Source organism: Accipiter gentilis, chromosome 25 (genome assembly GCF_929443795.1).
Source record: "Accipiter gentilis chromosome 25, bAccGen1.1, whole genome shotgun sequence".
NCBI lineage: Eukaryota > Metazoa > Chordata > Aves > Accipitriformes > Accipitridae > Astur > Astur gentilis.
Window position 1 is genome coordinate 13,208,345 of NC_064904.1, and position 72,089 is coordinate 13,280,433.

General features: G+C 43.8%; 1 protein-coding gene across 1 annotated transcript; it reads right to left on the reverse strand.

The window, feature by feature from the left end:
• Positions 1-38,411: 38,411 nt before the first annotated feature.
• TMEM179 (transmembrane protein 179) lies at positions 38,412-57,479 on the reverse strand. Its single transcript, XM_049828482.1, has 4 exons — positions 57,029-57,479; positions 52,781-52,918; positions 51,163-51,241; positions 38,412-48,342 (listed from the first exon to the last, which is right to left on the reverse strand). Exons 1-4 carry the CDS (start codon positions 57,328-57,330, stop codon positions 48,163-48,165), a joined length of 699 nt encoding a protein of 232 aa, XP_049684439.1. The 5' UTR covers positions 57,331-57,479; the 3' UTR covers positions 38,412-48,162.
• Positions 57,480-72,089: the final 14,610 nt, after the last annotated feature.

The window sequence follows — 72,089 nt, forward strand, 5'->3', positions numbered from 1 at the left end:
AGAGAGGACCCATGCACTGTGCTGAGCATGCCGGCCGTCATTCAGCACGGCATCCAGGCATGGCTCTGACTTCACGCAGCTTCATCATCCTGGGTAGAGATTCCATGGGAAAGAGATTTTTGGAAAGGGTAAATGTCTCCCATTCCCCAAATGACCCTTAGCTGAAGTATGAGGGAGCAAGCAACATGAAGGCTTCTCCCTCTGTCAATAAAACCTGTAAACTGAGTAAAAGAAGAGCACAGGGAAAAGAGGAGTAAAGCAAAATTTAGCCCATCAGAATAGCTGATCCACACATATTCCTGAGAGTGCTGTCCTTTGCTGGAGATAAGGCTTCCAGTTAGCTCTTCGTCTATGTTTTGGGGGGAGAACTTGTACTTTCCTGTCCTAGACAGCACAACGCTGCTGTGTTTTGTTTAAAAAGGAGCGTTAATCCTGGCTGATCTTGAGCTTCAGAACAAAGTCCACCCTTGGCCCTACTCACATCTCGCTCCTGCAAGTTTGAGATGCAGGTGATACATAGCTTGGGGAATAAAAGTGTATTTGCCCATAAAGAGCAAACCTAAAAATAAACACAGAAGAAAAGGACCTGGAGACCTGCTTCGCTGTGGCTGGGTTATGTATTTACCCCACAGAACCACAGAATGGCTCAGGTTGGCAGGCACCTCTGAAGACCATCTTGTCCAACCCCCCTGCTCAAAGCACTGTCAGTGAGAGCAGGTTGCTCAGGGCCATCTACAGCCAGGTTTTTAACATCTCCAAGGATGGAGACTCTGCAACCCCTCTGTTCCAATGTCTGACCACCCTCTTAGGAACACAGGCCTGAAAATTACCTCCTGAATCATCACATCTGGTTCCCACATCATATAAGATCCTTTGTCGACCGGTACAAAGCCAGTTTGGCTTTGTACAGATCTATTACCAAGCTGTTCCACTTCTTCTGATGGCAAGAAATCTTCTTGCTATTTCCAAGTTGAGCGTATTCTTAGCCCTTTTGCTCTTGTGCCAGTACTGTTGCTAGTTTAAGAAGTAGCTCATCCAGCTCTCTGGTGCTTAACTCCATTACGCTACAGACAGCTGCCCTGTCCCTCCTCCCTGTCCTTACTGCTGACATCCCGTACTGCCTCCAGGCCCAGGAAACTGCTGGCCTTACAGCAGTTTAGACTGAGCTCCAGGTTGGCCTATACATCCTGGCACACAGCCTCGTACCTGGGGGCTCTTGACCAGAGCAACACAAAATTGCCTCACCAAGATCAGCGTGTGTGGCTTTAGACTCGACTCTCTACTCACAGCCCTTCCTGCCTCCCAGGTGAGGATCGTAACTCAGGCAATCCTTGACCGCAAAGGCTAAGGCCTTTGTATGTAATTAAATTAACATTTTTGGAAGTCTACTTTGGTTGAAGTGGGTTTTTTTAAATGTTCTTTTTTTTAATGAAATATTTCCCTTTTGCTCCCGGCAACTACAGCTGGGCTGAAACCACTTTGCAGCAAGACTGAGTACTGGTGCTAAGTATGAATGAAGGCCTTTCAAAAAAGAAAAAAATCCATTTATTTAGCTAAACCTCATCAAAAGAAGCAAGCTCAGTTCTAGCTTCATAAGCACACACACAGAAAATGTAATTATTTATCTGGTAATACTTGGAAAATCCTGCAAACCTGCAGCTGGAATGCAGTGCAAAGTCTGACCACTGAAACAAAGACGGGGCTGCAATAACCACCGAACACCAGCAAGGGGAGATGAGGCTACTCCAAAGCACTTTCATACCGCTTTCCAGCCACTGACAAGGTCAGGTTTTGTTTGCTCGCTTTCTTCTACAGAAACAAAACCTATGGTTTGCACAAAGACTCCTTCTTGCACAGGCATTTGGCAGCATTTAACTGTAGTTAATAAGCAATGAGAGTAAGTTTTGTCTCCCATATTTCTGGGATCCTGGTTCTCTCTCTGAGTGAAAGCTTGTCAGGTCTCATGTTTGGAGGGTGGCACTAGGACAATGTCTCCCCGTACATCCCCACCACCCCATGCATCTGCCGAGGAGAGCTGTTGTTCCTCCTGCATGCTGGAAACGCTCCCAGTGCCCACAGCGGGACAGTGGGTGCTGTACCTGCAATTCTCCTCTGCAAATGATTCGGGGTCTTGGAGCATGTGTACCGCCACAAACAACAGTGCAGGGGTGTGCCACCAAGACACTGTTCCTACACCGGGAGCAGCCCCGTTGGACACCCCCAGGGACAGAGCAGACATTGCCCCAGCCGCTGGCCCTGCACCTCTGCAGCCTGGCCAGGAGTGCAGGAGAGGTACGGCAGGTCCTCAATCCCTTCCCTCACCAGTGCAAAGCTCGGTCCCTCATACGCCTGAGCAGGTGCAGGAGGCAAACACAGCAAGGCGAAAAAATACCCAGTGAAACCTTTGTAACGTGTCGTGGGCTTCTCGGGGTCAAGCAACACCAAAGTTGTGACGGGGTTGTGGGTCAGCCTCTGTCCTGTCGCTGCACACCGAGGAGCAAACCAGGTGTAAGAAGACATCACCTGCTAGTGACGCATCTTCTCTCTACCACATAGGCCAAAACCTGTTATGGGTTCAGCCTAGTCAGAATTCACACTGCTCTGTGTCATCCAACTCCAATACCGCAAAACAAGGATTAACAAACCAGCTACAGATAGCATTGTGACCCGCCCGTAGAGTTTATTCTGCAATAGTTGACTAAGGCCTTCAGTATTTTTGCCCTCACTGATCTCTTACAAGATCTTGCAGACACAGAGAGGCCTGAATGACTTGAGGACAGCCACGCAGGAGGCTGGAAGCAGCATAAGGTCTTGAACACAGAGCCTCAACCTTTATGTGCTGATCAAAGGATGCAGCTTTGGGTCAATCCCTCATATCAGAATTGCACCGTAAAAACATCTAGTTCCATGGCATCTTCCACAATCTTTGTTATTTGATCAGCGCTGCTTGTGTACATTATTGCAAGACAAAAAAAGCAATCAGTCAAGGCTATATCTTTGTTCTCTTGCTCACACTGGTATCACTTCATCTGTCTTTCTCAGTGCTTTCATGGCCCTCATAACAATAGCATGTGAGCATCTCATAATGTTTAATGTACATGTCTTACAACAGTCCAGCGAGGTGTGACAATATTATTATTCCCATTAGAAGACTAAGCACCAAGCAACGAAATTTTATATTCACCGAAACTGTTTAAAGCCTTACCCCCGATAGCCGATTCCCAGGGACAACAAATAAAACACCATCAGCAAAGTGACATCAGTGGGACTTACTTTCTCAAGCAGAAGTTACGTGTCTGAATACACTTGTGGTTGTAGGCGGACACGACTTCTCCAGGTTTTGGCACGAGGTCTCTGTGGGAGCCAGCACTGAGCCCAATGCCACGTTCCAGGTCAATGTTTGCCAGCCAAACCATAGCTGGAGATCAGGGTTAGCAAAATGCTCCCGTGTGAAGGGGAGGACGGGGGATGTGGGACTTGCTATGTGTCTGGTGACACTCAGGGCTGGAGTAGCATGAATATTGCCAGTGATTTTAGTTAAAGACTGATGATCTTCTTTTGCCTAGCTAGCATTCCCGCGTGTGTGATATCTCTGGGGAACAGAGGAAATTTCAGTATTATCAGCAATTGCCACCATTATTTTGAAAAGTCTCCTCCTGCTATTCCCAGAGTCACATATTGCCCTGCTGTTCTTGCAATGTTGCCACCTTGCTGCCTCACTCTTCTGAGACCGTTTGGTTTCAGATGTGAAGCAATTATCCAGACTAAGCATCAGGGGAGGGAGGCACAGGGGGCAGGGAGGGGGTTCAGCAAGTCAGACCTGAAACAGGAGTACAGCTCCTCATTCCTATAAATGAAAGGCAGCAGGGTATCCATCTAATGGGACACTAGAGCTACCTTAACCCCCCAGCTCAGCACTGTTGTCATGGTTTGCATAAAGTGGCATGGCAGAGTAGCCTAGCGTCTGTCTCAATTATTTGTATGGCATCCATGGTAATAGTAACTGAGAAGCCTCATGATCTTTCATGTATTTGTCCATATAGCAGCCAAGTAAAGAGGTTTTATTATGCCCCTTTTTATAGGAAGGAGTACTGAGGATAAAGGAGATTGAGAATATGTCCCCAGCAATAGATTCAATACACAGGCAAGTTTGTATTTTCTAAATCAGACACTTATAACTATAATTTCAGGTGTGGGGGTTTTACTTACTGAAAACCTACCCAGTGCTCCAGGTGGAAAACACATTAAGATTTATGCTTGGATGTAACGCCAGTAATGCGAGAAGCATGGAAATACCTTAGTTGGATAGATGTTGGAAGAGTCTCCTTTCCAGCAGGCATGCTATTAGTAGAGCCCGTACTGCTACAGCCACCCAAAACAGATTAAATGTATTTAGACAACCCTAATCCACCTCTGGCTGAATGGAGACAGTAGCTTGCCCAGGACCGAAGTAAAATTTCCAACAAATTGGAGAATTGTTCCCCAAACTTCCAAAATACCTGGATACCTACCGCATCTCATTAGAACCAGACAACCGCCCATCCATTTGCAGTTGGAGATAAAAAGTCCAGAAGTGCTGCATCAGGTGTTCTGAATTCTCCTTGCTGAATGAAGGTAGAGTCTTAGTAAATATTTACTAGATATCTGGTCTGGATCACACATCTGGCCTGAACATTTCCCTTGAAGCTAACCTTGAATATCATAAAAATACTTAGGTCTCCTTGATTGAGCTATATTGTTTAAGGTGATAAAATGTGAGCAAAAGACGTAATTAATGGGCTGCTTGGTTACATGAATATTCCTCCGTGAAGTATTATGGTGACATTTCTTCTCTTAATGCCTGAGTGGTTTTCTTCAAGTAGTTGACTATTGTCTTATGCATTAATTTGAGGCTTGAGGGGGGGAAAGAAATGTTAAAAAATGAAATTGATTTCCCATTCAGGCCCCAAAAGCTTTCTGCAGCAACCTTACCTACTCTCTGAGGACTCTACAATATGCCAAGAAAAAAACATTTTGTGGGAGTCTCTGGTTCAAATCCAGGCAGCATTCCACTGAGTTTTTAAAAGATCTTATGAGGAACAAAACAGATTATAAATAGGGACAGCAAAGTTCTGGATGAATATTCCAGGACTATAGCTAATCAATTCTGCACACATAAGATATAAGCAGCTCACCAAGCTGGTGCATGTATAGAATCCAACCCTAATTAACAGTGTGAATTTTGGATTACTGAAAAAACATGTGTTGTTAATTTAATAAATCTTCATTAATGTTGCAGGTAGCAGCAACCACCACAAGAACCATTACAAATTGACCCCTTTTCAAATCCTCATAATCCTGCACTGGAGAGATATACCTAATTGGGCTCATTAAAAGTAAACATTGATTGACAGGACCACTGGGATCCTTAAAAGGGCTGTGCGGTCAAAAAGAATCACTGTATTCCTGATCTCCGGAGCAGCAGCCGGTTGTTTGTTGCTTCTGCTATGGTCCACAAAACCAGCAGGAGAACTGCTGACAGCAAGTAGTGCATAAGGCAGCAAGGAATGATGTGGGGTTACATTTGCAGGTAAAAGGCCTTAAATATGGAACATTTCCACAGTCAGGTCACATTCACTTCCATGTGGCTGGTAGGGAATGTACACCACAAACAAATATGGAGATATGGGAATTAAGGACCTTTGAACTGTGATTTACTCTAGTTAAGACTTCGCGGCTTTTCACCAGTGTTTCATGTTTTGTAAATCATTAGCACCTGTGCAAAATGAGTGTAGGAAAACACAGGCAAATCAATAGTGTATTACATAGGCATCAGTAATTACATAGCAGTGGGGAATTGGGCCATGGGACTTTTCAATTATTTTCTGTTGCAAATGATGTTCAGACACCATTTGGGAAATCACGTTTCGGTCAAACACTATGTATTTTGCTCAGTGTGGGTCAGTGTTATGGGGGGTAATCAAATAATATGGATCTTTCTGGGCTTAAAAAAAAATCTATCAATCTCTAAATCTCCATTTCTGAGTTCAAGCTGAAAAAAAATTTATTGGCTTATTACATAGCTTGAACGTCATCTGGCTGGAACACCAATCTCATTGTGAATGCTCAAACGTTGCCCTGGACATCTAATTCAATGCACACTCCTCAGTGTGTAGTTCGCCTGCTTTTAAAGTCAGTCTCCAACATTTTCTTCCACAGAACGTGTAACCTTATTTAGTCTTTTTGTATTCCAGAACTACACAGACATATGTGCACTTCAGTGACATCTGAAAACCCTACTGCACATCAGGGGAGTTCTGGTAACAGTCTGCAGAAGTGTTCCTAACGTGCAAAAAATGGACAATAGTGTGACGTAGTGTAGATGTCTCAGAGCAGCATCAGATAAGTTGAATTATCTCCCCATTGCCGTGATCAATGAGAGCACACGTGAGCGGTTACTCTGGACCTGCCAATGTGCAGCCACTTGCTCAACTGCCAGAGTTGCATGGCTTGTCTGAGCCCTTTGCTTCATCTATTGCCTTCAGAACTCCTGCAGCAAAAATCTCTTAGGTGACTAGGAGTCACAGGAGGCTGTCCCAGTTTGTCCCCCCAGTGCTTGCGCTCGTTTCTCAGAGGTGCGTGAAGCCCAGACCCAGAGACGTTCCCACGCAGGGATACGGCAGCTCTGCCTCCTGCAGGACAGAGGGCAAACACTGCTGGACAGGCTGCGGTGGAAGCCTGGGAGGCACTTCATGTTTCATTGCAGCTTGAATGCGGTAAAGAAGTGGAAGTGTCAAAAAGGATTAGTGTGTCAGTGGTTAAAATGATTGTGGCATGAAGGGACTGAGGGCTGCCAAAACCAAAATAACAAGAAAGTGTCTCTGAAGGCACTCCTGATGCATCGTTTTGACAGACGTGCAGCTCCTTGTTAACTGTAAGTAATGGGGGAAAGCAGGCTCCTCTGCAACAGCCTCCCTGGCCTGGGACTGGGAGTAGGTTTGGGATGAACCGAGTAGAAATTTTATTCAAAACCAGCCACCTTGATCGGATCAGAGACATTTCTGGCAGTCTTTTGCTGCACCATTGCAAGCAAAAGGGATGGGCTGAACATGCAAATAACACATATTTTGCAGCATTAGGCCTTAGCAGGGCCGAGGTGGGATGCATAGCAATGATCCTGTGGCCTTCAGCATGAGAATCCAGGCTATCCTACTGTCAGAGGGTCTGCACTGTCACTGGAAAATATCTGGATGCTCAGATTGCAAGTTTGGACACTCTTGCCAGGAGCTCATAGAGACCCACTGCAGGGATCTGCTAGAGGCCAATATTCCTTGTCTTTTTTTGCTGATGATGGACAAGGAGATATTTATCCAGAAGACAGTTCAATACACCCTCCGAATTCAACCCTTTCCTCCCATGCTTGCATGGGGAGCACCAGGAGAAGAAATTTCCACCTTGAGCATGCAGAAACCCTTCTTCATTCCTGCTTTCACCAGTTCGCCGCCCTCCCAAGGATCCCGCTCGGAACCAGCATCCGCTTTGACCCAGACTTACCTCTTTTTACCACTTAGTCTAAGAGCTGTGGGGCTGTGAGCTGTGTTTGGCAGGGGCACCCCTATGTTTCTGCTGCACATCCGATGTGTGCTGTACATCCTTGTCCTGTACCTCCGCCTGCTCGCCGGGTGAGCTCTGGACCATTCACCAAGAATGCAATGGCCTTGAATGCCAGCCGGGATAACTAACACTGCTCAGACAAGCACTTTGTGGGAATCTGAAAAGGAAATAATGCAAAAAAAATTGAACACAAAAAGGTAAATGCAGTTTGTTATTATTGTCATTTGCGTTTCTGCCTGATTCTTTGGAGTTGGTTTCCTGACAAAAATAGAGCGAAACCACTATGTTAGATGTGCAGCATAGCCTGCACAGTGCTCAGACTGCCTGCTGCTTCATATTTATTAATTGAGAAATCCTTGGGCAAATTGCCACTCGAGTCACAACATTGTTGATAAATTCAGCAGTTGCTGGTACTCCAGCAGCATGCAAAGAAGCTGAACGAGACTGATTATGCTGTGCAGTTATATCTGCAGAAGGTTGATTATATGGTTTGCTTCCTAATTAAACTTCTAAACATCCGTTTGCTGAGGAAAGTGAAATTGAGGAATCATCATTTACAGCAGCCTTGTGTGGAATAAGAGCCAATGTGAAAATTCCTGGACCACAAAGACATTGGATTGGTCAAGCCCTCTCCAAAAAGCTGGTTGGAACTCACATGCAGTTTGGCATAATGAACATATCTTAAACCTTGTCACTCTTTCATGAGCAAGGGTGAAATGAAATCAGATGTGGAAGAAGCAGTAAAATCATCTCCTGTCTCAGCTGCTGGTGTGGACTGGAACGGAGCTGTGATCGTGAGCAGGAGATGCCACAGCATCGTGTCTGCTGGCATCATCACAGGGACTGCTCAGAAAGCAGCAGAGGGACTTTCTGAAATGATGCCTCAGTGGAACAAGAATCTTCATTCCAGTAATTACTCCGCTCGCTTCTGAAGGATTGCGTGCAAAAGGCTCACCACTTAGAGGAGGAGAGGCAAAGGGGATGGAGGGAGAATTTATTTTGTGATGTCTTTTTTCTCATTCCCTCACTACTCTGATGCTGAATCAGACATTTACGAGCACACTCAAACATAGAAATTACCATATGGGCCAGCAGGATATGTGGGAATGATTTTCCCCATCATAGCTACACATTAGGTATCATTCTGATCTTTTGCATTTAACAGGATTAATTCTGATGTGAATAATTAAAAATCAAAGTAAAATGGCACTGCAGTTTTTTCTGTGGAGGAGCTGTGGAAGCTAAAGGATGTTGCCATGAGGATAAATGACTATAAACTAGCCATCAATAACTTTAAACATGATGATTAGAAGAAGAGAAAGTCTCGAAAAGATTTCTGATGGATGCTGAGGGCTGAGAGTTGTTTGTGCTGTCATTTGTGTGAAGGCTGCTGCATTTAGAAATGAAATTGTATGATGTGATTGCCTGTAACAGGGGACTGGATTTAATGCCTAGTTCATCCTTTTGCTTCTCGCTCATCATTCAGCAGATCTCCAAATTCATTTCTTCATCATTGACTTTAAGGACTGCCATTTCGAGACAATACAATCTCCACGAATGCTGTTAATATCCTGTCTGGTCAAAAGGTTCTAGGGAAAAAAAGTCACTAAAAAGTTTGAAAACAAGAGCCAAACAACCTTTTATTTCATTTTCATTTCCCTTGGGTGGACCCCTGCATTGTTGTTGTTATTGTTGCTATTATTCAGCTCAGCTAAGTCACTTGCACAAGCATGACACAGTTGATGGAAATGGCGTGAGTGAAGAAGCTAATGGAAAGAAAGGCTGAGTAGAACTAACATCACTGACAGTGATCCAAAGAGTGAGGGCAGACATATTATGGAAGTAGTTTGGGGTTCAAGGGAGGACTGCATGAAGGAGGCAGGTCCTGAAGGTGAAGGTGGCAGATCCAGTTAAGGTGAAAAACTGCTTTCCTGTGCCTTCCATCCCGTTGATCTTCTGCTGAATATATCAGAAAATTCCTGAACCACTTACAAAATATATAAAACTGACCCAAACCACACCCCAGAAAACCTCAAACTGCTTGATAATTTTCTTCTTGCATAACAGCTGGTTTGTTTGTTCCTTATACCTATGCTAAACAGAGAAAGCGTGCCTTAGCTGGCGGCTCCAGCAGACTGTCATCCTCCCCACCGGCCATCAGAGGTCAGCTACTCATGCTATTCAAGTCCACATTTTAGCTATGTATTTAAAAGCCCCCTAGTCTTTCTGAGATCATATTTATTCCAGTCTGGACTAGAAACGGAAACTTTGCATGAACCACTTTAAGAATAGGTTAGTAGTATCCTCTAACAGACAATGCCTTCTTTAACTAAAAAGAAAGAAAACTAGCTTCTCCATTACACTTTTCCCAGTTGTGTGATTATTCTGCTTTATGATCCTGTGCAAGTTCATGTTTGAACAAGTTGGTCTAAAGTAGCACCTTTCATTGCCTTTAACAGAGCTACTTCCATTTGTAGTTGAGGCCAGATGAGGATCTACTGAACTGCTTCTCAAAAGTCCACCTCTTACTGCAAACATACGAACTAACCTCCATTTTCCATATAGCTCTTTGTTAGAAAAAAGGCCACCATATAAACACAGCCCATCATTACAGTGTCTGTGCCGCAACAGATGGTATTTGCAAAATTAAGGGGACAATATAAGCACCAAATGATTAGGATAAGGCACAATTCATACATAGGAAATGCATACAGTTTAGCTCCAAATTTAGTGGTGAGAAGAATCTGTTGCACGTCAGACATGAAAAGAAATGACAAAAATAAGGAAACAAATTGCATAGTACTGGACTGTTAAATATTATTACCCTACCAGGAGCCCAAAGTAAGTAATATTAAGAGTTGACTACATGTGGCTTTCTGTAAATTAAAAGCATATGGTTTAAAGGAGACCATAGTCACTTAAAATTATCAAGTTTATGTAAATAAAGAAAACAGATACATTACAGTCTTAAGAACAAGTTTCTCTGAGAATAAAGCAGGCCACAAATGGTTCAGTAATTCGCAAGGAGCTGGTTGGGGCTGACTGTGCTATTTAAGTGATGTGTCTCGTAGGTTACTAATGTGAGCAACAGTCTGCCTGCTGCATTTTAAATTACCAGCCACTGCCAGCCCATTGTTTTATGAGATTCCCCCTCTGAATAGATATACTTATTCATAAATAGCTGGCTGTTCAGTCTCCCTCTGCCTCGTGGAACTCACTAAACAGTATATTTCTTTGGTCAACTCGCCCCAAATGTGCCCTGTAAGCTTCTGTGAGCTTCATTCAGACGTACCAACAGTGGGTCACTATTGACCTGTGAAGCCTGAGCAGAAGTGCCCCTTGGGATGTTTGACAGGATATAATGTCTGAAGGAGGGTCAAAAATCAGTCGCTAAATGTTGCAGTCAGTCACCAGACCTCTGTCAAGAGCAGAAGGGCTACAGGGGTGTTTGAAGAAGCAGGAGGGATAACACTCCAGCTTGAGACAGGCTCCACTCCAGGTCGAGGGCTCTGGTTAAAAACTGCCCTTGGGGACATGGCTTGGTTTGTCATAGGCTGGTGTCACAGTGATGGCATCAGCACAGTCCAAAACTGACTGCCTGCTGTAAAATCCTGTTATCTGAGGTAATTTCCTGCACTACAGGTCTCACTGACTTCATAAAAAAAGGAGACTTTCAGCAAATTAACCCCCCCCCAGGGAAGGAATGGATGTGCTGCAGAGGTGACCTGGTGGCTCTCCACAAACACCACCAGAGCTGAGGATATTTAAGTCAGCAACAAGGGACCTGCAAGGTGTTAGTGTTGCAGGTAGCAGTGGTGTCAATGAAGCAGAGACACTGGGCAAGGCATCTGACCACGGTCTCCCTCCGTGCAAGGGCAATGGGCAGCATGTTGAGCCCATGGACTAGGAGCAATACCAGGGCACTTGAGAGCAAGAATCCACGTCTCCATCACATAATCCACAGGCAAGGGGATAAAGGCAAGAAGGAGGATCCATGCCTTTTTTAATAACAAGTGTTAAAGTTATTCTGAGGACTGGAAGGTGATGAAGCAATACTAGCAGTGACGGGATGCCGCCAGCTGATGTTTGCAATGCTGTGACCCTACATCCAAATCTGAAAATTTCATCATGCAGCACCACCCTCAGCCATGGGATCGTACCAGGAGAAAAAGTTACATAACGAACTTCACAGTCTGTGCTGAAAAAGCAGGGATATCATAGGGCTGGTATGACTAAGGATTAATTCCTGGTTTTATTCTCTTTCACTTGTGTCCCATGTTTGAAGAAGAGTTGAAGGCTTTGTAAGATGAAGACTTCAGCGTACAGTGAATTTCTGAGCAGAGTTATTACCTCTGGTGCCTGGAGCAAAAGTGCCCCTTGGGATATTTGACAGGATATAATGTCTGACTTGATGATGGAGACAAAAGAAGTCCTCTCGATGGCAGATTTAGTCTCTTGAATTCACTGATAATGCACTCTCTTCCAATAAATCAAAATTCCACTTCACCCACTCAGATGTCTGTTCTGTACACTGCTGACATACATGGAAAGGCAAACCTCCCATAAAAGCAAAAGAAAATGTAAATTATGTTCTGATAAACAAAGAGAGACTTCAGAAGAGGGAAAAAAGCCTGGGTTTACATTTAAAATGAACTCTGAAACACAGTTACAGAGAGAGAGAGAGATGTAAAGAGGTGCTGATGCAGGGTACATGCAGCTCACCCGGGTAGTTCTGCACCGAGACTTTGATACGGGGGTTAGTTTGCACTTTGGTAAATCCTCCTTGCCTTTCCCCTTGCAGCCAAACAAACTCACCATAGAGAACTTGCATTCAGTGCAAGGTCACCCTGAAGAGATCTCCCCCTCCCATGCCTCCCGGCAATACATATTAAAATGTCATCCTGGCCTTCAGGAAAAAAAAATTTCTCTGCCTGAGCATAGGGTAGGTGTGATCCGGCTGGCTGGGTGGAGGCATCCACATCAGAGCAAGTCCATCCTGCTATGGGGAGAGGAACAGGCACCTGCAGGACAGGACTCATCTGCTGCTGATGTAGATGTTTAAATTAGGGTGGATGAATTGCCCCTAAAAACCACTTGTTTGTCTCCCTTGACTGAGTGGGTGCCTGGGGTGATGTACTGAGTTGGGGGTATTTGCAGGGCAGCAAATGTCAGAGCAGCTGCATCCTGACTTTGCAGTTAGCGAGAGAAACTCTTTTCTGGGGCAGGGGAAATCCCCCACAGGGTGAAAGCGCTCATGCTTTTACTCCATCCAGATGAGTGTGAATTTGTTGTTGGCTTTTGCCAGTTGGTTGACACGAAGAGGAGTTGAAATGAAGCTGGACCTTTTGCAGCTTTTCCAGTTTAGGCTGGTGACCATGGGAAGGAGCAGGAGAGGGAGGGAGCGGACGCTGCATTTACAGCACAATAGCCCATGTGTGATGGGACGGCAGGGAATAAAACAGAAGTCCTGGTCCATGCCCAGTTCCCTGTGTGGCAGAGCACTTGAACCCCCGTAGCCTGCAGTTCCCAAGGCAGCCGAATCCGATGTGCACCCAGCAATGAAACCACGGACGCTGGGTCCTGTGTTAACCCGGTCCCACTCAGAGAGGCACCCAGTCCACGTGTCTTCTCAGCCACATAAAACTCAGATATCTGATCTAAGGTAGCCACCGTGGCTCCCTGGAGAAATCCTGCCAGGGGCGGCTATTAGCTCACCTGTTTTAGAGCTGCTAAAGGGATAAGTGCTCTCTGTGACTGCCTACACCTCTCTTGGCTGCTTGTTCACCCCATTTACTAAGGAGGATAAATTCCTCTAAATGAAACTCAGCAAAATACTGAGAGCGCTTTGAATCCACGTGGCTGTTCAAAGCAGATTGAGGGCAAATTTAGCCCATCGACCTGCAACGCAGCAATCCTTGCCTGGCAGGGAAAGCCTCTGTTCCTTCCTCTCATCCCAGCCCTTGCAGGGAATTTGGGAGGTGACAGGGGCTCCCCAGCTCTCAGCGAGGGGTTTCAGGAGCTGGAAGCCCAGACAAACAGCACAGACTGAAGGAAACCAGGCTGTGTTAATTTACCCTGGGGTCTCAGCTCTCCCTAAATCAGCAGTCTGTACAGTTAGCCAGAGCCTGCCTGCACGTTCGTAGATATCAAACACGAATGAAATGTTGACAGAAGAGCCAAGTTTCGTGCACTAATTCAAGAAGCAACCTGGGTGAAAGGATGTCAAATTAAAGTGTCTCCTTCCTCCAGCTCCCCATTTCACCCAGCTCCCCCATTTCAGCAGAAAAGCTGCAGCACAGCCAGCCTCCCATAACACAGGGCAGGGTGTGCAGGAGCCAGGGTGATGTGTGGACCCAGGCTGCAGGCCAGGGACAGCCGAAATGCAAAACCCCCGTCCCCTCCGTGCACTTGCTCTGTGTGGGCGAGGAGCTGTTGTGCGTGACAGATGAAAGCTGCAAAGCAGGCAGGTCAGCACTGTGGCGAGGGTCAGTGCTATTTCGATGGCTGCGAGATGCTCTAATTATAGTATTGGGAAGACTGGAAGCTGCCAGATTCGATACAGGAGTAATGTGGTACAGGAGCTGCAGAGTAAAGGCACTTGTTTTTTTGTTCTTGGTTGCTTAACTCAGGGTCATAGCCTTTGAGGAAGGAAAAGCAACTTTAAGGTTATAATGCCCAGGAATTCTGAACAGATATATAATTAGACACAGAAAAAAATCAAGGCAGCCTTGTGTTTATTGCATTGGCTCCGTCTCCTGTGCTTTTGGCACTGTGGTTTTTCAGCTGAGCTTCAGCCAGTTGACTCGGCTGTTAAATACCCTTCACCAGGATAAACAGCTGAGGAAGCCCTGCGGCTCACTCAAGCACAGTCCCTTTGGTGGGTGTTGCTCTTCGAGAGGGTTCAGGCAAGTATATGCCTTTATATACATTGCGATATTCCTCTCTGCTACCTGCTCCATACTCTGCCTCACTGCAAAACTTTCACAGGGTTGATCTTCGCTGTTACAGGATTTATAGCAACATTTCCCACAGTTTTTATGCTCTGATTATTCTTGATGTACTCTCCCTGGATAGTTGTGAGCTTCACAGCCTGCAGAAGCCTTTGGTTGGAGCATCTCAGAGCAGTCACCCGCCCCTGGTAGCAGGGGATTTTGTAGGAGGTGGGTTGAGCAGTCAGTTGACCCCAGCACTCAGCTCTGCTGCTGGCTTGCTGAGTGGCCTTGGGCGAGTCACTTTGCAACCCGGTACCTCAGTTTCCCCTTCCGATAGATGGGAAAAGCAGCACAGAGCCAGTTGGGTGAAACACCCTCGGAGACTTTGATGAACACAGCAATTAGAAATGGGAAATGGATTCCTCAATATCACTAATGATCCACCTCCTGGGACGGCTGCCTGCTCCTTGCCTGCACCAGCTTTCCCCTTACTGGGGTCTTGGGTCTCCCTTACTGGGGTCTCCCTTACTGCTCTGGGGTCTCCCTTACCGCTTTAGCCATCCCTACGCCTCCATAACACACCTCCACCTCTCCTGTGCTTCAGCAACCTCTCTTCCAACGATCTTTTTCAGGAGCTCAGTGGAGCCTATTACCTTCATTTTCTTTCTTCCCCCGCCCCCAGAGATTCCTCCCCTTAAATACTGGCTGCTGTTTGCAGTTCAGGCAGCCCAGCACGCTTTGTCCTCCCCTCGCCTGTGCCCATCGCAGCAGCATCCTGGGCAGCTGTAAGCCCAGTGGTACCGAAGGGCTGGCTAGACCATCAGCACATCAGGTGTCTGAGCAGCCAGTGATTTTCCCCAGGTATTCTTGCCTAGGAGAGAGGGTGTTTATTCCTCATTTTTTTCCGTAGTTATGCAAACATTTGCACCATGCACTGCAATGCTTTCTTTTCTCAAAAAAAATGAGCAATAGGAAAGATCTGGAAACCAGTATCTGGTGTAATGCCAGAGCACTGGAGAAGCATTAAGGACAAATTTTGATTTATTTACTCTAATACTATTCCTCAAGCAGGGATCAATCACCTAAAATCAGCAACACTGTAAACAATATACTGTAAATACAGCTAAAATCAAATACACTGATACCTTTTAATTTTATCCAAGAATAGATTTAGTCAAATCCTGGCCAAATTTATCCCAGATGTAACTCCAGTAACAGCAGTAAACATTGTACCAGAGAGGAACTTGGTCCATTTTCTCTTCCTTACTGACAAATGATTTATGGAAACTGCAAAACTGCTGATGCAAGCAGAAGTACAAGAGAGGGTGCAAATGCACAGCAATCCCCTCAGTAGTCACCATGGCTATTGTGCTTTGTTCCACTCTATTTACAAATTATTAAACATATTGACCACAGCTTCATGTTTTGAAATCAAGAAGACAAAGAATCCATTTTTATTACTTTATTAACCTTTTTTACTTAACCTGGTAATAAAACTACTCAACTGTGTGGTGAAAACTCGATTAAAATTTGCCTTAGCTCCAGGAGCCACACAGGCAAATGCTCCAGTAGTTATCTAAGTTGGTTTCCCGGTAAAAGCTTTGCTCTGTTATCAGATTCTGTTATGCAGTACATAGATCCCTGCTTTACAGCCAGCATCAATTCAGGAGGTAGTTTGAAAGCTTTCGGGCTCTCCCAGTGATTGCTTAGCTTTTCTTTCACAGCAATTACAGTCCCTTCATTTAATTTCAATGGAAACTTTAGTGTTTTAGACCTTGCCCATGTAGCTGAATGCTCATCTCTGGATCTTATTTCCAGTCCTCAGGAGGACTGGTTTTGATGACCTAGTCTGATTACAGCATCTTTGACAGCTTTAAAGGAATTTGCTCGGGGGAAGGAGACAGCTGCTGCTCTGATGAAGGATTTTTCTGAGCAGGCCTCCCAAGCTAGATATGTCAGTCTGAGATGCTGCCTACGTTTTTCATCGTGACCAACAGGTATGTCTAAAAACATTTTGTGGTTTTGCCTGTATAGGCCAGTGTGGAGAGAGCCTCTATAATAAAACTGTTTAACCTGCTTCTGTCAAAACGCTGCAGCTTCTTGGCTTCTTTTCCCTTATGTTGTATATTCAGCCTTTCTGGAATCTGTGGGCCAAATCTTTATGCTGGTGTAAACTGGCATTGCTCCTTCAGTTTATACAGGCTTCAGGGCAGGAACAGTCTCTTTACCAGTATCTATGGCTCTTATACAGCCCTGGTCTTAAACAAGACTTATGAAAATGAGCATATTAATTATGATCAATAATAACCATTATTAGGAGCTGCAATAAAATCTCTTAGCAGACTTTTTAGAATCGAATCAGTGTAAAAGCAATATGACAATCTCTTCCTCTAGAGCCTGTTTTGCCATTAATGTTGAAAACAAGGTAGGCAACATTTCAGATCCCAAACAACCCAATCTACCTCCAGAAAGGAGGTCTGGCCTGCCTAACATTGTGTGGATCAGGAAAGCTCTATGTTCTCTTCCTAGTGCCATTACCAAACCCGGGAATTAACATCCATTTTGCTCATATAAAGCACCTAGAGTGAATGGGTCATTATTCAGACAGGACTGTTTTGCAATAAAAGGTTTTGGCAAGTATCTGAATTTACAAAGTTCTAGATATGCATCCTGGAGCAGCTACTTTATTTTGGGGGGAGCAAACAAAGCAAAGATTTCAGATAGGAGGGGTGTAGCTGCACATGCCTAGGGCCAGACCTACTATTGCATGGACTGTTGGACAGAGCCAAGGTTTGGAGGAATTCATCCCCAAAATACCTCCAGCCTTGGTTTTGTAAAAGAGATACCTGTGTAAACAGATGGCTTAATGGACTGAGAGCTGCTTGGTACACTGGAGTGCTAGCTTCTCCTGTCCAGGGCCAGCCCATTTCCACCACTACACGCTGCCCCAAAACCCAACTCTGAACCAACAAGTAAATGTGACAACCACCAGTGCCACCTGCTCCAAATTCTCCACATTCCCTTTCTTTTTCCTTCTCTGTACTGTTTATTTATGTTGCACATCCCCGGAAAAAAGGAAGCGGTGCCATTTTGCTGCCTTGTAGGCGTTTGATTTCTATTTGGTAAAGGCAAAGGAGCTGAAGGTGTCCTTTCTGAAACGGCAATGGGGAACACAGAACAGAGAGTGTATCATGGCCACGCAAACCCACGAGCCTTGATTAGCCTGGCACTTGGTCTCCTTCTCCAACACAGGATGCTGGTTCAGACCAGGTCCTCCTGAAAGACATGGCAGTGGTGGCTCCAGTATGCACCTTCCTATGGGTTAGTTTGAGGAAATCCTCTCCTCTTCTAGTCTCAGATATGCTTTTTGTACTTGCTTTAGTGGAGGGACATATTTTGCATCCAAGGAAAAATTGCAGGCTTCAGGAAAGCGTGTGTTTCTCAATACGCCCACCTATCTGAAACAGAAGAGGCACCCCACACCTGGATCACCCGTCAGTCTCTGGCAGCAGGCTGCAGCGCTTGCTGCCACCATGACAAATGCCAGGTAAAGTCACCCAGCACAGCCCGGACGAACCCAGGCTGGAGGAGCAGGTGAGGAGCAGGCTGGCTACCAGTCTTAGAAATGGGAAGCAGGTGTCGTTGTGCAGAGATGAATGCTTGTGAGAAAAAGTCATTTAAAGAGAAGGAAGTGTGAAGCAGACAGATACTTTCTTCACTCATATACTGCAAGCAGAGTATATTATTCAGAAGTTTACGTTGTGTGCCAGTGCATTGGAAGTGCCAAAATGTTGGAAATTCACCAGTTATAATAAGCTAGTGATAGCAGACCAGGCAGTTGGAATGTGACAGATGAAATTACTTGGCCTTTTGGCAGAAGCCAGCAGAGCCATAGCTCAAGAGAGCAGAGTGCCAACCTCAGAGTCAGACTGTGCCCCTCATAGTAACATTACTTTAACTAGAGAAAAATAGACATTATTGCTCTGGTCAGAAAAGAAACTTGATATTTGTGTTTTGGGATCAACAGCACTTTGCCCCAGTCTTTGTATTTCATATTACTTCACTTAACCAAAGAGCAAATGCCATTACACATGCCGTAACAAATTTCCATTCACTGCAATATTCTTTCAGGGTTGTAAGTAGAAAGGCAGCTTGACCCAAAGTGCCCTAACAGAGATAAGTTTTGCTCTTTTAATGGAGATCTATCAGTTCTATAGACGTGAGTAACAGAGGTGAAATCCTGCTGGGGTTCCACATGTGGAACTCTTCATTGCAGTCAGCGGCATCCCTGATTGTGGAGTGGGGAAAAACCAGGTGTCCTTTTACTTTCTTTTAGAAATGTTGCACAAAAAAAAGAATTGTAAAGAAAATGTCAGTCAAACAGAAGGCAACTTTTCTGTAAAGAAGTCTTACAGTATCCTTTGCTAATAACTTTTTGATTTGGACCATCAAATATGTCCATCAAAGAAGTTGACGCTATTTCCCAGCTCTGGCACTATCCATGCAGCAAGTGACAAAGCTTGCCAAAACCAGGAGTGTCAGGAATTGGTGTTTCAGTTCTACAGCCTCAAGGGAGTCACAGAAGCAGGAGAGGTCTTCTTGTCTGAAGGGCAAGTGGTGGCCTTGCTTTTCCATCACCTTCACTGTAGAGTTGGAAAGAGCCTTTTGGCCCAGGATGCTCCAAAAGGGATCTAATTTTTTCCAGCTCTCCAATCCACAGGGAGAAATGCTAACACTAGGTAGAGAGCATAAAAGCACTCCAGTCTTGATTCTTCTCCCAGAAATGCTTGCTAGAGCAGATATAATGCATGAAAGAGAGAATGCAAGACACTGAACCAGCTCTCTGCATGGAGAAGTTTTGCCTCTGTCAGGGAACAGCCACATAACCAGAATCGTAGGATAGACCAAAAGCTCAGTTTCAGTTTTCCTCCCATCGGACACTATTAATTCAACATCTCCACAGCTGTCCTGTGAAACTTATTTCTTGCCTTTGCATTTGTCTAGCTTTAAAAGAAAAGGCAAAGTAATTTCCGTTGTTTCATTGAGGAAACTGATTGAAAGGCTCATACATTTGAGGTGATGAAAAATATGCTGATGAAAATGCTCCACATCAGAAAAAGTGCATTTGTTTAAGCAGAGATGATTCTGACCAACATATTAATTTAAGCTGAGAGGTTTCCTGGTCCGGGACCAAATTTCTGATAAGAATGAAGGAGAGAGAAGGGCGAAAAAAGAAAGACGTCTGTAACTTAGTAACAAGCTGCCTCCTAGGCAGCGTTTTAAGGATCTGATCCAAACCTGCCAGGGATCAGAGTTGGACCCCGGTTCCACACTCTCCAGTAAAAGTCCATCCTGCTCTCAGCTACCCCATTGCAAGACACAAATTGTCTTGGCATGAGCAGGACCTTCCAACACTCCTGCAGGCGTGCCAAAGGATGCTGTGCTTTGGAACAAAACCACAACTTAAATCTTTAGCTTGCCTTTGCAAAACATAACTGGCTTTCAACCTGACTTATCTGTATGCCCTGACGTCCACAAGCATTCTTTGATGTGCTGCCTGAATTTTCCCTTGCTTAGCTTCCTTGCCTCAGCTTAAATAGAGATGCAATTGAATATAGGCTCCAGAAACACTTGGCCAGTTTTGGAAATTGTACCAATTACTCTTTGTTAAACCTACTTGTTTTACTCTGAAAACACCAGCCTCCAGGGCTTGGAGAGGTGGAAGAGAAAGACTTACATATTAATTACAAGAATTTAAATCCAGAACAAATATCGGCATTAATAGACTTATCATTAATGTAAAATGACTGCCAATGACAGAGGGATTTGCCACTTGCTTTTTATATTCTTCATCATCCAATATCACCATCCAAACTCTTTCCAATTCATGCATATTTTACTCATTTGGGCTTTTCTTATGCTTCGATCTGCTCTTTTCTCCATTTTTCTGTTCTTTCATGTCACTAATCTAATCTAATCCCCTTCCAAGGTGACACTGTAAATGGAGCTCAAGAGCATTTACATCAGTACCTTCAAAGCATCGTATGTAGCGATGCCTGCACCTAGGTGCTTTACAATTCCCTTGGCCTCTTCCCTTCCCATTGCTGTCAGTCCCACTTGACGCCCTTCTCAGCACCAGCTTGGCATTAATGGCTACCAGGTTTCTAAAATCCATTAAGGACAGAGAGTGGCTTGCAGAAGTCAACAGAAGCCTTTTGATATCTGGGATTTAGACAAGACCACTAATCCCCTTTTTAGGCTATACCCTGCAGTCATCCTAGCCTGAATTCTCCTCAGGCCAAAACTCCCCTGGGAAAATGGGGAATTGTTACATAAAGCCCCAATCAGCACAACAGAGAGCACAAAATGATTACTGCTAAAACGGAACTCCTAAAGATAATTCTGCTTTTGCTGTTGCTAAGGGGTTTTCTTTTCATGTCTTTTTTTGCCTCCCTTTGTGTTTTATGCCAGCTCAGCCATCGTCCTGCTGCAGTGGGTTCATCTTTCTCATTCATCTCATGGCTAATGGCAGCCCTGCCATCAGCAGCAGCCCAGGTGCTTTAAGCAGAGGTTCCAGCTCTCCTTTTTGTTCCTAAAATGCAATAAACATGTGACAAAAGCTGACTCAGAATGACCTTACTCACTCCAGCCCTGTCCATCTTCTACATCCCACGTCAACAGGACTGGCTGATGTTGAATCAGTGAGCCAACAACAGTTATTAGCATATGGTTACTTGGTAACTCTTATTCAATCAATACAGGCTTTACATTTAAGATCCCAGTGGCAGGATGAACAGAACGAATTGGAAAACCTCAGGTGGAATAAACCTAATGGCTTATGGGACATTTCCAAAATAAAAATGCATGTTGAATCACAAATAATATCTTGGCTGTAATCTCAGGAGTCTGATTATGAAAAGGATGTGGAATCATTCTGTAATTATATAGAAAGTTCATTTCAGTAGCCAAAAATTCTCTCTATGTTTACTATATTTCATCACAAGTACTCTGGGGTTATTTGTAACATCTACCCGGAAAGACACATGACTAAGAGAGGCAATTTTAAGAAATGGAGACAGATCCACGCCTTTTATATGTCAATGGATTCATGCCAGAGATGAATTGAGACCAGGTTCCTCAACAGAGTTAAATCATTTCTGGCCAGTCCTAGTAGAGCACAAATCACTGTGCCCTGCAGCGGGGACATTCTCACCATAATGCAAAACCCTACTACACATTCTGCTCAATGCTTGTGTCTTTCCCTTAGGAAAGATCTCACTTCAAAACCAGCACAAACTCCTTTATGCTGTGGATTTGAAACTGGTGCCACAGCTCCAGGAAGGCAATCATCACTCAGAAGGACCTGCTAAATCCACAAAGGAAGCCAGGGCTCTGCCTTCAGAAATGAATTCTGTTGTGCTGGATCAGATGGCTGCATGTGGTATTACCATGCCTAATCTAATTTTTGCAAAAAGTAACAATCCAGGCCTGCAGTTCCTGGATGAATGGCCTCAGGTCTGCCTACCTGCATCGAAAGGGAGCTTGTGGATCTGTGTGATCATGAAAATTTCCAGCACAGGGTAGTAATACCTAAAGGGCGAAGAGAAGTCTCACTGGGAGGACAGGACCCTTGTGGGTCCTTCATGGAGCACCATAGGGACTGTCAGTGTTGTGCTTTCTACTGACCACGCTGCCCTTCCTTAGGGACAAATGCACCTGGGTACACAGGTCTCTGGGCATCATAGGAATCAATGAATACACGGAAAGGCAAGTTGATTGCTTTCAGCCTAGCTGGCTGCGCACACCAAGTGTTATCAGGCCATCTTCCCCTTCATTGCTCTGTCTCCATCATGCTTTGTTGTTGATCTTTTTTTCCCCAACTCCACAAAAACACCCCATTTTGGAGTGACCATCAGACAAGACATTAACCATGACTCTTCTGGTTGTGGAATACACATGGAAACGCACAGTCCAAAGGGATGATTTTTGTCTTGAGGTTGGGATTTATACAGTGCTTTCCTCCCTGGGGGGTCTGAGGAGCAGAAATGGTGCCGTGTGACACCTCATGGGTGTCCCACACCTTTCAGCAGTAAATCTGTTTCTCCAGAGGCAGAAAAAGGAAGAAGGGACACAGCTAATTATACTCTGTGGGGCAATTTGCCTTTTTATTTCCTGATGTATTCCTTGACTGGTGGAAAATCACTCTTGGCAAACACAAAACTTACCTTACTGCCAAAAGGTGCATCTGTAAATTATTAATCAAGAGCACACAGAACCACAAAAGGTGGAATATTGAACAAAGGCTCAACTGACACTCTGGAAGTTGAAGAAGATATGGAAGACTCCCTTCTAATTTATTTATTCCTTTTCTGTTCTGTTATCCTGATATGCTGCTTCCAGTTACCACTGCACCCTGCACTGTATGGTATTACGTGATTTTGTTTTCAGATTGTTGGAGATAAAGTTGCTTCATTATTAATATATATGCACTGTGCAAATCCATAAATATTGAATATATACGTGTGTGTAAACCTACTGGAAGTGTTAATAGTTAAGATAAACTAAGTCCATTATTGCAATGAGTGACTATTTCTATGACCCTATTTGCAATAAAACCAGATTCAATGATATGAGAAAATTGCTAGGTTTCAAAATAATTGAACCAGGCCAGACGAATCCCCACAAAGGCATCATTTACAAAGTACTTTGCTTGTCTAGAATATTTATTCCCGCAGAAGGAAATGGAAAAAGAGTTCATATGGTTACACAGCTATCCTCTGAGTGTAAAATTGTTTTATCATGTTATGTTTATTTCCTAGACATCTTCCATTGGGGTATTGCAGGGAAATACTGGCTGTGCAGTTAGTTTCTTTGTGTGGACTGTTCATATTTATTCACTGGGAAGTCAATCATGTTCTGTTCAGGCTTGTTTTGTTTTTCTGCTGAGCAAACACTTAAGCAGGCCTCTTCTTGTAAAAACTTATTTGCATAGACAATGTGCACCATTCAAAGTCGGCACTACACAGAGAGTTGAGATGTCTTTGCTTTCCCTCCTATGTACCATAGGAAGTAGTGGAGTTCTTCCTGAAAACACTGGCGTTGCTCATTAAGACTGCAGTATATTGTTCGTGTTTAAGGACTCCATCAGCAGTTACAGATAATTTTAGTTTGTCTTGTATTGAAAGCCTGGATAGATTTTTACTATTAAATGTTCACAGCAAAATGCTTCCAAGCAATCTACAGACAAAGAATTACTCCCAGCAATTATCCACTGAATAAATCTGAATAATGAATACATTCACAAAAGTCACTATCTATTTGTGAACAATTAGCTGAAAGAAATAGAGGTGACGCTCATCAGCTAAATAATTAATTTACTAATTCTTTGTCCAGCTTTGCTTCTGACATATGTTGCATGAAATGAGATCAAAGCTTAGAAGACAAATTACTTTAAAAGAAGGGCAATGTTAAAGGAAATTCTTCCATCTTCCAGAGCAGAAATTATCCCACTATTTTAACTATTATTTATTACCAGTGTTTTCAGAGGCTAGTGAAATTATTTTCCTGGAATCTTTCACTTCATACATTAAACTGTGTTTTATTCCTCATGTATATCCAATATTAGGTTGTTAAACTGCAATCAAAAGCACTTAGTAGGAATGGATCTGTCCCTGCTATGAGATTTGGACTCCTGACATTTTTATCCACTGGAACTGGAGTGCCCAGGTAACTACTAACTATTTAAGCATTTACAACATTTCTATCAATATAATTAACCCACTGTGGGATAAAAGTGAGAATGACACTATGAAATTATCATTCCTAACCTTTGGATAGCAATCTTTCATGAAAACATGTCTAAGCTGCCCAATTATTTTTCAATAAAATTAACATCTAAGGGGAATCTACACCTGAAAAGAAGTGGTTTCTGGCATTGAAAATGATAAATGTTGTCTCCATATGTCCATTTCTTGAAAACAACAACCCCCCTGACTTTTCTGCAGGGTTTTTATAAAGAAAATACCAAAAAGTTTCCAGCCAAGTGTTAGAAAAATGTGAGACCTTTCCTTCAACAAAACCAGATTCAGTGAAAAAGACAGGAATGAGGTTTTTCATTCAGGTCTAAAAGCTCACGAGCCCACTGCCACTCTCTGCAGGAGTAAGAGGCTGCACAAGCCCTCTTACATGCCTTGCTGGATGACACTAGCAAAAATAAATGAGAAAATTCACATGGAGAAAGTCAAAGCTGGATGATGACTTCCCTCTTCCCACCTCCATCAGTTTTGCTCGTCGAAGTAGGCAGGTGAACCCCTTCTTATATTAATTAATAGCAAGTGATTATCACAGTAGGAGGAAGGAGGAACCAGAGGAGAAGCTAAGGACCACGGTTTGGAAGGCTTTGTCACCTTTCTGTCTAGGATCTACTATGAACAAAATTTTGAAGAATGACTTTTCCCAACCAAAAGCTCAGCTTAGGTATCCCAAAATAACTGCTGTGAAACACTTGCAGGATACACCAGAGAGGGGATTTTGAGAGCGTTTCCCAAGTCCTGCGGCTGTGAGCCGGTTGCAGCATGAGGAAAAGCCCTCCATCACCCCAATGTACAGGAAAGAGAAGGTAAGGTAACTCTTTCCAGGTGGCTTTTAGATACGGTGCGTTCAGTAAAGAGCCCCAGGCCAGCAAAATCAGTTCTTCTCTATGTTGACGCTGCTTTCACCACTGGAAAGGGAAGGGCTTGAGGACAGCAGCCCCTGCAAGCACTGCAGACCCGTGCAGGGGCTGAGCTGCGGGAGGGCAGCAAGGCTCCAGGGGGCTGCTGACCCCCCATCAGCCACAGGTGCCTCCCCTGCTGTGCTGGCCCACTTTTCTCTGGGGGAGGATCCCAATCCTTCCCATCTACTCACCCACTCCCCAGATCCCTGAAAGGACGATTAAGACCGTGAAGCCCACATTGCTGCCGTGCCCTCTGGTTCCTAGTGCCAAGGCAAGCATCTTGCAACCCTCGCTCCACCGGGTAGGTGCAAAACGAGGGCCAGCCTGAGCATGCCACGGAAGAATCCATCCAACCACCTGGAAAATAACACAAAACTGGAGTACTTTAGCCACGTCACAGCAAATAAATAGCTCTAGGAAAAGAGCAGCAAAAAAAGCTCAAGCTTGTGCCTGTAGAGACAGTAAACCACCATATTTCAGCAGTCACGGCAGGTATTTCTGACCGGAAATTGTATATTTGATGTTGACCAGCCTTCAGCATTTGACAAGGGGCTGTTAAAGCCTCTTGAACAGTAAATCACCTCTCTTCCTATCAATAATCTTATTATAATATCTGTAGAAATGTCTAATATTAAAATCCCACTTTATTACTATAATAATGGATCTAATTTGTAAAACATATAAAGTGAGGCCATAACTGTACTGGAGGGAGATATATGTGATCCCACTACATCTATATCATTTCCATGATGGCCTTACCCATATATTTTGAATGGGAGAAGGATTAAAAGCAATCCCACTTGCAAGATTTTTGAGATTGGGAATGGCTTCTGGAAAGGAGATCGACACGGTCATGGAAATGCAGCAATCATTATAAAAAGAACAGCCTCTACTTCATGTTTACGCACATAAATACGTAGGTGTTTATTTGTGATTTGCTCCATTCAGGCCCTTTCCAGTTGCCAGGAAAGCCCTGCTTTCCAGCTGCACAATCAGTATTATCACTATGTGCTATTTTTGGTGACTGAGTACATTTCAAGCAACGTCATCCTTCCCAAGCCAACACTGGTATGAAGGGCGGAAACTCTTCTTTCCACTCCTCTGTCATTTGCTGCTGCTCCCATCTGCTCGGTGTCACTGTCTGCGCAGTCCTCGCTGCAGAGCGATCTCCAGACGCTTTCCCTGCTCCTTCTCATTTTCTTGGGCAAGTGGCTTTCCAACCGAAGCTTCGTGTGGAGGCTTCATGTTGACATCCAGAGTACATGTCCCAGATATGTCCAGCCCCACCTTCTAGTGCAGAGGAGCTGCCGGTAAGTAACCTCTCGATGGGCGATAGAGTCCTTGTGTCCAACACCTGGAGCTTTTCACAAATGGGTTGTTTTTAAGGGCAAATAATTTCCCAGCTAGCACTTTGGTAGGTTTCCAGCTCTTGTCACAGTATGGTAACACTAAGTTTCTGTCTGAGGGGAGAATGCATCATTTCTTCTTACACTGTGCAGCTTTGATTTCCATAAGTTATTAAAGTCTAGTAAATATTGTAAATACCACTTCCTTTTTAAGTTCTTCCTTGGCTAGGTGCTGCCCAACCAGCTAGTTGTTTAATGTTTTTCTCTTCTGGTGTGATGTTGCTATTGTGTTTGGAAAAGCTCCTATGGACAAAAGCCACGCTTGGAGTTATAAATCTCTTCAAATATAAGGTTCAGTTTCGTTGGCTGTGCCACGGGAGGAGCCCTCCTGGCTAAAGCTACAACCACTGCTACTCTGAGCTGGGCTGTGTCTCCCTGAACCTGTTTCAGTTTACACAGACTAATTAAATATTCATTATGCCAGAAAGTGTGTGTATATGTGGCTATAGCAGAGTGACTAGGGTACTCACCTGGTAGATGAGAGACCCTGTTCCCAGTGACTGCTCCAATGAATATTTAAGTATTTCATATTAAGTGTACATTGGAGCAAGGATAGAAGCAGGCTTCTCCCACCCCCAAGGGAGCACCCAAACATCAGGCTGTAAAGTCATTCTTTCATTCTTTCTTTCTTTAGCTCAATGAATATTTAATTATTTGAGGCCAAATGAGACAGCTTCAGTGACAGAGACTGAGATTCCCTGCTCCCATGTGTGCACCATAGCTCTGATGATGAGGGCGTGCATATAAGAGATGTGGGTTCCTATTCCTTTGGACTTAGAAAGAAGTTGAATCCAGGTTTCCCATACCCTGAATGGGTCTTCCAGCTTCTGAGCTGCTGAATAAAAACCACAGAGCTCCAACACACAATGTCCCCGGTCATGAGACAGAGGTGGTATGGATGCTTGTATGAACCAAGGTCAGAGAAAGCATCCTTATGAGTGATAAATTAAGCTGAAATCTGGTTTATAAATCCCTCAGGAGAAGGTATCAAAGCTGAAGATGTTCATGGCAGTTCCTGCTGGCTATGTTATGTGCCTTTCTGAGATTATCCAGAGTGTGATGCGTAAGGAAACCTACTTCTCCTATGTAGTCTGGGGTCTGACACCCCAGACTAATGTTAATTAGTTAATGGCACTTAATCCTGCTTCTGCAGCCCAAGGAGTGGATGTGTGAAATGGTGAATGTGGGGAAAGCATCCAAAGATAAAAGGTGTATGGCAAGGGTATATGAGTCTAAAAATGGGCAAAAGTAGCAGAGATTAAGGAGTAGAAAGATTAAAGCACAAAGAAAAACATAGAGGAAGGAGCGTGCAATCACTGAGTGGGGAAATGACACACAAGGGAAAAATAAGGAGCAGGGACAGTGACCAGAAGGAGCAAACAAACCATCTAAGAAATAATACTCTTTACCTAGCAGAGGAATAAAAGGAAGGAGAAGAAAGGGGTAGGGAAGATGACTTTGATTTTAAAGTAAAAATAAAATGTCTGAATCTCTGTCACCCGCTTAAGTCTTTGAAAAGTAGAAAAATTGGCATCTGCTCTCCACTTTCAGAGGACATTGGGTGTCTCTGAAATGAGATGCTTGGGATTCACTTTGGGGAATTGACTGTGGGAACATTCCTAGGCAGAAAAGGGACTTACTACTATTATTGCAGCTCTGTTTCTTGTCATTTGGCAGAATCCACAGCAATCTGATTCTGTTATCAAAGACTGAGTGTGGCTTCCAAGCAAAAACCAGAGCAACAACGTAATTGTGATATCGAAGTGCAAACAAATTACCTTCTCATACCCATCAGGATAGTGTCCAAACCCAAAACTGCTGCATAGTCTCAGTTGTTGAAATAGCAACACTACATTCAGAATGGAGCTGCTTAGCTCAGAAGAACATTTCAAAGGTGCTCCCAATGATATGGTTCATATATTTCATATCACATTTATGTCCATCTACCCTAGGGCTGTTGAGCACCGACCTTCAGTAATTGTTCACTCCAATTCAGAGAAATCCTTTCTGAACACTTTACTGCCTGTTACTTTAACCAACCTTTTTCCTGAGAAAACAGTTGTGGAGTACTGAAGACCTATAACAATGAAGGAATATCCCTATTGTCTTGTTATAAATATTACAGTGGTCTGACTATGAATGTCAAAACAGATGTGTTTCATATCATGTCCTTCGAGGGACATGGTAACATAGCCACAAAAGCTGAAAGCTTCACCCAGATGCATTACTCCGGTTTGAATGGTGACGTGTTTTGTGTTTCGATCAACTCTTTAGACAGATGACAGTAGCTATCCTCCTTCAATATTGAGGAAAAGGCCACCTGTGGACCAGGCTGTGGGGGAAAAGCGGAAAGCAGAGAGAAAGGTTCGATTCCGTGAGCCAGAAGTCATTGAATATGGTATGCTCAAGCTATTAAGCCTTTTGGCACGAACTTTCTAGCTTCTAACATCCACCCTGTCTGTCCACATCAGCTTCTCCCTCTGATAACGTTATTCGTGATTTTGAGCTCAGCATGGAACAGACGACAGACAATTTTTGCTCTGTGCTCTGCAGAATTGCATCTGGTCCATTTGCCTGCCTGCCCTGGGAGAAGACAGGCTCCTGCATCGCGTTGGAGCAGCCTCAGGGCTGTTCTCTCGGCGAACTCCTGAGTCAGCCCCCACGGGGATCAGTGTGGACCATGGCTTTGGCTGAGCCTCAGGTCTACCCCAGAACAATGCTTCCACTCACAGCAAAGGATCTCAGACCAAATTTAAACATGCTTATGTCATTCTAGGTAACCAGAATGTAATGGCGGGGAAGGAGCCAGCCCTTTCATGTTTCTGAGTAGCAGGCATGCCATGGGATACAATAGCAAAGGCTCTGAGCCTAGCTGACCCACTGGGATTAAAAGTAGCCAGGATGTACCCATTTTTGCCAAGGAGGGCATCCAAGCAATGATACAGCTAGCATAACCTCTGGTCTTTCATTCATGAGCCAAAGTTACAGTTTGCTCAGTGTAGTGAACTGGCAGTGGCCTGAAGCAGAGGGCTAGCACAAGGATCCAGTTTGCACTTCTGCAGGTGCTATATACAATTTATAACCAAATAAGAACTGTTGTTTCATTCTGAGTTCCACAAATGGACCCAACTAAGAAAAATTGTATTTATTGTTAGGGAACTAAAATTGTGTGGGTTTGATACGTCCGTCAGTAAAAACACAGGTGACAGAATGGTAAAATTTCTGTGTCAGCCACCTGTTCGGACTGCTACTCAGCTTCTGAAAACAAGACTTGGCATCTGCTGATGTGTCTAAACAGACTTCTCATCGGTTGTGCAATACGTTGTTTGTGGTGCCTCCTGATGCAGGAGGGAAAAGCTGTTTCTTGATAAGGTTGTTGACATGGCCTGGGCTTTCCCATCAAAACTGAGCTCCTGGGAAGACTCAGTGAGTCAGCGCTAAATTATTTAAAGCTCATCTGACTGCTCAAGAGCAGGATTTTGATGAGAGCTAATACCTCCTTCGGCTCCCTCCAGAGTCCATGCCCTCACATCAGCACTGGTGATCCTGCAGCCAAATCCAGCCTGAGGGGACCAGGTTCATCTCCCACTGGCTCTGAATTCAGCACAGCCATGCTCGAGTTCCAGGGAGCTGCAAGGATGGAGAAGACTGACTCTTTTACGTGAAGGCATGAGAAATGTCACAACCCATAGTTAGTACTCTGTCTTGTAAACAGCCTGTGATTTAGATGATTTGGTGTTTGTCCACACAATGTTATTAACATAGAGGCTGGTAAGATGAAGGTTGCTGGCACCACTGAAATTTTTCCATTCTCTGGACTTTTCATGAGGATTGTGTCTGGGCCCCGGCTGCCAAACAGAGGCAGTTCCAGGATATTGTTGGATGAAAATTGTATGTGACAGTGGGCTTTGTTTTTTTAACTTTCATTCTTCTCTCAGCCTGCTGGTCGATCTCCTTTCCTTTCTAGAAATGATGTGGAATAGGGAGGCCTTTTCTGCAAGAGCTGACTCCTGACCTCCCTGCAACAGCAGCAATCTCTGTCTCTGAACCCCCTGTCCTTGTTTCGGCTGGGATAGAATTAATTTCCCCATACAATAATTTTTTCTCACTTTCCTGAAGTGCACCTACATCTGCATGTTTGCATGGAGTGGGTAGATCCTCATCTGACATAACTCTGTGCAGCCAAAAGTGGTGTAAGAGGTGGCCCAGCATCTATAAGGCAAGAGGCAATTTCAGAGACACTGCTTGGTGCTTGCTTTTTTATTCATCTGCTGCAAAGAGGCCTTTCCAGGCATGTAAGAACATTTTCATTCTGTTTTCTAGCCATTTCCTGCTATGACTACGTAGTGGGTAAGTTGAAGTTTCACATTATAACTGTGAGCCATCCATGGCACTAACCTGAGTTTGCTCTGTGGCTGCTGGGATGCACTGTGCAAATATGTCCTCCGTATACAAAGCATTCGGTACTGTCAGTGGTTGTTGCTTTTTCTTCTCAGCATATGAAGCATAAGGTGTTGATAAGGTCTGGTGCAGTATTTTAAACAAGACATCTAGTAAGACAAATAGTGGAAACAAAAATTAAATCCCTGAAGCTATTTTTAATTTAAATATAATTAATATATTTTATGGCAATAGAATAGGTACAGGTTTTTCACTAAGATATGCAGGGAAAGCACCCCAAGCAAAACAGTAGTTCTCCCTGCTGACTTTCATATGTGGGGAAGAGACAATTCATTTATACGCTGGCAGCAGGGTAGAAATAATAAAAATAATCTGTTCTTTTCTCTTTTGTTTGCAAGGATGTTTGAGGCCAGCCAGCCTCACAGACGCTCAAGCAAATGTGTGTATCTGGATGTTCTTAGGATGGTGATCATTTCTAGAGGCTCTGGCCAACATCCAGCCCCTGCTGTATGCAATGCAGTAAAGGGAGAGGGGTACTCATATATATGCATTTATACACACTCACACAGAGCCATAGTGTTGGGATGCCAAAAGGCTTCCCAAGCAAATGTCCCCATATCCCCTAGCTGTCGCTATTGCCCAGGAAAGAGGGGTTGTATGCTCATGCCAATGGCAGCACCAGCTAAAGCAGTTATAGGGCTAGGAACAAGGTACTATAGGCAGGAAAGATCCAGGTGAAAAAGAAAAGACCAAATATCCCTCAGGTGACAGTGGAAATGTATGTCCAAGGCAGGAACTGAACCAAAATCTCCTGTATCCCAGGCCAGTGCTTTTCTCAGACGAGTTGCCTTTTTCTTAGACTGGGCACATGTCTAGGGCTGAGTGTATTGTTCCAACAAGCAATTTAACTAACAAATTTAAGCATTAATTTTCTATTTGTAATCTAGAAAAAAAGCAAGCTTGCATTTAAGCGCATAATTGTACTGATGTGCTGAAGCTGTTGTGAGCACAGCTCATGACTATTTTGTGGGTGGGATTATTCTTCCACATTATTTTTTTTCTGTTCCTGCACTGAACATGCTCCCTAATTGAGAGGATGTAAGGAAAAGCCAAGTTTGCATTTGAGATCACCCAGAAATTTCACATGGAAGGTAACTTTCGCAAGAATGAAAAAGGTTATAAGCACTTCATCATAGAAAAGGGCTGATGTGAAAAGCTGTTTAGCTTTCACAGAAAAGTTTCACTGTTACCACGTATGCTCGTCAGCCAGGCCCCATGCTTTGAAAGGCAGGTGGTCACCCAGCCGAGAACTGTATTGGGTGGTGTGGGAGATCACACAAGGGAAATACCAACTTCCAAATCACAAATCTCTGCAAAAGCAGAAAGTGGTGAGTAATTCCCTGGCTAAATACCTTCATATAAACCATTCATAGAATAATGCCAAATAAACAAATTTATAAAAATTGAAGTCTGCTTATGGATAATTTACAAACAGAAAAAAAAGGCTAAATTCAAATGAATAAATTATTTGCTGCAAATAATTCACTCAGGTCTATTATGGGACATTGATTTGGTTTCTGGTTAGCTATAAAATGACTGCCTATTAACATTTTACCTTTTCCCCATACACTTTTTGATGCATTATTATGAGTTTCTCGCTTGGTTTTATGACTTTTACCTTCCTCTCTGTACATCTGTATGACAGTTTAATTGACTAGTGTGTATTCCAGGGCTCGTACTAGAAGCTAATTTAAATATGTTACAGCTAATGTTGGTCCTTTACCCATAATAATACACACCACATTTTTATCTTCTTATTGATTATGTGCATATGGCAGGCAAATAGCTGCACACTATGGGTTTTTATTCAGGCATGAATTTGGCTTTATACTGCATGTTTAATACTAAAAGTGCTTTATAAAATAATACCGATTGTGCAATGGCCATGCAGCCAAACAGAACAGCCAGATCTGAATCAGAGTGAATCCCCAAGGCCCATGGGTGGATACACACATGCAAGGGCTGAGGCACAGCTGTTGGCAAGCTAAACGTAGCCCATTGATTTCCACATATGTACTGGGCCTGACCTATGGCACTTTAAACATACTTGAACTATATTTTAAAGGTGAGAAAAATGTTTACAGTGCCCCTGCTTAATAGCAAGTGCAGAGGATGTTCCACTGTTATTAGCACACCTAGCACTTACAGAGAGGTTAAACCTGCCAGAGCTTTCTAAACGTGCCTCTCGGTTAATGGAGCCATGTTTTGGCTCTTACTGTAATTACTAGGAGCCCCAAACAAGCTGAGTTACCAGGGAAAAGGACAGAAATCTAGATCTTCCCTCTTTTATGGAACATTTGTGAGCATTAAATAATTAGACGAGGTAGCTTAATATTTTCCTAGTATTTAACTTAACATTTAGCATAAAGGTATAAAAAATAATTGCTGGAGGGAAACTTGAGATCATGCATTAGCTATGGTAATCCTGTTCTTATTGTATATAATTAAACTCTTTAAATGTTCCATTAGATGAGATCTTTTGTACTTCACCAGCCTCCATCAGGAGGTGTGACTCACCATCATTTAGCTGATGCCTACGGAAGTACTCACAACCAGAGCCCTGTGTACCCTGCTGTTCCCAGAAAAGTGGGACAAAGGCATCAGCAGGGGGTCAAATTTGGGAAGTGTTTAAGATGACACTAAATTAATGTTGCTTTCTTTTTTCTCCTCATCACCGTTCAGTAGATGACAGGTCATCATCTGGATTGCCTGTGCTCCTGTGGCTCTCATTTTGCGCGGTGCTGATCCTTGCCGTGAGTCTATACTACACCAGCATGAAGAAAGATGTCAAAGTCCTGGAGGAATTTCAATCCCAACTTGTTATCTTCTTTCTTCAGATAAGACACGTTGCTCAGAAATGCTGGACTTGGTTTATGAGGCAGTAGCAATGCCCTCTGGCCTGACAGACATCTCGGAGCACTGCTAACCAGCACGCAGCAGCACAAAGCTCCCAGTCTTCTCCAGCCACGTGCGGGGAGCACGTGAGCATCCACCCCAAACAGCAAGAAAACCACCCCTGTTGTGCACTGCCCAGCAGCCACTTGGTCTCTTTTTTCTTCTTTGTTCTTTTCATATTAGTGGGCGGTCATACTAGCACCTAGAGGTCCCACCAAATTCATGCTCCATCATCCTGAACAGCAAAGAAGTATCTGAATTTTGTCTCCCAAAGAGCTTCCAACTGCTGATATGAGGAGCAGAAGCAGAGAGAGAAATACATTGATCTGTGCAGGTGGCAGCGAGCTCTGAATAAACGTGTCCTGAGTCTCAGGTCAAGGCTTTAAATACCCAACCGTCTTTCTCCTCAAGTCTCCTAAGAGCTATTCTGCAAAAGTTAAATTAAAGCTGAGCTATTGCACAAACACTGCTCTGGTGGCCAAAGGCTTGGCAAGCTGCTATATTTATACACCTGAAATGTTTATTAGTAAAAACCTAGCAAATGGCTTTCTTGTTTCCCTTCATGCATTTCTTTCCTCCATGGGCAAAAGCTGTTTCTTAATGTTTCACTTGGCTCCCAGGTGTGAAAAAGAACAGGAAAACTCATTTAAACAGTAAATAGTTTATTTGCCTAACATAATAAATAGCAGCATTGAATCCCAGTCTAATTATCAAATCAGTAGTTTAATCCTCTGGGTTTGATTCAGTCCATAAACCCCACTAGCTGAGCTTACAAGATTTATGATAGTGCTTGTATTCAGTCAGAGGTTATGCTTTTAAGCCTGGGTGTTCAAGGCCTTATATAATGGTAATATGGACTGATTACGAAGGTGTGGGAGGCTTTGTGACCTATCCCTGCATTGTCCTACCACAGTATACACGTCTCTGAAGGGAATTCTTTTAATGGAGATCACGCAATAAATGTGGAATGGTTCTCTGGGTGTCTGAGAGGAAAGCAAGTGAGTGCAAGCTTATGAGCTTCAGCTATGTTTTTTCCCTAGACAAAACCAACACAACCAGCTTTTTAGGCCTTAGATTCTTGTCAAGTAGCACCTGATGTGTGCTTGGGTTTATTTGATATGATAAGGTTGACATCACCTGTAAGAGCTGAAGAAAAAGAAAAAGAAAAAAAAAGAGAAAGAAAACGCTGCAAAGAAGGTGGAAGAGATGCCTACAAGACCTTGGCTCAAATTCCCCTGCCATTGCAACTCACCAAAAAGAAAAAACGGTGCTTTATTATTTTTTTTTTTCATTTTTTTTTTTTTAAGAGGGGCATACATCTCTGCCCCTCCAACCTTCTTCCAAGCAGCCCAAGGACTTTAACCAGGCAGAGGATAAGCAGAAGCATATGCAGCCTTCTTACAAAAGGAGAGTGGGCTGCAATTTGATTGAGAACAAGTAAAACAAAAAAAATGCAGTTCAAGACAGAAAGAAGTGATTTCAGTGGCTATTCTCATGCTCCTTCTAAGATGTCAAAGGCCACAGCAATTGCATTCGACACGCTGCTGGTCTGGGAAGCAGAGCTTGCTGCAGGAGGAGTGTTTAGCTCAGGGGCTATTTGTGCAAAACACTTGGGTACCCCAGCTCTGAGGGTAAGTTTCACTGCTGCTTCCCTTCCCTCTCCCCCATCTCAGCCCTGCTGTTTAGATAATAAAGAAGAAAGGTTTTAAACTTGTGTGCTGGTGAATCTCTAATAAAAAGGTTTGGATTGGTACCTGCATGGGGCAAGGGGCTCATTGCAACTTCTGTTTGCATTTGTTAAAGTTTATGGTATTTTTAATGTTCATGTTGAAACTCTGGCAAATCAGTGCGTTCCTTTTTTAGGTCTGGACTGACACGTCCTCCTGGCACATAACAACTAGCCACTTCAAAACAGGAGCCTTTTCTGAAGGGACAGTTCCCTCCCTGCAAGCCACGGCACATTGCAACAAGAAAGCAAAGCCTGAACTGACAAGAACCAAGCAATCTTAAGAGCAAGAGCAGTAGAGTGAACCCTTCTAGTATGTTAGCAACCCGGTTTCAGTAAATTTAAAACAAGCCAAAGGGTTAAGGTAAAACAGGAACTCCTCTTAGGACTGTGAAGGAAAATGCAGAGGCACTGTGAAGTCCATATGTGTGCTCACCTCCCAGCACGGCTCCCCAGGAGATAGGCAGGGGACCACCTTTCCACCAGGTCTGCTTTAAATGGAAAATGGCCACATTCTCCCTTCTGGGGCCCAACTTTATCTGTGTGAGTGAGAACGGCTATCACATCTGGGCTGTCAGGGAAATTAAGCAGAGTAATGGCTATTCTTGGCTTCTGCCTAGGCTCTGGTTGGGACAGTTTTGGACATGGACAAAGGCAGCACTTGAGTTGTCTGTCTCACCATGGCCTTGCAAGGCCTCCCAGGTCAGGATTGTTTGCTGTGGTCAGACAAATACATGGCAGGCTGCAGAAAGCCAAAATAAATTCGCTACAAAGCCAGAACGTTTGAAATAAATAAAAGTTAAAACCCATTCCTGGGAGAGTGGTGGCATTTTGCAGGTGAAGAAACTGAAGTTAAGAAAGCCAATGCATCTGTGCAAGTGAATGAAGCGGGTCAATAACAAGGCTGGGAATAGGAGAAAAAAATCCCAGCTCCTGGGCCTGCATTTATTTACAGCTGCTCAGCTTCACTGTGGACTTACCTGCTTTATTTCCTTCTCACACTGAAGCTCTTTTCCCATTCACCCATCCTGCTTACACACACACCCACACACCCTTTTCCTACTCTGCCCTTTCCTTCTGTTCTTTATCCATCACAGATCTATCCTCAGCACTGTGAGCTGGATGGGATTTCTCCTTATTCTTGTTCAATGCTCTTTTTCTAGGTGTGACACCTTTGTCAGTTTGGAAGAGCTAATAGGAGCTCCAAAGTTACACAAAATCAGTCATGTTGGGTAATAATTCCCTTGCTGGCCATGCTGGGTAATATTTTCCTTCAGCACAACTCCTGAGAATTGCCCATAAAGAGGTAAAAAAGGAGGAGTACATAATCTGTTGCAAATGGTCAAGATGCTCACCTGAATTCACGCAGGTTCCAGTGGGGTGAATCGCTTTAGAAGTCAAGAATCCTGCAGCCAACCAGCTCTGAGCAGTTATTTAATCTAGCTTGGCAATGGTCATGTTTTAGCTTTAAAGGGCTGAAAGAGAGAGTGGTGGAGGACAGTCCTCTCGCAGCAATTTTTGAAGCAGACAGCGAGTAGGTGGACTTCCCAGGAGCAGTGCCTAGGGTGGCAGGAGTCAAAAGGCCAGAAGAGAGTAGAAGAGGTCTGTGCGTGAAAATGGGCTAGTGACACGGTCTAAGGGTAGAAGTGCTGCCCAATATCCCTTATGCAATGAGTATGAAATTAACGCACACCAGTAGAAGTGCTTCCTAATATCCCTTATGCAATGAGTATGAAATTAACGCACAGCAGAAATCAACAGACCGCAAGAGTACGGGGTAAGTGTTGTTTTGACAGTGTTCAGTACATTCCTGCAGCATGAACGGAGGGCAGCTGCCAACACCCTCTTCAGGCAGGCTCACCACATCAGTGACACCTGATTGCACTAGCAGGAGTATCCGTACCCATACCGTTAGAGGAGATAGAAAAGGACGCAGTGAGATGACACAAGATTTTTTTTTACATTAACCTTTTAATGCACTCAGCATTTGTGCTGGTAAAAGGCAGCCCCAAAAACTGCTTCTAGTCCCACTCCCTCCCTTCATCTCTCCAGCTCTGCTTGTCTGGAAACAAGTTAATGGAGCAGGAGAAGCCCATAGCAGCAATTTTAATTGTCATTTCTGCCTTTTGCCACTTTGAAGCAAGCAGAAGGGCTGGCAGCATGTGACTAGAAAAAGGGTATTACCAGCTACCCTCAAGGGGTAACTCAGGAACCTCTAAGATAATAGTGTGGACTTGTTTCTTATTAATTCCTCTCTCCAAGATAGCTGTTGGGAACCCTTAGGCCCACCTCTGAAGGGGAAGGCTGATGCTACATGAAGAAAATTAACCAGCTGGCATTTAGAAAATGAACATGCCCGTGCAGCCTGTGGTCCCCCTTCACATTTGGTAACAAGCTGCCTTTCAGCTGCATGCTGACATGGGAGCATCTTCTCCTTGTCTCCTACGGCATTAGGGTTCACTGCTGGAAGATGGTACCAAAAGGGCTCAGGCAGCTTAGGATGGATGGCCGTAACTATACAAGCTGTGGCATGGAGGTGCTGGGGAAGGAGTATATGAACTAAGACGCTACCACTGACTTTGAGAACAATTTTTTATCTTACACTGTAACAATTTAAATTCACCTTCAAAAAACAGGCACAAAAATACTGACTTTTCAAATAATTTATTTGTATATATCACCAAATCATAAAAAGCCAATGCACTGTCCAGCAAAAAGCATCAATATATAAAACACAGTAACTCATTGTCAGTAACGATAGAGCGTATCACTTATACTGAACCCGGTCCAGCTTCTACTAAAGCCAAAGGAAACTTTGTCATTGACTCCATTAACAGAAGGCCTGGACTCAGAATTTTTATTTGCTAGGTGTTTACAAAGGGCTATATTAAAATGCTAGTAAAAAGCTTTCCTTTTGAGACTGTATCAAAACAATAATAAACCCCACTCCAATTCTGTTTCTGTCAAATGCATGCAATTAAAGCTCCAAATCAGCAGTCATTACACTGCAAAAGACCATAAAAATCGAGAGAGAGAATCTTCAAAACAGACCAGGCTCTGTTCTTAGCTTGTGTGGACTGGCGTGGGCTCCAGCACGGCTCACAAAGCTAAGCTATATACACCAGCGAAGGATCTGCCCCTCTACAGCTTTCAACAGTTAAACAAATTATGAAAAAGTGTTCAGTTTCATCCCCAAATACCCATTATGTGGGGACCTCTTTAGCAGCATAACACAATAGTTAATCTAGATTCTTAAAAGCTTTTCCCACGTGGCTATAAGAAGAGGCAGTGGCTCATGAATACATAAGTCATAGGACATACATTTCAGAGAGGCTCTAACGCCTTCAGGCTCTGCACTGACTTACAAACAAGAAAGATCTGCTTCAGATCTTTGCAGGTGGTACCACACAAAAACCCCAAACCTTCTAAAGCCGTGGCTGTTAATGAGCTACTTTCAAAAATGGCAAGTCTACAGAGGTTTGGGAACAGTCTTTCCTCCCCCATAGTACCACGAGCTGCACAGGGCAAAGGGCCAGCTGTAGGGTATCTGGATCTGCCAACATGGGAAGAAGGTTTCCAAAGCAACCTTGCCAAACCCGGCAGCGATGCCAGCAACTTTACACTAGATATCTGCACAGCTGTCACAGGTGGCCCTTTCCAGAAGCTGAGTTTAGGCCAACACATGCTTCAAGGGGATGCTCAGCGGTTTGTGAAGCCACATGAGCAGGCAGTGGCTGAGGGGGGGCCAAGCAAAGGCTGAAATTGGTGTCAGCGCTGCCAGCGCAGGCACTGCCACGGTGGATCCCTCACACTGCAGTCTGAAAGCCAAAATCTCTCACAGGTAATGCACTAACAGTTCTCCTCACTACCTATTTCTGTTCTGATTTATGGCACTCTCCTGTCTCCCTCAGCAGCCCCTGTGCCCACTAGAAAGAGATGTGCGAAATAAGGCCTGATCATCAGCTTGATGGCAATAAAACCCTCTGTGAAGTTTGTAGGAATGTTTCTGAAGATGAAAGGATCCAGGGGAAGGAGATGTCAGTGGAACTCTTGGGGTTTTTTGTTGTTGTTTTGTTTTGTTCATAAACCTTCAAAAACCTCTCAGAAGTGTACTTCACATCACAGTATATTGATTTCTCAATCGTGTAGCTTGGGCTGAAAAACAGCAATAGTTTTATTCAGAGAGTATTTGACCAGAATAGCTCTGATACCACCAGTGTGTACTAGCTGTGGACCCCAGTGCAGTGGTCCTCCTCCTGGGAGGATGCTGTTCAGCACAGAGCTTCTCAGCATCATTTAGCAAAAGGACTGACTGCAACTCCAGGAGACTGTGGTTTAATAAGGAGACTGTTAGCACCTTTTGAAGTCAAATGTTGAACGCTGTTTAACAATGACAGTTAAAACTGCCCTAGTGGAATGGGTTAACTGAAGCATTCAAGATCCAGTGTGCTGCAGGAAGATGTGCTGTATTTCAGACACAAATTATTGGACTTCGCCTTGTTAACAGGGAAAAATAATTCCTTCTGCTGCAGGAGTGAGGGGGTGAAGAGCTCTGGATTGTGTTATGTGGGATACCATGACGGGTGATTTTCAAACATTTCCTTGCCTTAAAAGCTATTGTTTAACATAGCATTCATCTAACTCTGCCAGGTTCCTCAAGGGAATGCTGGCACCGACCTTGGGAACCTCCTAGAGCAATATGTCACCCGAATCAGGCCTGGCTTATGTCAAGGGAAGGGTTTGACACCATACCCCAGAGAACCCAAGTGAGAACAGGGAAAATCTGCGACACTTTTTCTTATTTTGTGACAAAAGGTAGTTTGTCATAGGAGCTGCAATTTTTCTCACATTCATAAATACTCTTCAGAACCTGTATACAAACTGGAGTCAAACTTGCCCAAATTGAAATAAGGGGAAAGTAAGCAGGAGATAAAGAGTAGTTTTGTCACAGGACTGTTTACGCACTTGTGTGAGAAATCACCCAAGACGTCAACAGTAACAACGAATCTTCATTCCCACCTCCTGGCAGGTTGTCTCAACCTTCACTTTACAACATAGTCAAGCAGAAAGGGGCAACAAAAACTTCTCAAATTGGGTTTCCACCATATACAAATAATTCAAGCTATTTCAGTGAGCAGCCCTTGCTGCCAAGTACTTTATCTCCCCGATAAACACCAGAACCACCAAGTTAAAACATTGTTATTTAGGAATTTCAAGCCAAGTAGAAGAGCTCCAACAGGAGGATTTGAGGGGGATCCAGGATAGCACCATGGTAGCAGCATTTGCCATGTCGGAGGCTTGTGTCCCTCAAGGCAGAGGGGGAGATTAAACCTGTGTCTTGCAGTTACCTGCCAGTGGGGAGGGCTTGGGAAGGACCAAACAGGCATTTTAACAAGTAGCTCATCCCTTTCTGCCACCCCTATGAAATGCAACTTTTCAGGTAACATATGACCTTCCATGTCTAACAAATCATAGTTGCTGGCTTTTTGTTTTGGTGAGAAAAAAAAAAAAATTAAAACAAAGCAAAACAAAATCATTATTTGACCAATTAAAAGGGCTATTCACACAGCCCTTCTTGGGTGCCTGTGCCCATTTTTTTAGGAATGAGGATCTGACAGGACACTAATAAGCATTGAATCCTAAATCCTTTATCTATCTATGAAAACAGGATTTAGACTCTCACGTGGATTCAATTCTTTTGACTATTGTGTGCAATAACAGTTACAGCAGTTATAGTAGTAGCTATGAGAGGTAGAAAAGGTTAAGCACTCAGGTGAATACATTCACGTTAATCTATGTTTGCAATAGCAGTTCAATTACACTCTTTGGCATGGACAAACTGAAGAGAAAGCATTGCTCTGTAAATACTCTTCCCAACAACAGAATGGAAAGACACTGTCACGTACATGCCTGCACTGAAACAAGCAGTACTTGTTATATACTAAGTAAATTGCCATCTAACGTCTCAGAAACAAATGTTAAGTTTTCTGAGAGAGCGTAGTTGTGTTTTTCCCTTCTACGCCAGGACTACATCAAAGTGCTGTCTTCTATGCAGTTGTTAGCTTCATAAATTATTGAGTGGAATTTTGTCATTTCAAAAAAATTTTAAAAACTTTTAGGTGTGTATCTGTGAATACTAAAATACAGCTCAGGTTAGTTTTCCTCTTTCTTATGGAGGACAAAAATAGAAACATAGACTTCAAGGCATTAGGACCATGAACAGAAATAATTTGAAAACAATTTAATGAAGCTATATGAGCATTTTCTCACTGCATGCAGGTGTGGAAACTAGCCGGGCAAAACCCGCCTCTCTTCCCAGATTGCACGAGGAAAGGACTTTTGTGGTCTCCAGAGCAAACATTCCAATGAGATAAAAATGGGCTATTTCCATCAGCAAAGGAAATGGTCTGAGGTACAAATTTAGGATCTGGATACAGACAGGTTTCCCATTAGCTCACGGATGTTCACACCCAGGCCATTGATTTAGAAGAAAGGACAAAAGTTTCGTCGAAATCCAGATCGGTTTGTCACAAAATACTGTTAGTCTTGCCAGTATGAATGACTGTCTGGACTTTTGTTAAAGTTAACATTTAAATAGTAAAAGTGATTTTACATGCAATATGTTTGAGGTGGGGGTCTTTGGGCAAGGGAGGTGATAAAAGCCACATTCACCCAAACACCAGGTTTTATGTACTTTCTTGCTCTGAATATTTCGCAGCTGGCATCCATTCTGAATTTGGACATTTGATATTGCATTTTCTGAGACCCATCACGTAGATCGATGTGTGATTTGAGGTTGTGCAGAAACCCTGTTTCCTGCATAAAGCCTATACAATGGCGTGTGGCTCACACTTGCCTAGCAAGGGGGACCCCACGTTCTGCACCCAGATCAGCCTGAAGAGACTCCTGTGCACAGCCCCTGTTTCTCAGAAGATGGTTTCCAACCATCAACCGAAGGGCTAAGCTGCGTGAGGTACTAACAATTGACATTGGACCGATATGCAACAAAGGCGAAAAGATTCTGGATGACAAATGAAGGTGAAGCATGGCTTCATATCTCACTGATGAGAGCCTTCAGGTGTCCGGGGAATCCTGAGTGTCCTCTCTCAACCAGTCATGCATTTCACATGCAGCAGCCATTGCACTTAGAAACCCCAAAGCCCTCCAGCCAGGAATCTGTTTGTCCAGTCTAGCCTTCCATTTCAGCGAAAAACACAGCCTAGGGCATTCTAACCTGCAGTTTACATTGGGGATTTAGAAGAAACAGGCCAAGTGCACATGTTTTCTCAAGGTGAGTTTTCAGGTTACTTTAAATTCAGAGGGTTAGATTGGTTAGATTCTCAGACACCATAAATCAGCTTAGCCCTTCTGTCCCTCAAGAACTACACACTAACTTGATGCACCAAAGATCTGCTTGAGTTTCTTCAACCATTAAGACAATAAGTTTTCAAATTAATTCTCCCATCTAAACTCCTGCTACTAAATAACTGTATTATCAATACAACTTTTTTCCCCTTTGTCACCTTATCTTTTCTAAGAGCAAATAAATGACTGTTTACAAAAAGACATGCTGGCTGTTTTGAGCCAGAATATTGTGCTGTGTTGCAGAAGAGTATGGTTTGGCAACCAAAGGATTGACACTCCTATCAAAATATGTTCTGTTTGTCGCCTGCAAGTCTGTATTTTAAATGAATTAATAACAGCACCATGTTCATGCCAAGGTCATTTGTCATTTTGGAGTCCATGGTGCAGAATTCCTGAATCAGGGGAAAAGTATCCCTTGCTCATGCAATATAACTGTAAAGTGTGTGCTCCTGTTCCTTGCAGCCTTGCTTCCATCCTGAATGCTACATAGGCTTAATCAACAGTGTTTCATGTTGCTGAGAGAAGGCCTTGAAGGGAAATGTGACTCTCAGGACTAATATGGGTTAACATCAGGGTATTACCCAGAGATAGGGGAGGAATTAAAACATCTGCAAACTCGCATTAGAAACCCATCTCAGCCCTTCGGAGGCTGTGCACTGGCCAGTGCTTTCCTACTCCACTTACATCACATCCACATCCACCTCTGGGTATCATAACCTATGTGTCATTGCACAGATCCTAATACTAAGTAAGAAAAAGGCAGTGTAGAAAGTTAAGGCAACCTAACAACTACCTGACCTAAGCTGCCTGTTAAGAGAAGAGTCTATATCCTATCACAGAAGAGCAGTGGAATTATTTCTGGCATATATCTGTGTACATTGTACACACACACATACACCACCTCCCTGACACTGAATGCTTTCACGACAAGGTCCAGATACTCAGGCATCCATCACTGGTTATTATAACAACCAGTTTTCTAAGGGACCATAGAAACATTGCCATAGCATGCATGTGTCCTTCAGTTTTTAAAATAATCATTATGCTCTTATTTTTGTGATTCCTAGTGAAAGCTCACAGCTGAAATATGCCTCCTGAATTAATGGGATAAGAAGCTACGTGCATTTGTGCCCTCATGAGAAATTCTATTCCAAAAAATTGCTTCAATTGTTTCTCCATTATAAAAATAATAATAAACAGCATCAATTGAAAAGCTCAGATGACACTTCTTAGCTCAGATTTTTCTAACCTAATGTGGATTGCTGGCAGGGAATTGGCAGGAAAATTAACCACAGGTGGTAGGCAGGACATGGGGAATATATTCGATATAACAGAATAATTGTGTGGCAACACCCCGGTGCCTCAGAAAGTAGCATCCAGTTGCATCCAACCAAGTAAGGCTCTCCCTGTGTTACTAACAATTTTCACAGGCCAAAAAAAAGACCTTTTGACTGTGGTTTTAGCATCAGAGGGAACACAGTGACTAAACGACTGCATCCCCCATTCTCCACCAGAATGGCTCACGCTTTGCGATGGGCAGCAGCGGGACGGCCTGCACGGACAAGGGCCACAAAGCTTTTTCCCCTTCCACCATGTGACAATAAATAAATACAAGTATAAATACCACACAGGGTTCTAGTTCTTTCAATACACCTCTTGCTAGAGTGTTCTCAGAGGCCTGCTTTTGGAGGTGTCGAATTAAAAAGGCATTGAAATATCACAGAAATGCAACATTTGACTCGGAGAAACTCCTACTGCAGCCACACTCTGGGCTGGTTGGCAATGGATGACTAAAAGCAGAGGTCATAAATGAACAAGAGAGAGGTGTGAGAGAGAGAGCATAGGTATGTATGTATGTGTGTGTGTGTAAATAATACTAACACATTTTCAGCCTGGCATCACTAGGTTGGCCTGAGTGTCCAATCTTTAGGAGAAGAGGTTGCAGAAGGCTGAATGCAAACAAAAAAGCCCAAGCGGGTCCACTAACCGGGCATTGCATGATACCTTTCCTCCCCTTGAGTCAGCCAGAGACCTTCTCACTACACATTCTGCCTTCTCAACTGTGCAGGGGCTTCCTTCAAAACTAGCTTTGCTTTTAAGCATCACTGATGTGTGCAAGCTGGGTGCCAGACTCAGCCTACCCAGTCAAGTGAGGGAAGAACGGGAAAACAGACTGGGATGCATGTGGGACTCAAAGAAGAGCCTCAGCCTCCTTTCAGTTTACATGCCAACTCCAACAGCCAAGATGCTTGTGTTCATGGGCACTATAATGCAACTGAGGTTAGAAGAATTCACACAGGTAAATGAATTAGAGATGCTAAGCTTTGATGCCAAAGTTAACAGTGAGTCTGTACATGTACATGTGTTGGGCTGGAATTTCCAAAGGCTGAAGCAAAGTATTTTGTTGCTATTGACTTTTACTTCAAGGTAGGATCCTGGTTGCATCAGGTGCTTTAAAGATCCCACTTTTTGTCTATTGAGCTGCAGAACAATGGAGGTAGTGTCAGGGTGACAAATGCTGGTGAAAATGCTAACCACAGAAGTCAACCAGAGTAGAAACCCAGGACCAGCGTTTGCTACTTCTCATGGAAGTGGAAAAGAGGAAAAGATCCCAAGACAGGAGAAAGAGAGGTAGAAGAGAGCATGAGTTCTGGACAACCTCACCAATGAGCAGCATCTCCATCTCAGAACCAGAGACAAATCTTGAGCCCTCATAGCTCAGAGCAAGGATGAGGAGGACACACTTGCTATCTTCTGCCTCCTGGTTCTTCAAACCCCCAGGCAAGACCAGGAACAGTGGTCCCAACCCAAAATGCTACTTCAGCCTAAGCCTGATTTGGCACATACATAAAATATATTATACAAAGCAGCAGCACGGTTCCGCCTGAGGAGTAAGGCATGCACTGAAGTAATTTGTGAGAAGAGACATCACTGCTGAATGTTAAATGCAAAGTGAGACTGGAAGGAGAATTAGTGTCTTTTACAGTTAGAGAAACAACTGGGGAAACATATGAAACAGGGTAACTTTCAGGACCCAGGCTCTTCTTTAGGATATGAAGGGGAAGGTCAAGCCCTGGCAAAGGGCTTAGGTACCTGCAAGAGTGTACCTTTTATTAGACCAAATGAATAAAAAAAAGGCACTCCAACAGTCCTGATCTCTGAATTTTAAACTGGTATTAACTAACTTGATCTCTGATTCCCTTTTCAGGAACTCCTCCTCTGATGTCAATTCACAACCACAAAAAAAGCTACCACTGTAAAGCTTTCAAAGGAATTGCATTCCCTTGTGGGCAGAAATCATGCTGAAAAACAAGACCTCTCTACAGATAGCTGTGGCCAGCTGGGGCTATAAGTGATGTTCACAGGGCTGGCTCACTGCTTAGAGCCCATGGAGGGTTTTTTCCCTAAACCTGTGAGAACAATTTGGCTATTAAATGTAATGTTAGATTTTACGCCCTAAAATGCTTACTAATTCAGGGATTTGTTATGACTTCAAATTCTGTTTCAACCAAATGCTTAAGCCAGTACTTAACTTTAAGCATCAGATAGTCCCCAGAAGATAGCAGTAAATCTGCATGGTGCTAGCCCCAGGCTTGAGCTCTTCTCTCTCCTTCCTATTTACCAGGCAATATAGTTGTGCGTGGTTTGCACTCATGTTGCAATAAATTCAGTCTCAACTCAAACACAGCTGCCACAGGCAGTGTCAGTGTACTCTCAAAACATCTTCTTCAGCCTAAACTTAACTGCTTGCTTAAGTTTTCTGCTGAATCGGGGTTCTTCTGCATAATGTGTACCTGGGGATAACTGCCTAATTCTAGCACAACTTCACATCTCTGTCATGCAAACCCCACACTCATCTGAGTGACTCTTGTTTATTATCAGATCTACTTCTCGTCTCAACCATCCACCTTATTTGTTGAAGCACTGGCCAAGCAAAACTGAAAGCAACCACAAAGTCACTAGAAAGCTTTGTGAAAATAACAGTTCTTCTCCCTTTTTGCAGCAAAATTCATCAGCCCTGCAACTCCTGCCCATGAGTGGGGAGAACAGACCCTTTCAACACTGAACTACCTATAAAATAACTCAGCTGTTCAAGCTCCTTGCTATGTTTATAGATATATAGAGATACCTACAACGCAAAAGTTTACAGTAATTTTGCATACTCTATATGAAATAAATATCACAAGTAAATTCTAATACTCAAAACCAAATAGTATACAATGGTAGGGACCAAGTTATATTTATAAATGCACAAGCATTAATACTATCTATTCAGCCTAATTTCTTAGTAGGCAAGCATCAGCAATTGCTAGCTACACTACACTTCAGGAGTCATAATAAATGTTGGTCATGCCAAAATATAAGAAGAAACAAAACCACAAAAATTCTCCACCATCCTTCCAAATGATACACAGTTTTTGACAGATACTGCAATAATATAGTGGTTTCATTAAGTTCATTAACACTGTCCAATATTAAATATCAAGTCTGGAACACAGGTCTCTGTTCTAAATAAAATCAGAGCAGAAGAAACAGGTTTGTCAGCACAGCATCCATACATAGCAAAAGCAGAGACAGTGAGAGTCTGTACCTGGCCCAGAGCTGCAATTACCCAGGATAAAGTGAGAACTGGGACAGCTTCACTGGTAAAAGGGAGGAGAGGGAGAGAAGAGGGACTGGACACAGTCCCAGTTACAACTGTTGTTGGAGAAGAGTTTGAAGCAATAGCCTGGACTCTGTAGCCTGGTCTTGCCAGCTCAGTCCTCATAAATGGCCCCTGCCCCAAAAGCCAGTGATGGCACGTAGGCGCTCTACTAGCAAGAGCAGGTTACAGATTGTGCCTGTGCAGGACAGAAAGTTTGCTGTGCCAATGGCATATGGGGCCGTTCATTCTCTGTAGCCTAATGTAAGTATTTCTGCCAACAATTTCTCATGGAGGAAGTGGGTGATTCGCAAATACATCTCTTTTCAGGAAAGAAAAGATCTCACACACTCGGTACCCTGACTCAACTTCAGCTCACACTACTGAACAATAAAATCTAGATCCTGCCCTGGAAATTTGCTTACACTTTAGATCATGCCACTTTTCTCATCTTGCAAAGAGGTTCGTGAAGAGGATCTTCCTAGCAACAGCTCCTTCTCATGGATCAGGCTATCTAGCAGGTCCTCCTGTCTGTAGTTGTGATAAACCTTCAGGAAAGCCAGAATGGTAATTCCCAGCCAAGTCAACCAGGCAGCCCAGAGACCAAACTAGAGAAGAAAACAAATAATAAAGAGGTCAATACCATATTGTAAAAACAAAGTTAACTGTCCAGGTGAATATCAAAATCTCAGCGGGACCAAAACCCATGGAGTCACACCAAGTTACACCCAGTAATGCCCTGGGCCCTCTGTTCCTCAACTCTTGTCAAGTTATTCCTGGCTTAAAAGGAAACCTCTTTACGTACCAGAACTACTGAAGCAAAAATGTGCTAAGTAAAATGAGGAAAAAAAAGGAATCTGTATAATCTAGGTGCATCTGTTGAACTTCCCATATCTGACATTCTGGCTGGCCCAAAATTCTTGGGATTATTTCACTTTTGTTACTTTGGAATTGCGATACGTTTTAAGACATTTTCCAAAACTTTCTTCCCCAGTCATTCAGGCCTTCCACTACCCCTGCAGAAGTGCTAATTTCAAGGTCTTTTTCTTCAAAATATTGTTGAGAAAATCTTACAAATTGAACCTTTACATTCTGGGGTAACTGGTTCACATTAGCATGAACTCAGAGAGCAAGAGAAACCCACTACAAATGCATCGAAGTGCCTGGGGGCTTATTTATACCTGGCATGAGAGACCTGGGCTTAAAGCCTCAGATATGCAGTAAGACCCATCACTAACTTAGTCTCTCTTGTTTAACTTTGTAGAAATAATTACACTTTGATTGGTTCAGGTACTTGAATGTTGGCTTCCCTGCCTCAGAGGAGGCTCATTTGTAGTAAGGCTTTCTGGTAGAAATTCCATTTTAATTCTATGGTGCCTTTAGCAAAGAAACATTAATTGAATCTCTGTATTTCAGTTTTGACATACTGAATTTTTAATTAAAAAAATACAACAATTTAAACACTTCCAGACAGTAATACAACTGTGTATTCTAATAGCCAATTTAGATAAGCAAGGGCCACTATTTTTAAAGGGAGTTTATGTTCCTATATATCTTACGCACTTTGGAAATTCTCTTAAGTATTACTACCCACACTTACAATTATCTCACCAGTAAAAAATATTTTTGAGTTATTCCACAAACCTTGGAAATAAGGAGATATTAATTTGGCTTTATATGACTATATCTAGAGAATTGGAAGCTTTGCATTCATTTCTTAAGCACCACTTCATTAATGAAATATCCTAAAGGCATTCAGATATCTGCTACTGCTGTGGTCTTCTCAGCATATTTGATATGAAAGAATCTACTTGGATATAGCCAAATTCAGTGAAAGTCCCAGAGCCATTCTGATGTGTTGGAAGCCTCTGAATGGAAGAAAGCAGACAGAGACAGGAACAAAGACTGCTTCTAAGTAAAGCCTGCTGTCAGAAATTATTGCACTTCTAAGGAAATGTTTGCTTTAGCTGGTAAATCTAGTCTTTCTTGGGTTTTTCTTTCTACTGTTTCAAAGAAACTTATTTGCCCGTTCTTGTAGCTTCATCCAAGTCTGCTTACCACACCCTGGATATCAGAAGACAATGATGCCCGATTTTGTTGCCTGCTTGGTCCTTTCTTCAAACAGTCACAATCAGGATTCACTTTGACACTACCACGTTCAGCTTTTGAAGCCAAACGGTGTTCCCCTGGAGCTGTTATGCTCCCAGGGTCTTCATAGTTGGGTGTTTGCAGAGCTTAGTGGCTGCACCTTGCAGGCTAGCCCTATGCAGGGACATCAGGAGGGACGTGGATTGATGTTGGGAGCTGCCTGTGACGGCTTGGGCTGATCTATCTACACTGTGATTTGTTAACTGTCCTCCAACTGAAGTGCTATGTGCATGGACCTTGACTTTTTAGGCATGGCTCCCTGTTAGAGAAGTGCCTTCTCTTGCATGTAGATTACCAACTGTCCGCCCTGAGATCACAGTGTGGCCGTGGTCATTTAGTTCCCATGAACTCAAAGCTATAGACTGGTAACAGGTTTACTCCTGCTACCCTCCCACTAGCTGGCAGATTAGGAGCTAATGGCAAAATCTACTGCAAAATACAGCTTGGCCTTTGGCTAGCATCTTATAAAGAGGTCACTTCTAAGGCATATTTCTGTCCTACATGCAGATACGTCTGAGCTGCGTGTCTAGATGCCAGTGCTGGCAACAAAGACACAAAACTAGCTTGTGTCCAAGAGGTACGGTTACCTCAAGAAGTGCCCCAGGCAAGTTAATGCCTCTTCCTGGGGGGGACAACATAAGCAGCATGTGTATGGGTGCAGCCCTGCATGGATGGGGCTATCCTCCTTGAAGAACTAGTATGTGCTCACATGCACAGTGCTCAAGTCCCAGTGTTCACTGACTCTGATTGTTGACTTAGAGCTAGCATATTCAACAGAAAGGTCTGACAGCCTTAGAGGTCTAATTCTCAAAGATTCATCAGAAAGCATCCCTATCTAAATGGAAGTAATGTTTAATTATTTTCAATGATCTGATATTTATATAGCTCAGGTGATATCAGACAAACTCATGGAAGGCAAAGCTAATAGCCCCGTGATCTGGTGCAGGTCAGACATTATTCTGAACAGCAATGAAGAGCTCCAGGACACCAGAGTGTTGCAACTTTTGCAGAGCTCATCCTTTGGAGTAACAATAAATTCTCCATCATGAGTAACAAGATCAGTGGCAGAGTCAGGTTTTGACATGTCTGCATTCAAAACTATCTATTTTGCATTTAAAATGCAAATGTGCCCATCACTATCATCCTGATTCAGCACTTACTGAAGTCAGTGGAAACATTCCCATCGATTTCAGAGGAATAGCAATTCAGCTCCAGCAATCCCAGATCAATGAGCAAATGGCAAATGAACTGGAACAGAACCATGACCTACTCTGACCTACCTGTGCAATAGCAAACTGGTCGTAGAAAGCAGAGTTTTCTAAGTTCAGTTCAAGATCTATATCCTGTAATTCTTCACAGCTACCCAAGGAAGGCATTTGGAGGGGAAAGAAAAAAATTATTTCAGAGAGTCCAAACAGGCAAACCAAATATAAAATGAAGCAACATCTTAAATGTGTTTCAAACAGTCACAACAGCATGTTTTATCAAAAGATATTTAAGTTATTGCAGTAACCAGGTTGCTTGCCAATCTTCTCTAAAACTAGGGTAAAAGAGGCATGTAATTACTTTCTTTAAAAAAACCCAATGTATAATTATGTAAGTGATAACACCAATCTTCCTTAAGTGGAATTGTAATAGTTTTTATGAAAACAGTATACTTAAAACCCTCTTTTCCCACTACCCCCAAGCCTCCCACATATGCACATCTGGCATCACCCCAGGTCGTTTGCTTCACCCCTCAATGAAACAAAGTGTATGAGCCTCCGTTACCTTTTGACTTCACCAGGAAAAGCCTCAGAAGAAGGGATTGTGTGCGTGTTTTTGTTTCGGATGCTCCAGCAAGGAGACGATACTCTGATGGTAAGATAGAGGCTGCCTACAGATTTTACAAATAACTTGGACTTTTACTGGTGTGAAAAAAATCCCAGGGTTTTGAGGTTGTCTTTCTATCTCTTGGTTGATTTCTGCAGCCTCTTCTCTCTCCTTTTCAGTGCTGTCGGTCATCTTGGGTTCTTATCCGAATATTCGATTAGATGTTTTTTGTAATTGATTTTTAACCGAATATTCGAATAATTCGATTAATCGTTGCAGCCCTAAACAGAACATTTACTATGGCATTTTACAACATATGACAATGTGCAACATAAATGTATGCTTTAAATAGTACGTTTATTCAATATCATATGACATAAAATGTCACCTTTTCCTCTCTCGTGTTACTTGTTTGATAGGAAAAAACCTAGCTCAACTTAACTTTTTTCCTATAGGGAGCATAAACATTGTGGGATACAGTAGAGCATTTTAGGAGCTGTACATTTTGTGCACTGTAAGAAAGTATCAACCATCTGTACTTTGCACTTACAAAGTACTTTCCATTCTGTGGCTCTCAGGGCATCCACAGCACCGCTATGAGGCCAGCATCTTTACATCAAATTTTGGATGATGGTGCTTTGTGGCACAGGCAGGATGAGTGACTTGCCCACTGTCACACAGTGGGTCGGTGGCAGAGCCAGGACAGCAAGCCAGGAGCCCTGACTCCTAGTCCCCTGCCCTGCCCACAAGACCACACTCCCCCCCCCTTCTTGGAGCATTTCCAAATCTAGCTGTCCTTTGGAAATAAAAATTTTTAAACTAATGGATTTCTTTTGCATATGACCGTGACTCTTAAAGAGACCATGAAACACGACGGAAACGTACTTTTCTTTGTGGGGTACTGAATGCAAAAAAAAAAAGTTTGATCTGCTTTTTTTGTTCCAGATGAAAAAATCTGGTTTTCCACATTACAGATGCCTTCTCCCCCTTGCTCACCTTCCATGTAATAACTACAGTTTGTAACACCACTGTTCATTTGTGCATATATGGAGAAAAAGGGAAGAAAATGTATTCTTCAATACTAACCTATTTGGCATGCTTCCTTTTTCGGTAATTGCATCACACCACATGTTAAATCCTACACTCACTATAGTGCTAGCAATAAATGTGATAAACACCACAAAGGCGCTGATCAGCAGATTCAGGAAGGCATAAAAGAAAGAGCTGCAATAAAAAGGAAGAAAAATGTAACTCATAAACAGCTGAAACACAACATCAGCAGTCTCTCTAAGCAGCATACACTAGGCACAAAGATACCGGTTTCCATTTGAAACACATCTGCTTTAATTAAGAACACCTTATACATTGAAAACTATGGATTATGATTTTGAGTCACATTATCTCCATTTGTGAGTACTTTTGATTTTGATTTTTTTTTTTTTTCACCATAAGAGGATGGGGCTTTAAATCATAAATACTAAGTGGCGATTGTTCATACAAAGCATGGTTTTCATTAACTGTAATGATGAAAATCACCATTGTTAAAATAAATGTCATTAGCTCAAATTATATAGTAACCGGAGCTAAAATTATTTCATGACTAAAGTGATAATTGGGACAAAAATTGCCTAGGAGTGGGAAACTAAAAATAAAACAACACAGTACTGATAGCTATAATCATTTTAAGCAATGTAACACAAGGTACTGCCATCATAGGACACGAATCTCTGTTTTATGGGCAATTTGCAGAGCAGGCCACTTTCTCCTGGGACTTCTCTGGCTTTGGTGTCAGTATGTTATTTCTGCCAGCTGAATGTCATTTTACTTCAGCCCTCTTAGTTCTGCCCAACCAGGGCCAGCCCCAGGCACGTGCTGTGTTTGGAGCGGTAGCGGGTGGGATGCTTACACTGCATAAGGCCAAGAAATTGTCTACTCATCTTCCAACCTCACTGCTTAACTCTGCCCCTTACTTCTTGAAAGTGAAAACTTTCTAATCCTTTTCTCATTCATCCAAGTCCTTTGCTACTTGAAACGGCTCTAGGTAGCACTTGGAAAGTCTCATTATCTAAAAACTGGACATCTGCTCTAGGTTGGAGAAGACTGGCAACTCCAGGTGGCAGGTCATCTTATTGAGGTTAGGTGGTAAGGATGAAAATGACAAATTTCCCACCAGTGCCACTCTCATTATGCTGAGGATAGAAGGAGTCTACTCACCCCAGAGAACAAAAAAACCAGTCATTTCTTTTCCCTGGTGGCTCATTAAATGAAAAGGCGAGAGGCTTTTTGAGTCTGTGTTTGAATACTGGGAAGGTTCTGGGCTGGTCAATCCTAATTTGTACAGGTTATACATGGTGAGACATACGTGACCTCAGGAGGACTACTTTAAGATGAGATGAGGTAACAATCATCAGTGAGGTTAGGATGTTTGTTTCTGGGTTGATGTGGCTTTAGAGGGGCTGTCTAGGCCCTCTCCAAAGCGGCAGTCATTCCATCCCAACACTGATAGAGAAGGAGTGAAATAAACCACCTTCCAGAAGTGCCCTTACAGACTGTAGCAGGAGCTGGATGCCGGGACACCTGACTTTAAGATGAATCCTACTCTCATCCTTTGGCTTCACTGGACTTGGTGGACTAGACCAGCTCACCTCCTCAGAGTGCCAGGGTCACCCATATAGTAGCAGAGGAAGCTGGTACAAGCAGACCACGGTTTCGCACGTTCACTGTCCCTGCCCTGATTTCACACCTAGCCTAGACTTCATTTCAAGTGTCACTAAAGCCATATCCACTGGGTGCACCTTAGCACGGTATGCTGGCCTGAGAGGCAGAAAAGACTTGAGCTGTCCACTCAGTAGAGTTGACACCAGACTTAGTAAGAGCTCCAGAAGAGGAACAGTTCCCGGGAGCACTCAGTGGATCATTGCCAGCCCGGGACCTCTAGTCCTCCCTCTACTTCCTACCCTGCAGCACAGGCGAGGTGCCAAGGTCCAGAATGGGACCTTCCACTGACAAAGCAGGACCGAGTGTTGCACTTGATGTGCATTGGGCAAGCAGTAACCATCACTGTGTGTGCTGGAGGTTCCTCAGGCCAGGGCATCCTGGAAGAGAACTGCGCTAATTTGGCTCTCTACCTCACCTATTTTTTTGCTTAGATCAGAATTTCAAGCTACACATTCCAGATTGAGTGGATGCCCTGTAATGATAAATGCTTACACTCAAAGTAGAAGTTGCTTTGCAGTCCTAGTAGTGAAGTATCTGAGTTGTACCTCTACCTTTCAGCTGAGCTGAATAGTCCCAGTCCCAGAGCACGGCTGGCAGCCAGCATTTGCTTCTCCTGCTCCTGCAGGCAACTGGAGCTCAGTCTGTCCCTGAGGCAAGGGGTGCTCAGACCCTTTTCAAAAGGGAGTTTAGCCGTCTTAACTATCTGACAGCAACCATTAAAAGTCATTGCACATGAAGACTGACCACCTTGGCAGGATGCATAGGGTGCTAACCCTCACTGCCTCGGGCTGGCTCACCCCAGAGCTGGCCCAGTAGCAGTGGTCCTGCTCAATAGGATCAGCAGTGATGTCATTCTTGTTCTCCCTCAACTGCCTCTAATCAGAAATGGTAATTATAATTTATGATGAGGAGCTCACATTTCTCTCCATCCAAACAGACCTGTTTTCATGCCCATTTGAAGTGTTAGCAATTTTCTGTCTAAAATCGGAACAGCGTCTGTCCTACCTGCTTTTCAGACAGACAGCAGCAGGTCTGGTACAGGACAGACCTTCTTTCTTACTAGGAAACTGCTTTTTTCAAGCAGCTTCTTTCTCATCCTGTTTTACATTTCTGTCATGCTCTACAGTTATCTCATCATGCCGACTTGCTCCATCTTTGCTCCCCACCACCCCACAGCCTTTTGCCTCCTTTCTTGCCTGGAACAGTTGTGAACAGTGTTATACAACTGCTAACGCTCAGCCCAAAGGAGCCCAAGAACAACTCCTAAAGCGAAGATTTTCAGGGGCCTGCCCAGCAGTTTTGAACTAAATAGCCACATTTGGAAGCAGGCCAAACATCTGATCCAAATTTCACTATTACAAGGTTTTTACTGCTGGTTTCTTCCAAAAATTAACTAGTTCTGAACTGCAAAACTGAAAAAAAGCATCTAGATTCAACTAATCCTCTATAGGTATCTGATCACCTGAGGAAGCTGAATTTAAATGTATTAAATACATGGTTATATTTAGAACTTGTAAGGTAAGTTTTAATATAGAAATAAGTTTCTAGTCTATACTTACTAAAGCATGTTTTAATATTAGGCAGCTTGAGGGTGGTCAGAAAGTGTGAGAGGGGCAACACTGCTAGCCAGTCCCCAGTATTACCCACATCAGGGTGTTGTACAAGGCCAGATGCAACAACCGCTGACTCAAGAAACTTCTAGTCCAAATAGACCTGGACGCAAGTGATTAACCCTTGGCATGGTCCCTAAACCCCAGGAAAATAACTTTCCTAGTCTAGCCAGCCACCAGTGCATGCTCCTGCCTTCCTTCCTCTGTATAGCTGGATGCTTGGAAGGCCCTGGCCCCACAGCACCCACAGGCTGGGTTACCCGTGCCAGGGGCTCTACCCAAGGTGGCAGGACAGGCCACTGGAGTGCACAGTGCTCCCGAGCTGCTGCCTGGACCACCAAGCCTCCCACTATTCCTGCTGGGGTCTGATGCCCCTTGGTTTGTCTGAGCACAGTAACCAGCGGCGGCTGCTGCAGGGAGCGCTCAGCATTGCTCTCATGTCGTAACCACGCAATAGTTGTTCTCTGCAATAGTTGCCATGTCCACCACAAAAGCAGGATAAAAATAGAGGGGGACTACCAACTGCTCCCTTCTGCCCCCTCACGCATAACCATGTCGTTTCAGGGTTTTTCAGGCGCCCAGTGTACACCCTGGGAAGGCTCCCCTTTGCAGGGACGTGGAGTGGGACCATGGTCAGGAGGCACCCGCGAGCCCCAGCCTCCACCATCGCCCCACGGCCCCCAGCACCCTCCATGCCCACTGCAGCTGAGCTGGGCGGACACTTCTCCCAGACTGCCAAAGGGCAGCGGACGCGTCGCCATGAATCTGCTGCCCACCCCAAACCCCTGCAGGGGAGCATCCTCCGGAGAGGGGCCTGAACGCAGGTGGGGGTGTACGTGGTGTGTGGGCAGACAGACGCAGGCAATACGCCGCTTCATTCCAAACCCCTCTAGGGAGCAGGATGATCTGGATGGTGCAAAGCCCAATGCTTCGCCCCCAGGCTTCTCCCACTTGCCCCAGCCTGCAGGAGGGATGGGCACCCCCTGCCCTCCCCAGGGATACTTACTCCTCGTGCCCTTTGCAGAGGAAGAAGAGGGTCCTCCAGGCCTGCACTGTGGCCAGCAGCAGGGAGAGGAGCCCGGTGAAGATGCTGAAGCGGCAGGCAGCCTCAGGCCCCCACTCCTGCACAGTGAAGCGCTGCCTCTCCACGGTCAGGTTGGCGTTGAGCCACATGCCCTCGGTGAAGAGCAGGCACCGGCCGTGGAAGTCGTTGCCATTCTCAGAGAGCGGCACCACCACGATGAAGCTGAAGAGGAAGGCCAGGAAATAGCAGATGCACTGAGCGAAGAGGAAATTGCTGAGCGCCATGTCCGCGGCTCTGCGCAGGCAGAGGGAGGGAAGGAGGGAGGGAGGGAGGGAGGGAGGAGGGAGGGATGCAGGAGGGAGGGATGCAGGAGGAAGGAATGCAGGAGGGAAGGATGCAGGAGGGAGGGATGCAGGAGGGAAGGATGCAGGAGGGAGGGATGCAGGATGGAGGGGTGAAGGGAGGAAGCCTGCAGCGGGGGGAGGAGGGGGGGGAGGATGCGCAGTGCAATGCAATGCAATGCAATGACTCCTCTGGACACGGCTGCTGCCTATCCCGCAGCCTGAGCTGCCCCTACTGATGGCTTCAGGGCTTGTGGGGGGAGGAGAGAGGAAGAACTGTTGCGGGGGATCCTCCTTCTTCGGGAACATCTGGCCGCTGATACACCCTGTCGCCCATGGGGTTAAATCAGTCCGTGCCTCCCCAGCAGGGCTAGGTACCACCGGCTCTCAGTGGGGTATCCCCCTAATGACATAGGACACCGATGTCACCTGTGTTGGTGGCGGTGACACGCACCCCTCCACTGCAAAAAAAACAAAGCAAACAAAAAAAAAAATCAAAACTCAAACCCACAGTTTCATCTTGGCTGATGGATCTCGGCAAGTTTTGGCCCCAGTTTCTAAAAATCTGGCTACCAACCTCAGATGGTGGCAATAAGGGACAGGGTGCACAGCCACCCTGGGAGCTGCAGACTGAGTGGTTTTGTTCTTAGCCCAGCTGGTCACCCCCTAAAAAGATATTGCAGGTGGCAGCAAGGGCTCACCAGAAGTGGGCAACATTTTGTTGAGCCTTGGTGTCAGTTAGGGGCTGCCCAGTTTTGGCATAACCTGCATTGTCCCTTAGCTGGCAGACAGAGAAGGGGTGAAAAAAATTAACCCTGAGCTCCAGCTGGACATCAAGCTGAGAATGGACCAGCACAGCAAAGGTATGTCCATGGCAGGGACACTTGTCGCTCACTCGACTCCCAGGGGTGAGCATCCACCCTGCTCTGCACTGCCAGGAACCAGTCCCCTGCCCTGCACCACTCTTGAAAAGACATCGGAGCATCCCAAAACTGCATGGCCAGGATGCAAGAAAGCAACAGGCATTAGAGAGAGGCATGTGACTTGTGCTCAGTTGCCCCCCCAGCACAAAAATCCAATTTAAACTGACCCTAAATTGGAGCTTCCCCTCAATCCCAATTTCATTTTTCCATCTAAACATGAATCCTCTTTGCAACACAAGACACCATAATTCATCTCCACTTCCAGGTAAAGTAATTTCCTAATCCAATTTCCTAGCCATATCCAGTCTGAGATCAACTGCAGGTCTCAGATCACTTCTTAATCCCAGGGCTGTTTCTGCTCATTTCAGGCAGCATGCCATTTCCCAGCTAGTGTTTAGAGGAGCAGATGAGGGACTGGGACCCCGAATATACTGCCCATGGGATTTCAGGCTTGTGTTTCCATTGGGCAGCAAAACAATTATTTTTCAGTGCTGTTAAGATGTTACAGGTAGAGTCCTGAGGCAGGTGCTGGGGGGATTCTCAGAGAAGACATTAATTCAACTTTATTGTAAATCATTTGTAATGCATATTATCTTGAAATCTTACTCTATCAGTACAGGGAAAGTAGTTTTTGTGCAGATGCTGCTTCTAGAATAAAAACTTTTGTCAGTATGTGTGAAATGTGTCAGGCCATTTTTCTGATCCTTACCAACTCTGATCATCAAAAATTGTATTTCAATTTTGCAAGATGAGTTATAGAGCACCGACCTGACCCTGTGGGGATAGATGTGCACTCCTAACAGAAAAGGTTTCGCTGATATTTCAGTCTCGTAGTAAGGAGGAAAGTTTATTGCTCTTAACCTTGCTTCCAAGAAGTGCTGGGTTCCCACAGGGTTTTTTCTTTATCTGGAAGGAAATCAGACCCGGATTGAGCTGGAAAACTCTTTTCTTTGAAACCTGACACATCAGATTTCCCAGATAATGTTTTCTGAAGTTAACTTGGGAGGTCAACACCGACATAAAAGCTCAGTTATTGCTTACACCGGAGCCCACAGAAGGGTCTGGCAGATGCCAAGGGCACTTTGCTTCTGGCAAGCCCAATGCTCAGATCTTACCACCAGCAACCACAGGGCTCTGTTGCAGGACGGTTATTGCAGAGGTGAATTGTGAGGGTCACTTGTAGAACATATAAAGTTGTCTTTGCTGATGAACAAACTCAAGTGAGCATTTATCGGAGAGTTTAAGAAAATACAGTTAGCCAATTGCAAACGTTAACAGACATGTAAAACAGCTGCACTCAAGAGGCTAACAGCTACTGAAGCGCAGGGCTTGGTCAGATGAAGTGACCACACACTGGAGTGAGCAAAGAAGTAGAAATCAAACCTGTCAGCTGTCACTCGTTTGGCAGCTGCCTGGATTTCTCATACTCTTCTCTCATGTAAATCCTAAAAAAAAAAAAAAAAAAAATTACTCTAGGGTGGAACTTGGTTTCTGAAATGTACAGCTGGTTTAGTGGAGTAAATTTGATGGTGTTTTACAAAGAAGACTTTTATAAGCTTAGTTTCCTTCAAATGGTGAAACTGGGGTGAAAGGCACAAGGCCAGGTGAATGATTATTCATTCTTTCTCATATCACAGGGAGTGGAAGACATCAAATATACAGGTTAGGCAAAAATTTTAAAGCAGAGGAAAAGATGCCCATATTTTCACACAGCACATAATTATTCTGCGACACTCCTCATAGAACGCTGCAGAGGCCAAAAATAAATACCGGTTCAGAAAGAGATTAGAGAAACTAATGGGGAAAAAACCATCAAGGGCTGCTAAACACAGAGCTGGAGAAGTAACCTGCACCTCCGAAGCCCCTGCGCAGCAGTTTGCTGAGAAAGTAGAGCCATAAAATGATCACTCTGCATTTGCCAGAATCTTTCATTCTTCTCTAAACCAAGTATCTGCTACATGGTGGTGCTGCTGTCCTCAGAGTTGGGATCCCAGGCAAGATGGTCCTCTGGTCTGGCCCATTATGGCCATTTCAGGTTCTCATTACAACAGCTGACGTTATTAGCCTGCTGTCTCAGCTTTGCCATCAAAGTAGGGAGGGCAGATCCTCCAAAGCATCCCCCCCGTACCTTGGCTTCTGTAAATGTCTTTAGGAGGGGGTCAGCTCTGGAGCAGACGTGTGGTCAGCGTTTGGTCCCTTTTGCACTATGGAGGAAGGCCGTGGGGTAGTGCTTGCAATTGCCCGGGACAGAGGGAAGAGATGGACATTCCCCCAGCTCTGGTGGTGCCAGCACAAGGAGCACAGGACAGATGTTTTCCTACCTCAGCCCCACCACTACCAACAGCACCTTGAACACAACATCCCAGACCTCCTGCCCGCAGGTCAGAGGGGGCTTGCCCGCTCCAGGGCACCCACCTGGGCTTTCTGCACAGAAATTGAACTCCCACCTCCTGTAGGGAAGAAACCCCGAGAGGATCATGTGCTGACATGGGATCAAAGATGACTTGCTTAGCATCAGGGAGGGTGAAGTCCAAAGTTGTAAATTCTATTTGTCTGAAAAAAAAGTCACAAAAAAAACCAAAACAGGCTGCAGGATCAACTGCAACTGCCACCTCAGTGATAAGCAGAAAACCTACTTGGATAAATCAAGATTAGATGTACCGTATTTGCCTGTATTCCCTTCAGCCCCATATCTCCTTCTAGTCGCCTGGCTAATCCTCTGTAGATCAAGTAACACTGTATGAGTTGGACTGATGTGGAATGACTGATGGGGACTGTGGTTTTGGCTCTGCTGCTCCACGCTCCCTCTCAAGTCATTAATTATGCCATCTGACATGAGCAGTGCTCTCAAGTTGATATTTGTGAGGTAAGTGATGAATATCCTCTTCTCCTGATAGCTCATTAGGACATGTTTTATTATGGGAAAATTTGCTGAGGAATTAATTATTCAGGCAAAAACATTTTTGTGAACAACTTTATTTATTTATATATTTATCTTACCTTGGATATATCATCTCCGTGGTCCAAGAAAAATAATGGCTGCATGTCTAGAAGGTGGCTACCATCTTGATACCAGTAATGTGCTGTTTATTTCTGGAGAGGAGACATAGAGTCACAGCGGTATCTCTGCAGAAGGATGCCCAGGGAGCAATATGTCAGCATTCTAGGCAGAGAAAACCAGTCCAAATGGCTGCTTTTCAGCCAGCCCTTCAGTCATCCAAAGGCAACTTGTCCCTGATTTACTTGAACTCACATGGCTGCCTCAGTCCATTTTGCCAAATGGTTTAGCAAATGGAGTTTGCCCATTTAATGAAGCAAACCAGCTCCAGGCTCTGGAGTCTATTTTATTCAGCCTCTCTGATCTGTTTTATTATTATATTAATCCATTATTATTACTCCACAAGTCTTTACCTATAGTATTTGTCCTCTGAAACTTATAGAAAGGATCCAGGCGTCCTGCATATCATCTTATGGTAGTTACTGCAAGTACCACTTTTTGGGAAAGGCTTCTCATGGTAATCACTATCTTTAAGAAGGTACCTGCCACTAGTTCAGAGGGATTATAGACAAAGTACCTAACTGTCAGCCACCTGTCACATCCGCATTTCTTCACAGTTACTACTGTGTCATGAATCTTTCAGGGCATCTCATCTGGGAACACCTTGACATTTTGCTTTTTTTTTTTGTGTGTGTGTGTGTGCAAGTATTTTTTTAAAGTATCTCCATTCTGCTAGGAAAGCTGTCTTGTCTGCAAGGAGGTTATAGGCAGAGAAGGTGCCATGCTGACAGACATTAATGGAGCAGTTATCAGGAAGCAGCCGAATGTCATTAATGTGTCCGGATAGAATAACCTCTGTATTTTGATACCCAAAGAAAAACAAATACATTCAAACCTATTCACATTCTGAAGTGAACGAGGCCAGGATGTGGCTAAAATATAAATTAAAAAAAAAAAAAAAAAGGAAACAAAAAAATATGCTTGAGCTTTTCAGAGCATCATTAACCCTAGTGCAATTCAGACTCCTCACAGCAACTTACAGCCTGGGAGAGTTTTAACAGCGAGCAAGGGCACAGTCCAAAATGGCACATTATTTGCTCACCTGCCTCTCCTGTCCTCTTTTAAGGAAGACAGAGGTAATGACAAGGGTAGGACAAACTCTAGCAAGGCTCTGATCCCAGGTTCTGCACAGGTGAAAGGCGTTTTGAAAAAACAAGCTTCAGGAGCGAATGCATATTTTCTTCTGGTGCCAAAAAGATGTTAGGAAAGCATGAGAGAGTTGGAGACTGCTTAAAGAATAAAAGAAATGAAAGGGAGGAAAAAAGATGACAGAAGTGAGATCAGCAAATTAGGAACCCATGGAGTCCGAGCAATCAAAACCCAGCCTGAGGATAAATGTAACTCTGCCTCGCTTTAGATTAAATAGGGACATTATATATTACATCAACATCTTACATCTGCAGCTTAACCTGTGACCGCCCAAGACTGCAATATCGTCAGATCCAGAAGTCAAGCAGTCAGTTAGGTCTTGTGCACCTGAACAGCGCTGGTTCTGCTCAAAACTGCACTTCAGAGCTTGTGCTTTCTGTACTTACAGACATTCAGCATCCAAAAGCCCCTTGCGTGCATATGACAGTTTGTTGCAGTGTTCCGCTCTATTTCAACTGCTTTTTTCTACCTGGACAGTTACTGAGAAACACTATTTCCCTTGATAAAACGACTATCCTGTGCCTCTTTGTAATGCCCCTGCCCGCTCTGTAGCATGAGAGAAACCAAGCAGAACCTGCAGGCAAGGTTGTGGCCTCACTAGCCCCGCAGCAGTAAAGTCCCTTCTGTTGTCCACATCCCCTTCTCTGTTCCTACGTCTTCCAGGAAGGTGTGTTTAACAGGGGTAATTCATGCAGAAATCTAGCGGCAGTCTTGGGGAAGACCTCTGAACTGTTTTATCCCCAGGACAGAACTGCCTTTACTGGTGATTGACACCTTGCAGAAGCGTGCCTGATGCCCAGAGTCTGATGTAGGGGATGCCCAGCACTCACAACGCTGCCGCTCCAACTCTGAGCCTTCTGAAAATCATGCTCAGGTTTTTTTCCTGAAGATCACCCAAGCATTTCCCAGCCCTAATATGGCTTTGAAAAAAAACTTCAGCCTTTGCTTTTTGTTTCCCGTTTTCTTTGTAAAACCATTTTTATGTGCAAATTAAAAGCAGACTGAAGGCTGGCTTTGGAGTTTTGTACTGGTTTTTCTGTTTCTTTTTTTCCCCCTTCTGCCCTGTGAGAGGGTTTCATGACGTGCTACCACTTTGCCCTGCCCTGTATCTTAAGATCAAGTCACTTCCCTGGGAAATTCTCAAGGTCAGTAATCAATGATCCACCACAAAGGTAGATGAAAAGAAGCAAAAAAAAAATATTTAAAAAAATCCCTCTGTAAACCACATCATGCTTTTAAATGAGTTATCATTGTGATTAAAAAGGTTTTAGGGTGTAGAGGGAGACGTATCACAGAGTATCTCTGCTGTTCATTCTAATTAAACACAAGTTGAACCATATTTTAGGAAAAAAGAGCTTCTCAAACCCTTGTCCAAGTAACTGCCTGCTACAAATCAGCATATCTCCATTAGTTCCAATGCTACTGCATTATTCTACACCAAAGGAGCTTCTGACCCATCTGTCTTCACCAGTTTCTATTCCACTCACAGACATGTACACTAAGAGCAGCTAATGGGTAGCACGTCAATTAATAGCATGTAGTTGCTTTATGTGTGACATATTGTACCATGCATTGATTTTTAATCTGCTCAAACTAGCATTTGTCATGCAGGGCGAAAGTCTGATGTGAGAAATAGCCTCTTCATTTTCCCTGACAACTATTAACACTGAGCTAGTCTTCAGCGCTCGTGCCGCGGGCAACTGCTCCTGCCAAAAACAAATGCAAAGTCTGAGGAGAGAACCGGTTTGCAAAATTGAACTCTGTCTCAAAAGTGAATAAATCAGGACAGAGAGGCACATCCTTAGTTCCTGGAGACAGGAGGAACTTCACGGTGACTGTTTACCTCTGATGAGGCAGTGAGCAAAGAAGAACCCAAACATTGAGACGGGGTTTTGCTACTGCCTGTCAATGGGTCAATGCAGATGTAATTGGAGAAAGTGGACTTAAACTGCTTCTGGAACCACGCATTAAAGTACAAGGGTCTTGTGGCTTCTCCACCACACAGTCATGTCACAGTCCTCACTCAGCATCCTAAAGACTGTCAAGAGGAGTAAAGTCCCACCACCAAAATGCACACTGGGCAGGTAGCTGTGAAAGCTGAGAGCCAGCCCCAATAAAACACAAGACACAAAGACTTAGAGGGAAATGAGGTGCCTATGGCCCTCAAATAGCTCTGGAGTGTGTTGTGGCCTCATTAGTCACATTGCTCATATGTGAGATAGATAGAGACAAATGTTCCTCAGGTCAGCTCCTCAGCTGAAGGTGGTGGTACTAACCTAATTCCAGCCAGCAGGAGGTCTGACCTGGCACATCATCTCTCAAGGCTACTGAGAAAGAAGTGGAAATAAATAAAAAAAATATATTTTTTTTTAAAAAAAAAAAAAGGCAAAAAAAAAAAGCCCCAGGTCATCATATTCCTGACTTGGTGCAATTTTCAGCTCAGCACATGAAACCACATCAACCAGGTGGTTTTGCAGAGCTCCCTTTCCATATTTCAGTCCAAGCCAAAAGTACCTGCCAGCTGACCCACACTGGCTGGCCTCAGCTTATCCTGTCCACGGATGTCAGGTATGCATCAGTTGCTGTCTCTGGATTTCGTTATTGGTAATCAACAGAAAATTGGATAGATCTATTTTGTTTTGAAAACAATACACCCATGGGCTTTCTGAAGGTCAGAGGACTCCCAAATACCTCATGTCATTATTGCTTTCTTATCATTAGGCTTTCTTGTAATGTTACGAGGTGTTTGCAAAATGTAGTCCTGCTGAGGCTTGAGAAACATTAAAGGTTCAACTATTTATTTCCCTTCTCATTAGGGTATTATTTGTTAGTAAAGTACAAGGGTCAGTTATAAAATGATGTGGTAGACTTCGTATTCAAGGGCCTGTACAGGAAGGATAATGCCCACTGCTTGGGTAAATCCTGAGGTCTCCAGAAGTTACTGAGTAGCTGAGATGCAGCTGTATTATACATCATTATTGCCAAGGGCCTCAAAGCTTCTGTAAGATGCTAGAAAAAAATAAAGGGAAAAAAAAAAGAAGAAAAAAGGGTAAATAAAAACAGAGTAAAATAATGATTAGCAAATCAAAGATTCACATGTGAGCTCAAAATTAACTACATTTTAGGTTCAAACAGAGGCTCCACCTTGTGTCAGGGGCACATGCATTTTACATTGATCAAAGCAGAGCTTTGAGTACTTGACATAGGAGTTGAAATATAGATTTGTGATTTGCAAAGTAAAAAGACAACAACAGCAATAATGAGACATCAAAATAGATCTGAATGTCACACTCCTGGGTGCAACCATAGTGATACCTTATCTTGTGGCAGAGATGAAAAGACAGGGAATACGAGCTCATTATTGTAACAATTACTTTAATAAGCATGTAAAAAGGGGATTTGGTGGGGTTTTGCTGTTTCTTGTCATATTTGGCATTCATTTTCCTTGTGATTGATCAACAATTGATAAATAACGCCTTTTATTAAAATGCACACTATGAGCAACATTTTCAGAGGCGCCTTGTGATGTCTGGATGTCCCACTGACACTGTCTCTACACAGACAGTAACAGACAGACCCATTCGACTCTGTCTGTACTCTGAGCTTGCCATAACTAGGACAAATTTAGCTAACACATTCATTTGAGAGTCTTCGGCTAACAGACGCAGGACCTGCTAGCCAGGACCCGTTGTTACGTTGCTTGGCAGGGCAACTCATGGCTGTCTACATCCTTCTCTGCTCCCACATCCTAATGCCTACCCCTCTTCAGAATGGGCAACTGAACAATCTCCAAAAATAATCCCTTCTAGGAAACTCTGATTGAGAATGGAAAAATGGAACCCTCAAAAAATCAATAATATTTCCCAAAAGATTTTTCTCCACTCCTTCAGTAGCTACCAACCACTGTGCAACCCAACTTCTGTGGGATCTCTGATCCCTACTTCCCCGCAAATGCAAATGTCATGGTAGAAATGACAAAAGAGTGAAGGAAACACAACAAATAGAACAGCTGTTAGTGACGGTGCTGAAGGAGGTCTAAAAAATTCACTTAACATCAATTTCTCCTGCTGCAAAGGCCAGAAATGCCCACTGACAATAGCTGGCTGAACTCACTGGGCTACTATTTTTCTGACCAATTCCCATGTAAATTCTTGTTTAAGAAAATGCTCTGTAACCCCAATAAGTATAAATTTTGTCTCTTAATTAGGAAGTTTCTGTTTTCTGAAAAAAAATCTATATAAATGTGAAGTATTTTTATTAACATTTAATGGAGAATTGAGTGCTATATTGACACTAGAAAATGGACTGTATTATTTTTATACTGTGATATGCAAATATACTCATTGTTATTGCAGATTAGGAGACCAAATTTGCTAATGTTTTTTAATAATGTTTATTATATTTTTCTGACAAAAATAACCATTAAAATACCACTTAAAGAGCATGAAGACTGCACACATCTGAAATTAATTCTTTTTTTTTAAAAACAGCAAGTTTTAAAAATTCAAATCTGCATTTTTCTGTTTTACAAATAGCCCACCAAATCAATATTTCAGGAGAGTGAATCAATATTTCAGTACACTGTGATATAAAATAAAAAAAAATTGGTCTATTAACATCTTTTTATTAGCGTGTCAATTGCAGTGCACAAAATTTGCACATATGGGTAAAGAAATTGTTTCCTGAAAATGTGCAAATTGCTACTTCACTGAATGTAAATGAAGTGCTAATTGCTCTTTGCAAACAATATTTATGCAAATTATGCCCTACTATTACACAGCAGTGTGGAGTTTACATTTACATTTGTCTCATTTTTTTCTCCATCCATTTGACAGTGCATGGACATCAGGACTTGGGCTATTACTCACTTTCTTTTCAAGACATTTTATGGAGACGTGAATGGGTGAAGAATGGGAAAGGACCTGCAGACAGTAATATATCATGACCTAGAGGGGCAGAAGATCTAAATCTGTTCTGTTATTCTGGTTCATGATTCACTAAGCAAAGTATTTGCAATAAATTATTTATATCAAATTTGCCTTTTATTCTGTTTGCCTTTTGACCCATGATATGTTGGGGAATTCTCTAGAAAAGCCATTTTAAAAAGCCGTCTGCTTTCCAAACTATACAGAAAATAACTTAAAGTAGCAGACGCCATCAGACCAAACATTGAATTCAAATGGATATGTTTGAACTTTGGGTTTGGGGCTTTTTTTACTGATGTTAACCTAGTTTCAAGAGTTTGTTCCCTTCTCTTTTTTTCCCCCCATTAATGTATCATTAATTTGGAGAAGTCAACACAACTTCTGTAGAATTTCCCAGTCACAAGCAAGAAGAGTCTTTAATCACTTAAAGAACATCTGTTTGGTGATATTCATGAACGTGGACTGGAAATTTTCATCTTGAAACCTTGAAAATTCCCGGTACACTTCTCAGTATTTTATTTTCTGAGGTGAAATCCTTCTACACTTGTTCTTATTAGCTTTCTCACCAATTTCAGTGGTGTTCAAATTAGCCTTTCATAGTTAAGTTTCCTAAAACGTATTCTCTGATATAAAACATTTTTTTTTCTTTTTATGGTGCTTTTTATTGGCTACCAGAACTTCAAGATCTCAAGGCTGCTGGCAACTTGCTCCCAAAAAAACAGGACGCAAAAATTCAGTGGAAGGGGTTGGGTTTACTTCTTTTCAGGTTGAATGGATGGGACACACCACCACAGCACTGAGGAGTCAGAAACAATGCAATTTTATAATAAGTGCTGCTGGAGGAAGGGAACAAGTATGCCTGGGCGAGCTGGCCAGGACTCTCACAAATGAATGGAATTAGCTTTTATTGATCTCCCGAAGTGGGTGAGCTGCCTTCCCCGGGCACTGCGCGGTGGCCTGGGTTACCCTTTCTAGCTCCGCGGCCATTCCTGACTCTGAGAGGAACCATATCACTCATATCCACGGGATAAAATGCCAAATCCTTCCTCCTTCGGTAGCACAGACAGGTTGTGCTGCATCTTGGGTTCACGGCAGCCCAGCCAGCCCTCGGGGAGCCGCTCTCCCCGAAATGGGGTTTCAGCGAGAGTCGCCTTCTTGTGCCGAGGGCAGGGCAAAGCGGTAAGCACGTCATGAAACCCTCTCACAGGGCAGAAGGGGGGAAAAAAGAAACAGAAAAACCAGTACAAAACTCCAAAGCCAGCCTTCAGTCTGCTTTTAATTTGGGGACAGTTCTTTGAAACAGAGAGGATGTGTCAGGCACAACCCAGCGCCAGTGGTGGGGCTGCAGGCTTTTCATTTCGGAGCGTCTCTGAAGGTTTCTCGCTTTGAAAAGCTCTCCCTCTCGGAGTGCCTTCACACCCAGTCACTTCTTTCTCTCAGGAGAGATGGGAAACAGCAATCTTCTTCCTTTTTGTTCAGAGCTTTCCAGGATGGGTTACTTGAACTTCCCTAAGGAAATATTGCATCTTTTTCTGTATCGCTGGTAGAGGGAGCCTGCAAAACACAGCTCTTGAAAGAGATGCATAAAACCTCTTTCTCCAGCCTTAAAGGGTGCTTCTCTGTCTCCAGGGCTATCCAGTCCTCAGGTGCTTCCCTCAAACATCCCTCAAGTTTAGCTCTAGCTTGGCAATTGGAATTTCTTAGGCCTTGGATACATAACTGAGTTCCTCTGGCTTACTGAGTTACTTCACTCCAGCTGAGCTGCAGCAGCCGCTTCTGTCCACACCATAAAATGACTGAGTTCAAACTTTCTTGAGAGAGCTTTAAGCTGATACGGTTTACACAAAACAAGTCTTTCTTCTTCCTGGTGCCCTCTTTTCCTATGCTGAATGCAAACTACTGCACTTTTATATGCATTTGGGACCACAGGTGGATGCTTGCCTCTTTAGCACTGCTTGACTTCAATTTTCAGTAGCTGCCACCAGCAAAACCAATCTGCACAGGTTCTTCATAGTGACAAAGCGTAAACAGACTTCCCTGCATTTCATCCAACTTGTCTTGCATGAATATGAAAAAAAAGAGTTAAAATGCTGCAGTTTAACTCACACTTGGAATGGGCTTGGCAACCCCCAAAGAGTCTTCCCGTTCCCATTTCCTTAATTTTCTCCAAAGATCCTGGCTTGCTGCTGGATGTGGGTCTCCTGGTAACACATTCTACCTTCAGTGAGTCGGGCTCTGTTTGTGATCACATTTTTAATTACTCCAGAGAACATATGTTAACGCTCATTCATTTTCAGATCGAGGAATGTTGTGAGAGTCGGGAGCCATCTGGCTCCCATCTACAGAGAGGGAAAAGGTGTGTCACACTCCTCACTCCATTAACTCCCAACAAGATTAAATTTACATCCAAGGCTGGGCACAGCTTTGGTGCCAACAAGATGAAGGCTGGGACCCGCAGCCAGCACAGCATGTGCATCCCTTCAAGCTGCACGGCTCTCCGAGCACGGATTAGAGCTGCAGGGCACCATGAGCCCGGTCTGCAAGCCCTGGTGCAGCAAGCACAGCCCTGTGTGCCCGTAGGACCTGTTTCAATAAATCCTTAATTTGAGCATGTCATGTGTCAAACACTCGCCAGCTGCTTAAGCGCTCTGTATAAACGGGTGTTTTGGCCTTTTTTCTGCGTGGGTACGTCCTCTTTGGGCCAGGAAAGTGGTGTGAGAAGCAGAGAATGAGTTGCAGCCTGAGGGAGAGTCACCGGAATTTAAAGTCCTCCGGTTTAAAGCCATGGCTTAGAGGCTTCAGAGCTAGCTTTCTCTACTCCCCCTACCCGAAAGAGACTTGCCAGGGACAGTAACAGCAACAGCAGACTTTGACATTTGTCAGTCCAGGTGCACTGAAGTGCATATCTTGTCTGCAAAGGCAAAATCAGCGCCTTCTCAACATATGAATAACATTGATGCAAAATCACATCTGATAACAGTGAGGTAATACTACATGTAATCACATCCCCATCCCTTCCACTTGGAAAGTATTTGTTTTACTTTTGTTCTTCTTTTGCCATCAAGGAAGACACAACACAAAGAGCAATTTGGGTTCAGCCCTTTCTCAGGCACCCAGGACAGAAGTGCTGGCAGGATTCCTACCAAGGGCTGATCACTTGCAGATAAAGTGGTTGTAGAGGCATCACCAAGGGCACACTTTGACCTTCAGGTTTTTATTACTGGTGATGACATGTGAGAAGACAAGGATGTTGTTTGCTCTCAGACCTGAGATTGAATTTCTAGTGCTGGCAGTTAGGAAGGAAAAAACCCAAACATATCCTTGGGAACACATGGCATCTCATATGGCAACCAGGGGAATGCAAAAGCATTTTGCTATTTTTAAAGCGGATTTTCTGAGCACAACTACAGTTTAAAATATATGTATAAATAGCAATCCCTAGAGCCTGCTAATGCCAGTCTCCTCCTGAACCAACAGCTTCCAAATAGTTTTAGTAGAAGGCGTCAGATTCCCTAGTACCTCTCACACTGGTGTAAAAACAGTCTCACACACACATACACAGACACATCCCCATGTCAAAGCAGCTACTTGGGATTTGCACCGCAGTCACTGAGAACACGCTCTGACCCACAGTGCCCCAGTACGAGGGAAGTACATGCTTCCCAAACACATGAATATTTTATTATCCCATGAGAAGGCCTCCGCTCTCATCACCCTGGAGCAGAGGGGGATGCTGCCAGCTCCGCTCACAGAGCTGGCTTTCAGTCTCCCAGCATATGCCAGCTCTCACCATCATCACCCCGCTGCTGCAAACCTCTGGTATGGAGACAGAAAAGCTCTCAGAGATGGGGGAGCATAAAGCAGGTCCACCCCAGAGGATATTTGATGGTGCTTCACAATTAGGATTCCCAAATTCACTCTCTTTGCTCTCTGAGGGCTACCTGGGCAAGCAAGCTCCCCCTTGCCTGAATCACCATCTGTTCCCTCCAGTGTACCAAAAGAGCAACTTCAAACCAAAGCGGTCTCATGTTCTTTCTTATTTTGTTAAAGTGATTCAGGCTTTCAGGTTATCAGTATTTTTTAAAAAAGAAATCAAGAGAAGGAACTAGATATAAAGAAGCAGTCCCCTAGTGACCCAGGCATTGCAAGGGAGGTGTTAGATGCCCAGACAGCAGTGGGATTACCTACTTCACAGAAGAGCCCGTGCTCAGTGCCAGAGGATAATTAAGCAAGGAGGAATGGGATTCCTGAAGCTGAGAGTGTTGAGTGAGAAGCTGTCTGAATGAATGAAAAGAAAACCTTCTGCATTTCGTTGCTGTTGTGTTAATTCCTGACAAGTGGGAGAAGAATTACCTGGCACTGGTAAAAAAACTCCTGTCTCTCTGATCGAGTTTGTGCTTAATGGATAGTGTAAGTACTGCAGAGGCCGTTTGCATTGCCTTTCTTTCCCCTGTCAGGCTGCAATTGCATTGCTTTCTTTGACTTTGCAACAGAAGTTATTTACAAAAATGTGTTGCGCGTAGTGCCGTTTTGCTGATGTGACTCAGGGTCTTCAATCTAGTGATATCTTGTCCAGTGTAGGATATAATTTGGAGGCCAACCTTGCCAAAACCCAACACACAAAATTCCCAGACGTTGTATAGCTGA

Bases quoted from the DNA above. Each gene is read 5' to 3' on its own strand.
- TMEM179 (XM_049828482.1), bottom strand. From the start codon at position 57,330: ATGGCGCTCAGCAATTTCCTCTTCGCTCAGTGCATCTGCTATTTCCTG. The intron at 52,919-57,028 runs GTAAGTATCCCT...TTTTTATTGCAG, and splicing joins CTCTGCAAAGGGCACGAGGA to CTCTTTCTTTTATGCCTTCC. The intron at 51,242-52,780 runs GTTAGTATTGAA...TTCCTTGGGTAG, and splicing joins AAAGGAAGCATGCCAAATAG to CTGTGAAGAATTACAGGATA.